At 50.5% G+C, this 72089-nt stretch overlaps 1 protein-coding gene and 1 long non-coding RNA gene across 2 annotated transcripts in view; both read right to left on the minus strand.

The window, feature by feature from the left end:
- Positions 1–20946: 20946 nt before the first annotated feature.
- On the minus strand, positions 20947–51886 carry LOC140455324 (protein yippee-like 5). The gene is made up of 3 exons (XM_072550105.1): positions 51788–51886; positions 21798–21971; positions 20947–21697 (listed from the first exon to the last, which is right to left on the minus strand). The coding sequence occupies exons 2-3, from the start codon at positions 21936–21938 to the stop codon at positions 21473–21475; spliced, it is 366 nt and encodes a 121-aa protein (XP_072406206.1). The 5' UTR covers positions 21939–21971; positions 51788–51886; the 3' UTR covers positions 20947–21472.
- A 14107-nt stretch (positions 51887–65993) lies between these two features.
- Positions 65994–72089, minus strand: part of LOC140455334 (uncharacterized) — a 14625-nt gene continuing 8529 nt past the window's right edge. The window contains exon 2 of the long non-coding RNA XR_011952820.1: positions 65994–67121. This is a non-coding gene — a long non-coding RNA (uncharacterized lncRNA). The remainder of the gene's footprint in view (positions 67122–72089) is intronic.

A 72089-nucleotide genomic window follows, 5' to 3' on the forward strand; every position in this document is an offset into this window, starting at 1 on the left:
GGGAGTCCAGCTCTACCTACAGTAATCTCCTGGGCCCACAGTAACAGTGTGAGAGACCAGCTCAACCTACAGTAATCCCGTGGGTCCACAGTAACAGTGAGAGAGACCAGCTCACCTACAGTAATCCCCTTCCCCCCTCAGTGATAGTGAGAGAGACCAGCTCAACCTACAGTAATCCCCTGGCCCACAGTAACAGTGAGAGAGACCAGCTCACCTACAGTAATCCCTTTGGCCCACTGTAACAGTGAGAGAGAGACCAGCTCACCTACAGTAATCCCCTGGGCCCACAGTAACAGTGTGAGAGACCAGCTCACCTACAGTAATCCCCTGGGCCCACAGTAACAGCGAGAGAGACCAGCTCACCTACAGTCATCCCCTGGGCCCACAGTAACAGTGAGAGAGACCAGCTCACCTACAGTAATCCCCTGGGCCCACAGTAATAGTGAGAGAGACCAGCTCACCTACAGTAATCCCCTGGGCCCACGTAACAGTGAGAGAGAGAGAGAGAGAGAGAGACCAGCTCACTTACAGTAATCCCCTGGGCCCACAGTAACAGTGAGAGAGAGAGAGAGAGAGCAGCTCACCTACAGTAATCCCCTGGGCCCATAGTAACAGTGTGAGAGACCAGCTCACCTACAGTAATCCCCTGGACCCACAGTAACAGTGAGAGAGACCAGCTCACCTACAGTAATCCCCTGGACACAGAGTAACAGTGAGAGAGACCAGCTCACCTACAGTAATCCCCTGGACCCACAGTGACAGTGAGAGAAACCAGCTCACCTACAGTAGTCCCCTGGGCCCACAGTAACAGTGAGAGAGACCAGCTCACCTACAGTAATCCCCTGGGCCCACAGTAACAGTGAGAGATACCAGCTCACCTACAGTAATCCCCTGGGCCCACAGTAACAGTGAGAGAGAGAGAGAGAGACCAGCTCACCTACAGTAATCCCCTGGACCCACAGTAACAGTGAGAGAGACCAGCTCACCTACAGTAATCCCCTGGGCCCACAGTGACAGTGAGAGAGACCAGCTCACCTACAGTAGTCCCCTGGGCCCACAGTAACAGTGAGAGAGACCAGCTCCCCTACAGTAATCCCCTGGGCCCACAGTGACAGTGAGAGAGACCAGCTCCCCTACAGTAATCCCCTGGGCCCACAGTAACAGTGAGAGAGAGAGAGAGAGACCAGCTCACCTTCAGTAATCCCCTGGGCCCACAGTAACAGTGAGAAAGACCAGCTCACCTACAGTAATCCCCTGGGGCCACAGCAACAGTGAGAGAGAGAGACCAGCTCACCTACAGTTATCCCCTGGGCCCACAGTAACACTGAGGGAGTCCAGCTCTACCTACAGTAATCTCCTGGGCCCACAGTAACAGTGTGAGAGACCAGCTCAACCTACAGTAATCCCGTGGGTCCACAGTAACAGTGAGAGAGACCAGCTCACCTACAGTAATCCCCTTCCCCCCTCAGTGATAGTGAGAGAGACCAGCTCAACCTACAGTAATCCCCTGGCCCACAGTAACAGTGAGAGAGACCAGCTCACCTACAGTAATCCCTTTGGCCCACTGTAACAGTGAGAGAGAGACCAGCTCACCTACAGTAATCCCCTGGGCCCACAGTAACAGTGAGAGAGACCAGCTCACCTACAGTAATCCCCTGGGCCCACAGTAACAGCGAGAGAGACCAGCTCACCTACAGTCATCCCCTGGGCCCACAGTAACAGTGAGAGAGACCAGCTCACCTACAGTAATCCCCTGGGCCCACAGTAATAGTGAGAGAGACCAGCTCACCTACAGTAATCCCCTGGGCCCACGTAACAGTGAGAGAGAGAGAGAGAGAGAGAGACCAGCTCACTTACAGTAATCCCCTGGGCCCACAGTAACAGTGAGAGAGAGAGAGAGAGAGAGCAGCTCACCTACAGTAATCCCCTGGGCCCATAGTAACAGTGTGAGAGACCAGCTCACCTACAGTAATCCCCTGGACCCACAGTAACAGTGAGAGAGACCAGCTCACCTACAGTAATCCCCTGGACCCACAGTGACAGTGAGAGAAACCAGCTCACCTACAGTAGTCCCCTGGGCCCACAGTAACAGTGAGAGAGACCAGCTCACCTACAGTAATCCCGTGGGCCCACAGTAACAGTGAGAGATACCAGCTCACCTACAGTAATCCCCTGGGCCCACAGTGACAGTGAGAGAGACCAGCTCACCTACAGTAATCCCCTGGGCCCACAGTAACAGTGAGAGAGACCAGCTCACCTACAGTAATCCCCTGGGCCCACAGTAACAGTGAGAGAGAGAGAGAGAGACCAGCTCACCTACAGTAATCCCCTGGACCCACAGTAACAGTGAGAGAGACCAGCTCACCTACAGTAATCCTCTGGGCCCACAGTGACAGTGAGAGAGACCAGCTCACCTACAGTAGTCCCCTGGGCCCACAGTAACAGTGAGAGAGACCAGCTCCCCTACAGTAATCCCCTGGGCCCACAGTGACAGTGAGAGAGACCAGCTCCCCTACAGTAATCCCCTGGGCCCACAGTAACAGTGAGAGAGACCAGCTCACCTACAGTAATCCCCTGGGCCCACAGTAACAGTGAGAGAGACCAGCTCCCCTACAGTAATCCCCTGGGCCCACAGTGACAGTGAGAGAGACTAGCTCCCCTACAGTAATCCCCTGGGCCCACAGTAACAGTGAGAGAGACCAGCTCACCTACAGTAATCCCCTGGGCCCACAGTAACAGTGAGAGAGAGAGACCAGCTCACCTACAGTAATCCCCTGGACCCACAGTAACAGTGAGAGAGACCAGCTCCCCTACAGTAATCCCCTGGGCCCACAGTGACAGTGAGAGAGACTAGCTCCCCTACAGTAATCCCCTAGGCCCACAGTAACAGTGAGAGAGACCAGCTCACCTACAGTAATCCCCTGGGCCCACAGTAACAGTGAGAGAGAGAGACCAGCTCACCTACAGTAATCCCCTGGACCCACAGTAACAGTGAGAGAGACCAGCTCACCTACAGTAATCCCCTGGGCCCACAGTAACAGTGAGAGAGACCAGCTCACCTACAGTAATCCCCTGGGCCCACAGTGACAGTCAGAGAGACCAGCTCACCTCCAGTAATCCTCTGGGCCCACAGTAACAGTGTGAGAGACCAGCTCACCTACAGTAATCCCCTGGGCCCACAGTGACAGTGAGAGAGACTAGCTCCCCTACCGTAATCCCCTGGGCCCACAGTGACAGTGAGAGAGACCAGCTCACCTACAGTAATCCCCTAGGCCCACAGTAACAGTGAGAGAGTCCAGCTCACCTACAGTAATCCCGTGGACCCACATTAACAATGAGAGAGACGAGCTCACCTCCAGTAGTCCCCTGGGGCCACAGTAACAGTGAGATAGACCAGCTCACCTACAGTAATCCCCTGGGCCCACAGTAACAGTGAGAGAGACCAGCTCACCTACAGTAATCCCCTGGACCCACCGTAACAGTGAGAGAGACCAGCTCACCTACAGTAATCCCGTGGACCCACATTAACAATGAGAGAGACGAGCTCCCTACAGTAATCCCCTGGGCCCACAGTAACAGTGAGAGAGACCAGCTCACCTACAGTAATCACCTGGGCCCACAGTGACAGTCAGAGAGACCAGCTCACCTCCAGTAATCACCTGGGCCCACAGTAACAGTGTGAGAGACCAGCTCACCTACAGTAGTCCCCTGGGCCCACAGTAACAATGAGAGAGACCAGCTCACCTACAGTAATCCCCTGGGCCCACAGTAACAGTGAGAGAGACCAGCTCTCCTGCAGTAGTCCCCTGGGCCCACAGTAACAGTGAGAGAGACCAGCTCCCCTACAGTAATCCCCTGGGCCCACAGTGACAGTGAGAGAGACCAGCTCACCTACAGTAATCCCCTGGGCCCACAGTGACAGTGAGAGAGACCAGCTCACCTACAGTAATCCCCTGGACCCACAGTGACAGTGAGAGAGACCAGCTCACCTACAGTAATCCCCTGGGCTCACAGTAACAGTGAGAGAGAGAGAGAGAGAGAGAGAGACCAGCTCACCTACAGTAATCCCCTGGGCCCACAGTGACAGTGAGAGAGACCAGCTCACCTACAGTAATCCCCTGGGCCCACAGTAACAGTGAGAGAGAGAGAGAGAGACCAGCTCACCTACAGTAATCCCCTGGGCCCACAGTGACAGTGAGACAGACCAGCTCACCTACAGTAATCTCCTGGGCCCACAGTAACAGTGAGAGAGACCAGCTCACCTACAGTAATCCCCTGGGCCCACAGTAACAGTGGGAGAGACCAGCTCACCTACAGTAATCTCCTGGGCCCACAGTGACAGTGTGAGAGACCAGCTCACCTACAGTAATCCCCTGGGCACACAGTAACAGTGAGAGAGACCAGCTCACCTACAGTAATCTCCTGGACCCACAGTAACAGTGAGAGAGAGACCAACTCACCTACAGTAATCCCCTGGGCCCACAGTAACAGTGAGAGAGACCAGCTCACCTACAGTAATCCCCTGGACCCACAGTAACAGTGAGAGAGACCAGCTCACCTACAGTAATCCCCTCGACCCACAGTGACAGTGAGAGAGACCAGCTCACCTACAGTAGTCCCCTGGGCCCACAGTAGAAGTGAGAGAGACCAGCTCACCTACAGTAATCCCCTGGGCCCACAGTAACAGTGAGAGAGACCAGCTCACCTACAGTAGTCCCCTGGGCCCACAATAACAGTGAGAGAGACCAGCTCACCTACAGTAATCCCCTGGGCCCACAGTAACAGTGAGAGAGACCAGCTCACCTACAGTAATCCCCTGGGCCCACAGTAACAGTGAGAGAGAGAGAGAGAGAGAGAGACCAGCTCACCTACAGTAATCCCCTGGGCCCACAGTAACAGTGAGAGAGACCAGCTCACCTACAGTAATCCCCTGGGCCCACAGTAACAGTGAGAGAGACCAGCTCACCTACAGTAATCCCCTGGGCCCACAGTAACAGTGAGAGAGAGAGAGAGAGAGACCAGCTCACCTACAGTAATCTCCTGGGCCCACAGTAACAGTGTGAGAGACCAGCTCACCTACAGTAATCTCCTGGGCCCACAGAGACAGTGTGAGAGACCAGCTCACCTACAGTAATCCCCTGGGCACACAGTAACAGTGAGAAAGACCAGCTCACCTACAGTAATCCCCTGGGCCCACAGCAACAGTGAGAGAGAAAGACCAGCTCACCTACAGTTATCCCCTGGGCCCACAGTAACACTGAGGGAGTCCAGCTCCACCTACAGTAATCTCCTGGGCCCACAGTAACAGTGTGAGAGACCAGCTCAACCTACAGTAATCCCGTGGGTCCACAGTAACAGTGAGAGAGACCAGCTCACCTACAGTAATCCCCTTCCCCCCTCAGTGATAGTGAGAGAGACCAGCTCAACCTACAGTAATCCCCTGGGCCCACAGTAACAGTGAGAGAGACCAGCTCACCTACAGTAATCCCTTTGGCCCACTGTAACAGTGAGAGAGAGACCAGCTCACCTACAGTAATCCCCTGGGCCCACAGTGACAGTGAGAGAGACCAGCTCACCTACAGTAATCTCCTGGGCCCACAGTAACAGTGAGAGAGACCAGCTCACCTACAGTAATCCCCTGGGCCCACAGTAACAGTGAGAGAGAGAGAGAGAGACCAGCTCACCTACAGTAATCCCCTGGGCCCACAGTAACAGTGGGAGAGACCAGCTCACCTACAGTAATCTCCTGGGCCCACAGTGACAGTGTGAGAGACCAGCTCACCTACAGTAATCCCCTGGGCACACAGTAACAGTGAGAGAGACCAGCTCACCTACAGTAATCCCCTGGGCCCACAGTGACAGTGTGAGAGACCAGCTCACCTACAGTAATCCCCTGGGCGCACAGTAACAATGAGAGAGACCAGCTCACCTACAGTAATCCCCTGGGCCCACAGTAACAGTGAGAGAGACCAGCTCACCTACAGTAGTCCCCTGGGCCCACAGTAACAGTGAGAGAGACCAGCTCCCCTACAGTAATCCCCTGGGCCCACAGTGACAGTGAGAGAGACCAGCTCACCTACAGTAATCCCCTGGGCCCACAGTGACAGTGAGAGAGACCAGCTCACCTATAGTAATCCCCTGGACCCACAGTAACAGTGAGAGAGACCAGCTCACCTACAGTAATCCCCTTGACCGACAGTAACAGTGAGAGACACCAGCTCACCTACAGTAATCCCCTGGGCCCACAGTAACAGTGAGAGAGACCAGCTCACCTACAGTAATCGCCTTGGCCCACAGTAACAGTGAGAGAGACCAGCTCACATACAGTAATACTCTGGGCACACAGTAACAGTGAGAGAGACCAGCTCACCTACAGTAATCCCCTGGGCTCACAGTACCAGTGAGAGAGACCAGCTCACCTACAGTAATCCCCTGGACCCACAGTAACAGTGAGTGAGACCAGCTCACCTACAGTAATTCCCTGGACCCACAGTAACAGTGAGAGAGACCAGCTCACCTACAGTAATCCCCTCGACCCACAGTAACAGTGAGTGAGACCAGCTCACCTACAGTAATCCCCTGGACCCACAGTGACAGTGAGAGAGACCAGCTCACCTACAGTAATCCCCTGGGCTCACAGTAACAGTGAGAGAGAGAGAGAGAGAGAGAGAGACCAGCTCACCTTCAGTAATCCCCTGGGCCCACAGTGACAGTGAGAGAGACCAGCTCACCTACAGTAATCCCCTGGGCCCACAGTAACAGTGAGAGAGAGAGAGAGAGACCAGCTCACCTACAGTAATCCCCTGGGCCCACAGTGACAGTGAGAGAGACCAGCTCACCTACAGTAATCTCCTGGGCCCACAGTAACAGTGAGAGAGACCAGCTCACCTACAGTAATCCCCTGGGCCCACAGTAACAGTGAGAGAGAGAGAGAGAGACCAGCTCACCTACAGTAATCCCCTGGGCCCACAGTAACAGTGGGAGAGACCAGCTCACCTACAGTAATCTCCTGGGCCCACAGTGATAGTGTGAGAGACCAGCTCACCTACAGTAATCCCCTGGGCACACAGTAACAGTGAGAGAGACCAGCTCACCTACAGTAATCTCCTGGGCCCACAGTAACAGTGAGAGAGAGACCAACTCACCTACAGTAATCCCCTGGGCCCACAGTAACAGTGAGAGAGACCAGCTCACCTACAGTAATCCCCTGGACCCACAGTAACAGTGAGAGAGACCAGCTCACCTACAGTAATCCCCTCGACCCACAGTGACAGTGAGAGAGACCAGCTCACCTACAGTAGTCCCCTGGGCCCACAGTAGCAGTGAGAGAGACCAGCTCACCTACAGTAATCCCCTGGGCCCACAGTAACAGTGAGAGAGACCAGCTCACCTACAGTAGTCCCCTGGGCCCACAATAACAGTGAGAGAGACCAGCTCACCTACAGTAATCCCCTGGGCCCACAGTAACAGTGAGAGAGACCAGCTCACCTACAGTAATCCCCTGGGCCCACAGTAACAGTGAGAGAGACCAGCTCACCTACAGTAATCCCCTGGGCCCACAGTAACAGTGAGAGAGAGAGAGAGAGAGACCAGCTCACCTACAGTAATCTCCTGGGCCCACAGTAACAGTGTGAGAGACCAGCTCACCTACAGTAATCTCCTGGGCCCACAGAGACAGTGTGAGAGACCAGCTCACCTACAGTAATCCCGTGGGTCCACAGTAACAGTGAGAGAGACCAGCTCACCTACAGTAATCCCCTTCCCCCCTCAGTGATAGTGAGAGAGACCAGCTCAACCTACAGTAATCCCCTGGGCCCACAGTAACAGTGAGAGAGACCAGCTCACCTACAGTAATCCCTTTGGCCCACTGTAACAGTGAGAGAGAGACCAGCTCACCTACAGTAATCCCCTGGGCCCACAGTGACAGTGAGAGAGACCAGCTCACCTACAGTAATCTCCTGGGCCCACAGTAACAGTGAGAGAGACCAGCTCACCTACAGTAATCCCCTGGGCCCACAGTAACAGTGAGAGAGAGAGAGAGAGACCAGCTCACCTACAGTAATCCCCTGGGCCCACAGTAACAGTGGGAGAGAGCAGCTCACCTACAGTAATCTCCTGGGCCCACAGTGACAGTGTGAGAGACCAGCTCACCTACAGTAATCCCCTGGGCACACAGTAACAGTGAGAGAGACCAGCTCACCTACAGTAATCTCCTGGGCCCACAGTAACAGTGAGAGAGAGACCAACTCACCTACAGTAATCCCCTGGGCCCACAGTAACAGTGAGAGAGACCAGCTCACCTACAGTAATCCCCTGGACCCACAGTAACAGTGAGAGAGACCAGCTCACCTACAGTAATCCCCTCGACCCACAGTGACAGTGAGAGAGACCAGCTCACCTACAGTAGTCCCCTGGGCCCACAGTAGCAGTGAGAGAGACCAGCTCACCTACAGTAATCCCCTGGGCCCACAGTAACAGTGAGAGAGACCAGCTCACCTACAGTAGTCCCCTGGGCCCACAATAACAGTGAGAGAGACCAGCTCACCTACAGTAATCCCCTGGGCCCACAGTAACAGTGAGAGAGACCAGCTCACCTACAGTAATCCCCTGGGCCCACAGTAACAGTGAGAGAGAGAGAGAGAGAGAGAGAGACCAGCTCACCTACAGTAATCCCCTGGGCCCACAGTAACAGTGAGAGAGACCAGCTCACCTACAGTAATCCCCTGGGCCCACAGTAACAGTGAGAGAGACCAGCTCACCTCCAGTATTCATCTGGGCCCACAGTAACAGTGAGAGAGAGAGAGAGAGAGACCAGCTCACCTACAGTAATCTCCTGGGCCCACAGTAACAGTGTGAGAGACCAGCTCACCTACAGTAATCTCCTGGGCCCACAGAGACAGTGTGAGAGACCAGCTCACCTACAGTAATCCCCTGGGCACACAGTAACAGTGAGAGAGACCAGCTCACCTATAGTAATCCCCTGGGCCCACAGTAACAGTGAGAAAGACCAGCTCACCTACAGTAATCCCCTGGGCCCACAGCAACAGTGAGAGAGAGAGACCAGCTCACCTACAGTTATCCCCTGGGCCCACAGTAACACTGAGGGAGTCCAGCTCTACCTACAGTAATCTCCTGGGCCCACAGTAACAGTGTGAGAGACCAGCTCAACCTACAGTAATCCCGTGGGTCCACAGTAACAGTGAGAGAGACCAGCTCACCTACAGTAATCCCCTTCCCCCCTCAGTGATAGTGAGAGAGACCAGCTCAACCTACAGTAATCCCCTGGCCCACAGTAACAGTGAGAGAGACCAGCTCACCTACAGTAATCCCTTTGGCCCACTGTAACAGTGAGAGAGAGACCAGCTCACCTACAGTAATCCCCTGGGCCCACAGTAACAGTGAGAGAGACCAGCTCACCTACAGTAATCCCCTGGGCCCACAGTAACAGCGAGAGAGACCAGCTCACCTACAGTCATCCCCTGGGCCCACAGTAACAGTGAGAGAGACCAGCTCACCTACAGTAATCCCCTGGGCCCACAGTAATAGTGAGAGAGACCAGCTCACCTACAGTAATCCCCTGGGCCCACGTAACAGTGAGAGAGAGAGAGAGAGAGAGAGACCAGCTCACTTACAGTAATCCCCTGGGCCCACAGTAACAGTGAGAGAGAGAGAGAGAGAGCAGCTCACCTACAGTAATCCCCTGGGCCCATAGTAACAGTGTGAGAGACCAGCTCACCTACAGTAATCCCCTGGACCCACAGTAACAGTGAGAGAGACCAGCTCACCTACAGTAATCCCCTGGACCCAGAGTAACAGTGAGAGAGAGCAGCTCACCTACAGTAATCCCCTGGGCCCATAGTAACAGTGTGAGAGACCAGCTCACCTACAGTAATCCCCTGGGCCCACAGTGACAGTGAGAGAGACCAGCTCACCTACAGTAATCTCCTGGGCCCACAGTAACAGTGAGAGAGACCAGCTCACCTACAGTAATCCCCTGGGCCCACAGTAACAGTGAGAGAGAGAGAGAGAGACCAGCTCACCTACAGTAATCCCCTGGGCCCACAGTAACAGTGGGAGAGACCAGCTCACCTACAGTAATCTCCTGGGCCCACAGTGATAGTGTGAGAGACCAGCTCACCTACAGTAATCCCCTGGGCACACAGTAACAGTGAGAGAGACCAGCTCACCTACAGTAATCTCCTGGGCCCACAGTAACAGTGAGAGAGAGACCAACTCACCTACAGTAATCCCCTGGGCCCACAGTAACAGTGAGAGAGACCAGCTCACCTACAGTAATCCCCTGGACCCACAGTAACAGTGAGAGAGACCAGCTCACCTACAGTAATCCCCTCGACCCACAGTGACAGTGAGAGAGACCAGCTCACCTACAGTAGTCCCCTGGGCCCACAGTAGCAGTGAGAGAGACCAGCTCACCTACAGTAATCCCCTGGGCCCACAGTAACAGTGAGAGAGACCAGCTCACCTACAGTAGTCCCCTGGGCCCACAATAACAGTGAGAGAGACCAGCTCACCTACAGTAATCCCCTGGGCCCACAGTAACAGTGAGAGAGACCAGCTCACCTACAGTAATCCCCTGGGCCCACAGTAACAGTGAGAGAGACCAGCTCACCTACAGTAATCCCCTGGGCCCACAGTAACAGTGAGAGAGAGAGAGAGAGAGACCAGCTCACCTACAGTAATCTCCTGGGCCCACAGTAACAGTGTGAGAGACCAGCTCACCTACAGTAATCTCCTGGGCCCACAGAGACAGTGTGAGAGACCAGCTCACCTACAGTAATCCCCTGGGCACACAGTAACAGTGAGAGAGACCAGCTCACCTATAGTAATCCCCTGGGCCCACAGCAACAGTGAGAGAGAAAGACCAGCTCACCTACAGTTATCCCCTGGGCCCACAGTAACACTGAGGGAGTCCAGCTCCACCTACAGTAATCTCCTGGGCCCACAGTAACAGTGTGAGAGACCAGCTCAACCTACAGTAATCCCGTGGGTCCACAGTAACAGTGAGAGAGACCAGCTCACCTACAGTAATCCCCTTCCCCCCTCAGTGATAGTGAGAGAGACCAGCTCAACCTACAGTAATCCCCTGGGCCCACAGTAACAGTGAGAGAGACCAGCTCACCTACAGTAATCCCTTTGGCCCACTGTAACAGTGAGAGAGAGACCAGCTCACCTACAGTAATCCCCTGGGCCCACAGTGACAGTGAGAGAGACCAGCTCACCTACAGTAATCTCCTGGGCCCACAGTAACAGTGAGAGAGACCAGCTCACCTACAGTAATCCCCTGGGCCCACAGTAACAGTGAGAGAGAGAGAGAGAGACCAGCTCACCTACAGTAATCCCCTGGGCCCACAGTAACAGTGGGAGAGAGCAGCTCACCTACAGTAATCTCCTGGGCCCACAGTGACAGTGTGAGAGACCAGCTCACCTACAGTAATCCCCTGGGCACACAGTAACAGTGAGAGAGACCAGCTCACCTACAGTAATCTCCTGGGCCCACAGTAACAGTGAGAGAGAGACCAACTCACCTACAGTAATCCCCTGGGCCCACAGTAACAGTGAGAGAGACCAGCTCACCTACAGTAATCCCCTGGACCCACAGTAACAGTGAGAGAGACCAGCTCACCTACAGTAATCCCCTCGACCCACAGTGACAGTGAGAGAGACCAGCTCACCTACAGTAGTCCCCTGGGCCCACAGTAGCAGTGAGAGAGACCAGCTCACCTACAGTAATCCCCTGGGCCCACAGTAACAGTGAGAGAGACCAGCTCACCTACAGTAGTCCCCTGGGCCCACAATAACAGTGAGAGAGACCAGCTCACCTACAGTAATCCCCTGGGCCCACAGTAACAGTGAGAGAGACCAGCTCACCTACAGTAATCCCCTGGGCCCACAGTAACAGTGAGAGAGAGAGAGAGAGAGAGAGAGACCAGCTCACCTACAGTAATCCCCTGGGCCCACAGTAACAGTGAGAGAGACCAGCTCACCTACAGTAATCCCCTGGGCCCACAGTAACAGTGAGAGAGACCAGCTCACCTCCAGTAATCCCCTGGGCCCACAGTAACAGTGAGAGAGAGAGAGAGAGAGACCAGCTCACCTACAGTAATCTCCTGGGCCCACAGTAACAGTGTGAGAGACCAGCTCACCTACAGTAATCTCCTGGGCCCACAGAGACAGTGTGAGAGACCAGCTCACCTACAGTAATCCCCTGGGCACACAGTAACAGTGAGAGAGACCAGCTCACCTATAGTAATCCCCTGGGCCCACAGTAACAGTGAGAAAGACCAGCTCACCTACAGTAATCCCCTGGGCCCACAGCAACAGTGAGAGAGAGAGACCAGCTCACCTACAGTTATCCCCTGGGCCCACAGTAACACTGAGGGAGTCCAGCTCTACCTACAGTAATCTCCTGGGCCCACAGTAACAGTGTGAGAGACCAGCTCAACCTACAGTAATCCCGTGGGTCCACAGTAACAGTGAGAGAGACCAGCTCACCTACAGTAATCCCCTTCCCCCCTCAGTGATAGTGAGAGAGACCAGCTCAACCTACAGTAATCCCCTGGCCCACAGTAACAGTGAGAGAGACCAGCTCACCTACAGTAATCCCTTTGGCCCACTGTAACAGTGAGAGAGAGACCAGCTCACCTACAGTAATCCCCTGGGCCCACAGTAACAGTGAGAGAGACCAGCTCACCTACAGTAATCCCCTGGGCCCACAGTAACAGTGAGAGAGACCAGCTCACCTACAGTAATCCCCTGGGCCCACAGTAATAGTGAGAGAGACCAGCTCACCTACAGTAATCCCCTGGGCCCACGTAACAGTGAGAGAGAGAGAGAGAGAGAGAGAGACCAGCTCACTTACAGTAATCCCCTGGGCCCACAGTAACAGTGAGAGAGAGAGAGAGAGAGAGAGCAGGTCACCTACAGTAATCCCCTGGGCCCATAGTAACAGTGTGAGAGACCAGCTCACCTACAGTAATCCCCTGGACCCACAGTAACAGTGAGAGAGACCAGCTCACCTACAGTAATCCCCTCGACCCACAGTAACAGTGAGAGAGACCAGCTCACCTACAGTAATCCCCTGGACCCACAGTGACAGTGAGAGAAACCAGCTCACCTACAGTAGTCCCCTGGGCCCACAGTAACAGTGAGAGATACCAGCTCACCTACAGTAATCCCCTGGGCCCACAGTAACAGTGAGAGATACCAGCTCACCTACAGTAATCCCCTGGGCCCACAGTGACAGTGAGAGAGACCAGCTCACCTACAGTAATCCCCTGGGCCCACAGTAACAGTGAGAGAGACCAGCTCACCTACAGTAATCCCCTGGGCCCACAGTAACAGTGAGAGAGAGAGAGAGAGACCAGCTCACCTACAGTAATCCCCTGGGCCCACAGTAACAGTGAGAGAGACCAGCTCACCTACAGTAATCCCCTGGACCCACAGTAACAGTGAGAGAGACCAGCTCACCTACAGTAATCCCATGGGCCCACAGTAACAGTGAGAGAGACCAGCTCACCTACAGTAATCCCCTGGACCCACAGTAACAGTGAGAGAGACCAGCTCACCTACAGTAATCCCCTGGACCCACAGTAACAGTGAGAGAGACCAGCTCACCTACAGTAATCCCCTGGGCTCGCAGTTACAGTGAGAGAGACCAGTTCACCTACTGTAATCCCCTGGGCCCACAGTAACAGTATGAGAGAGACCAGCTCACCTACAGTAATCCCCTGGGCTCGCAGTTACAGTGAGAGAGACCAGCTCCCCTACAGTAATCCCCTGGGCCCACAGTAACAGTATTAGAGAGACCAGCTCACCTACAGTAATCCCCTGGGCCCACAGTAATGGTGAGAGAGACCAGCTCACCTCCAGTAATCCCCTGGGCCCACAGTAACAGTGTGAGAGAGACCAGCTCACCTACAGTAATCCCCTGGGCCCACAGTAACAGTGAGAGAGACCAGCTCACCTACAGTAGTCCCCTGGGCCCACAGTAACAGTGAGAGAGACCAGCTCCCCTACAGTAATCCCCTGGGCCCACAGTAACAGTGAGAGAGACCAGCTCACCTACAGTAATCCCATGGGCCCACAGTAACAGTGAGAGAGACCAGCTCACCTACAGTAATCCCATGGGCCCACAGTAACAGTGAGAGAGACCAGCTCACCTACTGTAATCCCCTGGGCACACAGTAACAGTGAGAAAGACCAGCTCACCTACAGTAATCCCCTGGACCCACAGTAACAGTGAGGGAGACCAGCTCACCTACAGTAATCCCCTGGGCCCACAGTAACAGTGAGAGAGACCAGCTCACCTACAGTAATCTCCTGGGGCCACAGTTACAGTGAGAGAGACCTGGGAAATACCCCAAACACAGCCCTGAGATAGGGAAATACCCCAAACACAGCCCTGAGATGGGGAAATACCGCAAACACAGCCCTGAGATAGGGAAATACCCCAAACACAGCCCTGAGATGGGGAAATACCCCAAACACAGCCCTGAGATGGGGAAATACCGCAAACACAGCCCCGAACCTGGGAAATACCCCCAAACACAGCCCTGAGATGGGGAAATACCCCCAAACACAGCCCTGAGATGGGGAAATACCCCAAACACAGCACCGAACCTGGGAAATACCCCCAAACACAGCCCTGAGATGGGGAAATACCCCAAACACAGCCCTGAGATGGGGAAATACTGCAAACACAGCCCCAAACCTGGGAAATACCCCCAAACACAGCCCTGAGATGGGGAAATACCCCCAAACACAGCCCCGAACCTGGGAAATACCCCCAAACACAGCCCTGAGATGGGGAAATACCCCAAACACAGCCCTGAGATGGGGAAATACTGCAAACACAGCCCCAAACCTGGGAAATACCCCCAAACACAGCCCTGAGATGGGGAAATACCCCCAAACACAGCCCCGAACCTGGGAAATACCCCCAAACACAGCCCTGAGATGGGGAAATACCCCAAACACAGCCCTGAGCCATAAACACAAATAGGATTTATAATCATCTCGCAAGCAACAATTTGATTGGAAATAGTCAACATGGTTTCGTCAAGGGCAGGTCATGTCTCACAAATCTTTTGAGTTTTTTGAGTAGGTGACCAAGCATGTAGATGTGGGTAGGGCAGTTGACGTGGTGTACATGGACTTCAGTAAAGCCTTTGATAAGGTTCCACGTGGCAGGCTGTTGGAGAAAATGCAGAGACATGGGATTGAGGGCGATTGAGCAGTTTGGATTAGAAACTGGCTTTCTGAAAGAAGGCAGTGAGTGGTGGTTGATGGAAAATATTCAGCCTGGAGTCTGGTTACTAGTGGTGTGCACAAGGATCTGTTTTGGGACCACTGCTGTTTGTCATTTTTATAAATGACTTGGACGCAGGCATAGGTGGATGGATTGGTAAATTTGTAGATGACACTAAAGTCGGTGGAGTAGTGGACAATGTGGTAATGAATAACTTGGGAGCTATTGATCGGTGAGCCTGACATCAGTGTTGGAGGGAATCCTGAGGGACAGGATGTACATGTATTTGGAAAGGCAAGGACTGATTAGGGAGAGTCAACATGGCTTTGTGTGTGGGAAATCATGTCTCACAAACTTGATTGAGTTCTTTGAAGAAGTAACAAAGAGGATTGATGAGGACAGAGTGGTAGATGTGATCTATATGGACTTCAGTAAGGTGTTTGACAAGGTTCCCCATGGGAGACTGTTTAGCAAGGTTAGATCTCACGGAATACAGGGAGAACTAGCCACTTGGATATAGAACTGGCTCAAAGGTAGAAGACAGAGGGTGGTGGTGGAGGGTTGTTTTTCAGACTGGAGGCCTGTGACCAGTGGAGTGCCACAAGGACCGGTGCTGGGTTCTCTATTTTTTGTCATTTACATAAATGATTTGGATGCGAGCATAAGAGGTACAGTTAGTAAGTTTGCAGATGACACCAAAATTGGCGGAGTAGTGGACAGCGAAGAGGGTTACCTCAGATTACAACACGATCTTGACCAGATGGGCCAATGGCTGAGAAGTGGCAGATGGAATTTAATTCAGATAAATGCGAGGTGCTGCATTTTGGGAAAGCAAATCTTAGCAGGACTTATATACTTAATGGTAAGGTCCGAGGGAGTGTTGCTGAACAAAGAGACCTTGGAGTGCAGGTTCATAGCTCCTTGAAAGTGGAGTCGCAGGTAGATAGGATAGTGAAGGCAGCATTTGGTATGCTTTCCTTTATTGGTCAGAGTATTGAGTACAGGAGTTGGGAGGTCATGTTGCAGCTGTACAGGACATTGGTTAGGCCGCTGTTGGAAGATTGTGTGCAATATCGCTTCACTTGGAGGTCACCACTGATGATGTTACCCAGCCAGGTAAGGAAATGTCTGGATATCAAACCTACAGCTCAGTGAGCAAACCTACACACTAAACCTCAACCTGAGCTACAAACCTTCACAAACCTTGCAAAAACGTGGAGTCACAGGTAGACAGGATACTGAAGGAGGTGTTTGGAGTACTTTGTGCGTTTTGAGAATTGTAGCTCAACTGAGGTTCAGGATGTAGGTTTGCTCACTGAGCTGGAAGGTTCATTTTTCAGACATTTGTCACCTGACTACGTTAACTTATCCTTGCTATCTGCCCTTGTGGGAAGGGACGTCAATTGAAGACAAACCACTGTTTTTAAACACACCCCATCTGTTTCCATTACATTTTTGACAATATTTGATTCCAATTTACTTCAAACAGATTCTTTTCCATTGCAATCTCAGAATGCTGACCATGTTGGAGCTGGGTGTGAGAGATCAGGGAGAGGGCTGTGAATGTAGACCGTGTTGGAGCTGGGTGTGAGAGAGAAGGGAGAGGGCTGTGAATGTAGACCGGGTTGGAGCTGGGTGTGAGAGATCAGGGAGAGGGCTGTGAATGTAGACCGGGTTGGAGCTGGGTTTGAGAGAGAAGGGAGAGGGCAGTGAATGTAGACCGTGTTGGAGCTGGGTGTGAGAGAGAAGGGAGAGAGCTGTGAATGTAGACCGGGTTGGAGCTGGGTGTGAGAGAGAAGGGAGAGGGCTGTGAATGTAGACCGGGTTGGAGCTGGGTTTGAGAGAGAAGGGAGAGGGCAGTGAATGTAGACCGTGTTGGAGCTGGGTGTGAGAGAGAAGGGAGAGGGCTGTGAATGTAGACCGTGTTGGAGCTGGGTGTGAGAGAGAAGGGAGAGGGCTGTGAATGTAGACCGTGTTGGAGCTGGGTGTGAGAGAGAAGGGAGAGGGCTGTGAATGTAGACCGTGTTGGAGCTGGGTGTGAGAGAGAAGGGAGAGGGCTGTGAATGTAGACCGTGTTGGAGCTGGGTGTGAGAGAGAAGGGAGAGGGCTGTGAATGTAGACCGTGTTGGAGCTGGGTGTGAGAGAGAAGGGAGAGGGCTGTGAATGTAGACCGTGTTGGAGCTGGGTGTGAGAGAGAAGGGAGAGGGCTGTGAATGTAGACCGTGTTGGAGCTGGGTCTGAGAGAGAAGGGAGAGGGCTGTGAATGTAGACCGTGTTGGAGCTGGGTGTGGGAGAGAAGGGAGAGGGCTGTGAATGTAGACCGTGTTGGAGCTGGTTGAGTAACATACAACTGAAATGAAAAGCACAGACAGTGAGCAGGGACTGTCATTTTTCTTTTATTAAATTATTTATAAGTTACACACATGGAGGCAGCTCCGAAGAGGAGACAATCAGCTCTCATCTCCAACCCCCCCAACCCCCCACCTCACTTCAGCAGACTCCGAGCACTGAGAATGGTCCATAACCTGGAGGCAGATGTCGGATTGAGATGGGGGTGACGAGCAGATTATGGGGCATGGGGGGGGGGGGGGTCCCGCAGGGAACAGGGGTGAGCGGGCAGGGCATGGGGGATGGGGGATGGGGATGGGGTTGTGGTTGGGGTGCAGCAGGGAACAGGGGTAACCGGGCAGGTTATGGGGCATGGGGGGGGGGGGGAACAGGGGTGAGCGGGCAGGTTATAGGGCATGGGGGGGGGGGGGGAACAGGGGTGAGTGGGCAGGTTATAGGGCATGGGGGGGGGGGAACAGGGGTGAGCGGGCAGGGCATGGGGGGGGGGGGGAACAGGGGTGAGCGGGCAGGTTATAGGGCATGGGGGGGGGGGGGAACAGGGGTGAGCGGGCAGGGCATGGGGGGGGGGGAACAGGGGTGAGTGGGCAGGTTATAGGGCATGGGGGGGGGGGAACAGGGGTGAGCGGGCAGGTTATAGGGCATGGGGGGGGGGGAACAGGGGTGAGCGGGCAGGTTATAGGGCATGGGGGGGGGGGGGGAACAGGGGTGAGCGGACAGGGCATGGGGGGGGGGGAACAGGGGTGAGCGGGCAGGTTATAGGGCATGGGGGGGGGGGGAACAGGGGTGAGCGGGCAGGGCATGGGGGGGGGGAACAGGGGTGAGCGGGCAGGGCATGGGGGGGGGGGGAACAGGGGTGAGCGGGCAGGTTATAGGGCATGGGGGGGGGGGAACAGGGGTGAGCGGGCAGGGCATGGGGGGGGGGGGAACAGGGGTGAGCGGGCAGGGCATGGGGGGGGGGGGGAACAGGGGTGAGCGGGCAGGGCATGGGGGGGGGGGAACAGGGGTGAGCGGGCAGGTTATAGGGCATGGGGGGGGGGGGGAACAGGGGTGAGCGGACAGGTTATAGGGCATGGGGGGGGGGGGGAACAGGGGTGAGCGGGCAGGTTATAGGGCATGGGGGGGGGGGAACAGGGGTGAGCGGGCAGGGCATGGGGGGGGGGAACAGGGGTGAGCGGGCAGGTTATAGGGCATGGGGGGGGGGGAACAGGGGTGAGCGGGCAGGGCATGGGGGGGGGAGAACAGGGGTGAGCGGGCAGGTTATAGGGCATGGGAGGGGGGGAACAGGGGTGAGCGGGCAGGGCATGGGGGGGGGGGGAACAGGGGTGAGCGGGCAGGTTATAGGGCATGGGGGGGGGGAACAGGGGTGAGCGGGCAGGGCATGGGGGGGGGGGGAACAGGGGTGAGTGGGCAGGTTATAGGGCATGGGGGGGGGGGGGAACAGGGGTGAGTGGGCAGGTTATAGGGCATGGGGGGGGGGAACAGGGGTGAGCGGGCAGGTTATAGGGCATGGGGGGGGGGGAACAGGGGTGAGCGGGCAGGGCATGGGGGGGGGGGAACAGGGGTGAGCGGGCAGGTTATAGGGCATGGGGGGGGGGGGGGGGAACAGGGGTGAGCGGGCAGGGCATGGGGGGGGGGGAACAGGGGTGAGCGGGCAGGTTATAGGGCATGGGGGGGGGGGAACAGGGGTGAGCGGGCAGGTTATAGGGCATGGGGGGGGGGAACAGGGGTGAGCGGGCAGGTTATAGGGCATGGGGGGGGGGGAACAGGGGTGAGCGGACAGGTTATAGGGCATGGGGGGGGGGGGAGAACAGGGGTGAGCGGGCAGGGCATGGGGGGGGGGAACAGGGGTGAGCGGGCAGGTTATAGGGCATGGGGGGGGGGGAACAGGGGTGAGCGGGCAGGTTATAGGGCATGGGGGGGGGGGAACAGGGGTGAGCGGGCAGGTTATAGGGCATGGGGGGGGGGGGGAACAGGGGTGAGCGGGCAGGGCATGGGGGGGGGGGAAACAGGGGTGAGCGGACAGGTTATAGGGCATGGGGGGGGGGGAACAGGGGTGAGCGGACAGGTTATAGGGCATGGGGGGGGGGGGGGAACAGGGGTGAGCGGGCAGGTTATAGGGCATGGGGGGGGGGGGAACAGGGGTGAGCGGGCAGGTTATAGGGCATGGGGGGGGGGGGGAACAGGGGTGAGCGGGCAGGTTATAGGGCATGGGGCGGGGGGAACAGGGGTGAGCGGGCAGGTTATAGGGCATGGGGGGGGGGAACAGGGGTGAGCGGACAGGTTATAGGGCATGGGGGGGGGGGAGAACAGGGGTGAGCGGGCAGGTTATAGGGCATGGGGGGGGGGGGGGAACAGGGGTGAGCGGGCAGGTTATAGGGCATGGGGGGGGGGGGGAACAGGGGTGAGCGGGCAGGTTATAGGGCATGGGGGGGGGGGGGAACAGGGGTGAGCGGGCAGGGCATGGGGGGGGGGGAACAGGGGTGAGCGGACAGGTTATAGGGCATGGGGGGGGGGGGGAACAGGGGTGAGCGGACAGGTTATAGGGCATGGGGGGGGGGGGGAACAGGGGTGAGCGGGCAGGTTATAGGGCATGGGGGGGGGGAACAGGGGTGAGCGGGCAGGTTATAGGGCATGGGGGGGGGGGAACAGGGGTGAGCGGGCAGGTTATAGGGCATGGGGCGGGGGGAACAGGCAGGTTATAGGGCATGGGGGGGGGGGAACAGGGGTGAGCGGGCAGGTTATAGGGCATGGGGGGTCCAGCAGGAAATGGTGGGGTTGGGGTGAATGTGCAGGGAATGGGTTCGGTGGGGCAGACAACGGGATCCGGGTCGGGGAGGGGGTGACACTCAAGGGTTCCAGATGGGAGCATGGACCCCCATGGGATGCAGATAGGGGTGACCGAGAGGAATCCAGTTGCTGGGAGGGGTAGACAGTGGGACACCAGCAGGATTCAGGTGTTGGGTGTGATCTAGTGAGTTCCGGATGGGGATGTGACCATCGGGATCCGGATGAGTGGAGAGCCCAGCAGGATCTATTTGAGGGTTTTAATGCAGTGGGACCCTGATGTGGGTGTGGAATCCAGGAGGATGTGGATGAGGGGAGAAACTCAGTGGGATCCGTCTGTGGAGGGGAGACATATAGGATCTGGATAGAGATTGGGGGGGCGGCGGTGTGCCTTATGGGATCCTGATTTGAGGTGGTTGGGGGGAACCCAGCAGGATCCTGATTGGGGTGGGGGAGGTGGGGGGCCCAGCAGGATCCTGTTTGGGGTGGTGGTGGGTGGGGGACCTAGCAGGATTCTGATTGGGGTGGGGGTGGGTGGGGGACCCAGCAGGATCCTGTTTGGGGTGGGGGGGGAGCCCAGTAGAATCCTGATTGGGGTTGATGGGGGAAGGTGGGGAGCAGTGGATCCCAAGAAGCAGCCTCCAATGTGAGAAGCTGGCCCCTGCCAGCAGCAGCAGCACAGTCTCAGTGCAGTAGGAACCCACTCCTTTCACAATCTTCGCTGTTAAACCACTCCCTTCGAGATACACACAGCAAGACCGACAGGCAGAGGGGAGCTGATCCTCTGCATCAACAAACAGCAAAGAAAAATACTTTTAAAAAAAAAAATTAAATAAAAGCTAAGCATCGCTGAAGGTTTTCCGCTACAGGGAACTAGATACTGGGAGTTAAAAGCACTGTCTGGAAATAGAGATATTTTACGTCTCTCAATTTACAACACAACGCTTGACTCAATGCTAAAGTGACACTGTACACGACAGAGTGAGAGAGAGAAAAATTACTTCCTTTTAAAATAAAAAGTATTCTTTCTTTCAGAAACAGAATAGTAAGTATGAATGAAGAAGGTCATTCTCAGGAGGTGTCAGAGGGGACATGTTCTTCAAAGCCCTCACTTTCACGGACTAAAGCTCGTTCCAGAATCACTCGGCCCTCTTTGTACCGCTGACTGTCTTCGGTCGCAAACTCGTAGATCCAGCCCAGCTTACTGTTGCAATTCTTGCAGCTCACGTCCCTGACCATGTGTCGCCCAGTTAGCATCACTCGGTCCTGTACTTCACTGTATTGTAGATTCACCACCTGAGCAAGAGACACAGTGTTTAGTCTCACCTACAGCCCACAGATCCTTCACATAGACACGAGACTGAGATCAGCATGACTGGCTGCTCCAACAGCTCACCTTGTTAAAGAGGAAAGCTCTTCCTGTCGCCCCTGTGAAGCGTGTGGAGATTAGTTCTGAGCGGTTTGTCAGGATGGTGTCACAGTTTGCACAGGAGAACAGTCGGGTGCCTCCGATATGATCAAGGAAAATTCGGCCCATGATTCCTAGTTGTGGAATGGCCTCAGACTGGATCTAGGGAAAAGAGGTTAGCAAATACATAATACAACAGGCAGAGTCAGTGTGGCTTCATGAAGGGGCACTTATACCTGACACATTTACAGGAGTTCTTTCAGCAAGCAACATATGCAATAGGGAAAAGGGGAAATGTGGATGTAATAAACAGCAAACTTTGTATTAACCTGCATCTACTGAACCAGCAAAAAGGATATACCTCAAAAACTGCAAACTTTACTTATTATTCTGTTTAACTATTATAGTTTTTAAATTTATTTACCTCAATGTAAATATATGTATTGTTTAATCAAATAACCACACAAAATATCAACAGTTGATTCAAGTTGAAATCAATTTCCCCCCAGATACCGTCATGTCCAGGTAGTCAGTTGTGGGTGTAAGTTTTATTTCAGGCAAAGTTGCATTATTATTCAAGCGATTTATGCTGTAAATCCAGTAAAAGAGTGATAGATATACCCCTGCATTACATTTCTATGACTCAGTGTGTCTGTCTCTTGCTCAGGTCCAGTGAAGTACAGGACCGGGCGACACATGGTTCGAGGCATGAGCTGCAAGAACTGCAACAGTAGTCATAGAGATGTACCATGATCATCTGGAAACAGGGGCCAGACACGAGAAAGTTTGCTGCTTTGAGACTTTCATAAGGCATGCAATAAGGTAATACTCAGAGGGGTAGTTAATAAGGTGATGGAGATCGTACATTAGGATGGACAGAGGATGGGATTCTGGATCAGTGGGGCTGGAAAAGCACAGCAAGTCAGGCAGCATCCGAGGAGCAGGAAAATCGACGTTTCAGGCAAAAACCCTTCATCAGGAATAAAGGCAGAGAGCCTGAAGGGTGGAGAGATAAGCTAGAGGAGTGTGGGGGTGGGGAGAAAGTAGCATAGAGTACAATGGGTGAGTGGGGGAGGGGATGAAGGTGATAGGTCAAGGAGGAGGGTGGGGGAAGGTAGCAAAGTGTACAATAGGTGAGTGGGGGAGGGGATGAAGGGGAGGAGAGGTGGTGTGGATAGGTGGAAAAGAAGATAGGCAAGTAGGACAAGTCCGGACAAGTCATGGGGACAGTAACTGAGCTGGAAGTTTGAAACTAGGGTGGGGTAAAGTGGGGGGTGGGGTAAAGTGGGGGAAGGGGAAATGAGGAAGCTGTTGAAGTCCACATTGATGCCCTGGGGTTGAAGTGTTCCGAGGCGGAAGATGAGGCGTTCTTCCTCCAGGCGTCTGGTAGTGAGGGAGCGGCGGTGAAGGAGGCCCAGGACCTCCATGTCCTCGGCAGAGTGGGAGGGGGAGTTGAAATGTTGGGCCACGGGGCGGTTTGGTTGATTGGTGCGGGTGTCCCAGAGATGTTCCCTAAAGCGCTCTGCGAGGAGGCGCCCAGTCTCCCCAATGTAGAGGAGACCTCATCGGGAGCAATGGATACAATAAATGATATTAGTGGATGTGCAGGTAAAACTTTGATGGATGTGGAAGGCTCCTTTAGGGCCTTGGATAGAGGTGAGGGAGGAGGTGTGGGCACAGGTTTTACAGTTCCTGCGGTGGCAGGGGAAAGTGCCAGGATGGGAGGGTGGGTTGTAGGGGGGGCGTGGACCTGACCAGGTAGACACGGAGGGAACGGTCTTTGCGGAAGGTGGGGAGGGAAATATCTCCCTGGTGATGGGGTCTGTTTGGAGGTGGCGGAAATGTCGGTGGATGATTTGGTTTATGCGAAGGTTGGTAGGGTGGAAGGTGAGCTTGGACTAACTAACAGAGGGTTGGGATAAGGGAGGCCCGCTCAGGAATGGCAGTCGGTAACTAAAGGAATCAGGTCCTGGGACCACAATTATTGACAACACACTCTGTTCTGCTATTACACTATTTCTTCAACTCAAATGGGCTTTTATGTAATTGAAGAATTTAGACAGTCATTTGCAGGATGTGAATGTTTCTAAGCTGTATTGGCTATAACACAATTCCGGCCCCATTAGATTAAAGGGCATGGCTGTTGCATGATTTTATAATAATGAGATTGCACGAGAACTAGACTATCGCGATATAGAGTCGTAGAGTCACAGACGTACAGCACAGAAACAGACCCTTCGGTCCAACCCAATCTAGTCCCACCTGCCAGCACCCGGCCCATATCCCTCCAAACCCTTCCTGTCCATATACCCATCCAGATGCCTTTTAAATGTTGCAGTTGTACCAGCCACCACCACATCCTCTGGCAGCTCATTCCATACATGTACCACCCTCTGTGTGAAAAAGTTGCCCCTTAGGTCTCTTTTATATCTTTCCCCTCTCACCCTAAACCTATGCCCTCTCGTTCTGGACTCCCCCACCCCAGAGAAAAGACTTTGTCTATTTACCCTATCCATGCCCCTCATAATTTTGTAAACCTCTATAAGGTCACCCCTCAGCCTCTGATGCTCCAGGGAAAACAGCCCCAGCCTGTTCAGCCTCTCCCTGTAGCTCAGATCCTCCAACCCTGGCAACATCCTTGTAAATCTTTTCTGAACCCTTTCAAGTTTCACAATATCTTTCCGATAGGAAGGCGACCAGAACTGCACGCAATATTCCAATAGTGGCCTAACCAATATCCTGTACAGCCACAACATGACCTCCCAACTCCTGTACTCAATACTCTGACCAATAAAGGAAAGCAGACCAAACGCCTTCTTCACTATCCTATCTACCTGCGACTCCACTTTCAAGGAGCTATGAACCTGCACTCCAAGGTCTCTTTGTTCAGCAACACTCCCCAGGACCTTACCATTAAGTGTATAATTCCTGCTAAGATTTGCTTTCCCAAAATGCAGCACCTCGCATTTATCTGAATTAAACTCCATCTGCCACTTCTCAGCCCATTGGCCCATCTGGTCCAGATCATGTTGTAATCTGAGGTAACCCAATTCGCTTTGTTGTGGGAGGGAAGGCGGGGGGGGGGGGGGGGGGGGGGGGGGGGGGGAGGTGTGGGAGAAGGGGAAGATGGAGCTCCAATCTAGCAAAAACCTCAGCCGTCCCGTAAGCTCAACTCTGACTAAGTAAAAAGAGAAACAAAAGACTTCTCTGACCACATCAGTTCCCATCACACCAAGTAAATAACACTGTCAGTGTGTCAGTGCAGAGTGTAACCAACACAGACCCAACACTGGGAGGGTCATTCAGGAAATACTGAGTTACTTGCTGCTAGCCACAGCCATACACACTAATACACACTCGAGAAAACAGCTGCTGGCATGTGGCCAGCCTGGGCCTGCTCCGCTCAGAGACGCTGGAGAGGGAAGATTAACAAGGAGCCTCTCAGACTGGAGGCCAGACAGCCTGAAAACAAGCTAATCCAATCCTCAGCAAACAGTAACCAACCCATCCACACCCAATGGCGATAAAGAGAAATTACTCAAAACCAAAATAATGTATAGAAGGAGACAGGAGACAGAGGAGATGGAATGAGAGAGAGAGAGAGAGAGAGAGAGAGAGTGTGGTGGCTGGGTGGAGAGACAGGAGCCAAGTGAGACAGAGAGAGAGAGAGAGAGAGAGAGAGACAGACAGACTGAGAGCGAGAGAGCGAGAGGTTTGAATATAGATAAATCACCCAGACTGGATATATATCTATATATAGGCAAAAGATACACATACACCCCAGAGTTCTGAAGGAGATAGCCAAGGAAATTGAAGAGGCACTGGTGATCTTTCAGAAACCCCAGAGAACTAGAAAATGATTAATAGAACACCCCTGTTTAAGACAGGAGGGAGGCAGAAGATAGGAAACTGTAGGCCAGTTGGGCCTGACTTTGGTGGTTGGTAAGATTTTAGTGCTCATTATTAAGCATGTGATTGCAGAGAACTTGGAAATGCAGGGTAAAATAGGGCTGATTCAGGATGGCTTCGTCAAGGGAAGATGATGCCTGACAAATCTGTTAGAAATCTTTGAGAAAATAATCAGCAAGTTAGCTGAAGGAGAACCAGTGGGTGTGATTGGATTTCCAGAAGGCTTTTAACAAGGTGCCACACATAAGACTATGAAATAAGATAAGAGCCCATGGTGTTACAGGGAAGGTACTGGTACGAAGAGAAGATTGGCCAACTGGCTGAAGGCAGAGGAGGGTACAGGCATCTTTTTCAGGATGGCAGCCAGTGATGAGTGGAGTTCTGCAGGGGTCAGAGCTGGGAGTATACCTATTCACATTGTACAATCTCAATCTAGAACGGAGGGCACTGTCGCTATATTTGCAGATGTCACAACGATAGGACAACGATGGTAAGCTAAGGGACTCTTGGAGAATGGAGGTGGTTATGAATTTAGTCAAAAGGAAAAAGCTAAAATTGGACAGGACACGTGAGGAATCTAAGGAAAGCAGGAAAGATCTCAAGCAGGGAATTAGGAGGGCAAGGAGAGGCAATGAAATGACCTTGGTAAGTCGGGTTAGAGAGAAACCCAAGGTATTCTACAGAGACATTAAAAACAAGAGGATAACAAGGGAGAAGGTAAGACCACTCCAGGATAAAGGAGGGTACTAGTGCTTGGAGGCAGAGGATGTGGGTGCGATCCTAAATGAGTACTTTGTGTCAGTATTCACCCAGGGGAAGGATATGGAGGGTGGTGAGATTTGTGTGGAGCATGTTAATATAGGAGGGCATTCTGAGATGATGAAAGAGGTGGTGCTGGGTGCTTGAAGAGCGTTAAGATGGATAAATCCCCAAGGCCCAATGGTATCTACTCCAGGTTACAGAGAGAGGCAAGAGGGGAGATTGCTGGGGCCTCGACTAAGATCTGTGTATCCTCGCTATGCAATGGAGGGATACCGGAGGACTAGTGAGTAACTAATGTTGTTCCTCTGTTCAAGAAGGGAAATAGGGATAATCCAGGAAACTATAGACCCGGGAGTCTCACATCGGTGGTTGGGAAGCTATTGGAGAGAATTCTTAGGGATAGGATTTACGTGTATTTGGACAAGCATGACCTAGTTCGGGCCAGTCAGCATGGCTCTGTGTGGGTTAGGTCACGGATTACTAACGTGATTGAATCTTTTGAGGAGGTGATGAAGGTGATCGATGAAGATAGAGCAGTGGATGTTGCCCACGTGGATTTTCGTGGGTGGCACAGTGGTTAGCACTGCTGCCTCACAGCGCCAGAGACCTGGGTTCAATTCCCGCCTCAGGTGACTCTCTGTGTGGAGTTTGCACATTCTCCCTGTGTCTGCGTGGGTTTCCTCCGGGTGCTCCGGTTTCCTCCCACAATCCAAAAAGGTGCAGGTTAGGTGAATTGACCACGCTAAATTGCCCGTAGTGTTAGGTGAAGGGGTAGGTGTAGGAGAATGGGTCTGGGTGGGTTACGCTTCGGCGGGTCGGTGTGGACTTGTTGGGCTGAAGGGCCTGTTTCCACACTGTAAGTAATCTAATCTAAGGCTTTCGACAAGGTCCCTCATGGTCGGCTCATCCAGAAGATTAAGATTCACAGGATCGACAGTGACTTGACTGTTTGGATTCAGAATTGGCTTGCCCTGGGAAGGCAGAGGGTAGTGGGGGAAGGGTGTTTTTCAGGCTGGGGGGGTCCTGCAGGGATCAGTACTGGACCCTCTGCTGTTTGTGAGTTGTATAAATGACCTGGATGGAAATGTAGACGGGTGGGTTAGTAAGTTTGTAGGTGATACAAAGATCAGGAGGAGTTGGAGATAGTGTCAAAGGATACAGTGGGATAGAGATCAGTTGCAGATATGGGCAGAGAAATGGCAGATGGAGTTTAATCTGGGGATGTGTGAGGTGGCGCACTTTGGGAGATCAAATGTTTAGGAAATGTATTCAGTTAATGGCAGGACCCTGAACAGCTTTGATGTACAGAGGGATCTTGGGGTTCCAGTCCCTAGCTCCCTGAAAGTGGCCACGCAGGTAGACAGGGTGATAAAGAAGGCATATAACACGCTTGCCTTTGTTGGTTGGGGAATTGAGGACAAGACTCAGGGTGTCATCTTGCAGCTTTATAAAACTTTGGGTAGGCCACACAGAGTATTGTATTCAATGCTGGTCGCCACATTACAGGGGGGACATGGAGACTTTGAAGAGGTTTACCAGAATGCCCCCTCGATTAAAGTGTATGAGCCATAAGGAGAGGCTAGAAAAACTCAAGGCTGTTTTCTCTGGAATAGTGGAGGCTGAGGGGAGATTTGATAGAAGCCTACAAAATTATGAGATGCAGACATAACGTTGATGGTCAGAATCTTTTTCCCCAGAGTTGAAATCTCTAAAACTAGGGGGCATGCATTTAAGGTGAGAGGGGCAAGTTCAAAGGGGATGGGAGGGACAAGTTTTTGACACAGTGTGGTTGGAGACTGGAATTTGCTGCCAGGGGTGGTGGTGGAGGCAGATAAGATTGGGACATTTAAGGGGCTTTTAGATAAACACATGAATATGCAAGGAATGAAGGGATATGGACCAAGGGCAGGCAGAAGGGATTAATTAAATTTGATGTCATCTTTGGCACAACATGGTGGGCCAGAGATCCCTTCCTGTACTGTACAGTTCTACAATGGGTGTTGAGGCAATGGGAAGGCTACAAAAGGATAGGCAAGTGGGCAAAGAAGTGGCAGATGGGATACACTGTGGGAAAATGTGAGGTTATACACTTTGACAGGAAGAACAGAGGTGTAGACTGTTGTCTACATTTTTAAAAGCTTCAGAAATCTGAAGCTAAAAAGGACTTAGGAGTCTTAGTTCATGATTTTCTTTATGTTAACACAGAAGGTAAATGCAAAATCAGCATTCATTTTAAGAGAGCGAGAATCCAGCACAGGAACAGGCCATTCGGCCCTCCAAGCCTGCACTGACACATCTTGCCCTTCCGTACTAGATCGGTTTTCATTTACAGGATCTGTATTCTGTTCTTCCCTTCCTATTCATGGTTTTGTCCAGGTGTTCCTTGAGTGCTGCTGTTGTGTCTGTTTCCATCCATCCACCACCCCCAACCCCCCACCCCCCCCCCCCCCCCCCACCCCCCCAGCGGCAGCACGTCCAGGCACTCACCACCCTCTGTGTGAAAAACCTGCCTCGCACATCTCTTTTAGACATCCCACCACACACCTTGTATCTATGTCCCCTAGGAATTGACCCTTCCACCCTCATATTTTCCACTCTATCCATGCCATTCACAATCTTATAAATTCCTATCAAGTCACCCCTCAACCTCCTGCGTTCCAGTGAAAACAAACCCACTTTATCCAGCCTTTCTTCCCAGCTAAAATCCCCCATACTAGACAACATCCTGGTAAATCCTGTTCTGTATCCTCTCCAAAGCATCCCCATCCTTCTGGTAAGATGGTGACCCGAACTGTGTGCAATATTTGAAGTGTGGCCTAACTGAAGATCTATAAAGCTGCAGCACAACTTGTCTATCCTTAGACTCACTGCCCCTTTCCAATGAAGGTAAGCGTGCCATAAGCCTCTGTGGACCTGCACACCCAGATCCCTCTGCATATCAATATGTTTAAGGGTTCTGTACAATTGAATTGACCTTCCAAAATGCATCACCTCACATTTTTCTGGATTAAACTCCATTTGCCATTTTTTTGCCCATGCCTCCAACTGATCTATATCCTGCTGTATCCTCTGACAATCCTCCTCACCATCCACAACTCCACCAATCTTTGAATTATCTGCAACCTCACGAGTTAGATCAGCCACGTTTTCCTCCAAATAACTTATGTCAACCACAAACAGTAGAGGTCCCAGCACTGATCCTTGTGGAACATCACTAGTCACAGCCCTCAATTCTAAAAAACACCCCTTCCACCGCTACCCCCTGTTCTGCTGAGGCTGTATCAGGCTCTGATCAGCCTATATTTGGAATATTGAGAGCAGTTTGGATGCCATATAGAACATTACAGCGCAGTACAGGCCCTTCAGCCCTTGATGTTGCGCTGACCTGTGGAATCCATCTGAAGCCTACGTATGCTACACTATTCATTTTTCATTTATATGCCTATCCAATGACCATTCAAATGCCCTTAAAGTTGGCGAGTCTACTACTGTTGCAGGCAATGTGTTCCATACCCCTACCACTCTCTGAGTAAAGAAACTCCCTCTGACATCAGTCCTATATCTATCACCCCTCAATTTAAAACTATGGCCCCTCGGGCTAGCCATCACCATCCGAGGGAAAAGGCCCTCACTGTGCACCCTATCTAACTCTCTGACATATCTCAATTAAGTCACCTCTCAACCTTCTTCTCTCTAATGAAGACAGCCTCAAGTCCCTCAGCCTTTCCTCCAAATCTATGAAGGGCTTATGCCCAAAACAGCAATTCTCCTGCTTCTCGGATGCTGCCTGACCTGCTGTGCTTTTCCAGCACCATACTCTGTTGTTCCCTCCATACCAGGCAAGATCCTAGTAAATCTCCTCTGAATCCATTCCAAAGCTTCCACATCCTTCCTATAATGCGGTGACCAGAACTGCATGCAATACTCCAAGTGCGACCGCACCAGAGTTTTGTGCAGCTGCAGAATGACCTCATGGCTCCGAAACCCAAACTAATAAAAACTAATGTACCGTACACCTTCTTAACAGCCCTATCAACCTAGGTGGCAACTTTCAGGGATCTTTGTACACAGACACCAAGATCCCTCTGCTCACCTACACTACCAAAAATCTTACATTTAACCCAGTACTCTGCATTCCTGTTACACCTTCCAAAGTGAATCACCTCACATTTTTCTGCATTAAACTCCATTTGCCACTTCTCAGCCCAGCTTTGCAGCTTATCTATGTCTCTCTGTAACCTACAACATCCTTCCGCACTGTCCACAACCGTACCAACCTTAGTATCATCTGCAAATTTACTAACCCATACTTTTAGACAATAGGTGCAGGAGTAGGCCATTCTGCACCACCATTCAATATGATCATGGCTGATCATTCCCAATCAGTATCCTGTTCCTGCCTTATCTCCATAACCCTTGATTCCCCTATCCTTGAGAGCTCTATCCAACTCTTTCTTAAATGAATCCAGAGACTGGGCCTCCACTGCCCTCTAGGGCAGAGCATTCCACACAGCCACCACTCTCTGGGTGAAGAAGTTTCTCCTCATCTCTGTCCTAAATGGTCTACCCCGTAGTTTTAAGCTGTGTCCTCTGGTTCGGGACACACCCATCAGCGGAAACATGTTTCCTGCCTCCAGAGTGCCCACTCCTTTAATAGTCTTATACATCTCAATCAGTTCCCCTCTCAGGCTTCTAAACTCAAGGGTATACAAGCCCAGTTGCTCCAATCTTTCAACATAAGATAGTCCCACCATTCCAGGAACTGACGAAGTGAACCTACGCTGCATTCCCTATAGCCAGAATGTCTTTCCTCAAATTTGGAGACCAGAACTGCACACAATATTCCAGGTGTGGTCTCACCAGGGCCCTGTACAGCTGCAGAAGAACCTCTTTGCTTCTATACTCAATCCCTCTTGTTATGAAGGCCAGCGTGCTATTAGCCTTCTTCACTACCTGCTATACCTGCATGCTTACCTTCATTGACTGGTGTACAAGAACACCCAGATCTCTCTGTACTGCCCCTTTACCTAAATTGATTCTATTTAGGTAGTTAATCTGCCTTCCTGTTCTTGCCACCAAAGTGGATAACTATACATTTATCCACATTAAACTGCATCTGCCATGCATCTGACCACTCACCTAACTTGTCCAGGTCACCCTGTAATCTCCTAACATCCTCATCACATTTCACCTTGCCACCCAGCTTAGTATCATCAGCAAATTTGCTAATGTTATTACTAATACCATCTTCTATATCATGAATATATATTGTAAAAAGGTGCGGTCCCAGCACTGATCCCTGTGGTACCCCACTGGTCACTGCCTGCCATTCTGAAATGGAGTCGTTTATCACTACTCTTTGTCTCCTGTCAGCCAACCAACTTTCAATCCAAGTTAGTACTTTGCGCCCAATACCATGCGCCCTAATTTTGCTCACTAACCTCAGATGTGGGACTTTATCAAAAGCTTTCTGAAAGTCCAGGTACACCACATCCACTGGATCTCACTCGTCCATCTTCAGAGTTACATCCTCAAAAAATTCCAGAAGATTAGTTAAGCATGATTTCCCCTTCATAAATCCATGCTGACTCTGACCTATCCTGGTACTATTATCCAGATGTGTCGTAATTTCATCCTTTATAATAGACTCCAGCATCTTTCCCATCACTGAGGTCAGACTAACTGGTCTATAATTTCCTGCTTTCTCTCTCCCACCTTTCTTAAAAAGTGGTACAACATTAGCCACCCTCCAATCCTCAGGAACTATCCCGAATCTATCGAACTCCGGAAAATAATCACCAATGCATCCACGATTTCTCGAGCCACCTCCTTCAGTACCCTGGGATGTAGACCATCAGGCCCTGGGGACTTATCAACCTTCAGACCTAACAGTCTCTCCAACGCCAATTCCTGGCAAATATAAATTCCCTTCAGTTCAGGTCCTTCAGCCAATGTTATCTCAGGGAGATTGCTTGTGTCTTCCCCAGTGAACACAGATCTGAAGTACCAATTCAATTCTTCTGCCATTTCTTTGTTTCCCGTAATCTCTTCCCCTGTTTCTGTCTTCAAGGGCCCAATTTTACACTCTCATCCAGGACATTAATGGGTTGGTGATGTCATTTCCTGTTCTTTTTCTCAGGGGGTGGTTGATCAGGTCTAACTCAATGTGTTTGTTGATAGAGTTCCGGTTAGAATGCCATGATTCTAGGAGTTCTCGGGCACGTCTCTGTTTGGCTTGTCCTAGGGTGGATGTGTTGTCCCAGTCGAAGTAGTGCCCTTCCTCATCTGTATGTAAGGATTAGTGAGACATGACCCTCTCTCACTAATATTCTTACAGACACACAAAAGAATTCCTAGAATCATGGCAACACCATAAGACATAGGAGTGGAACTAAGTCCATTCGGCCCATTGAGTCCACTCCGCCATTCAATCATGGCTGATGGGCATTTCAACTCCACTTAGCCGTATTCTCCCCGCAGCCCTTAATTCCTTGTGACATCAAGAATTTATCAATTGAGTTAGACCCCATCTACCACCCCCTGAGAAAAAGCACAGGAAATGATATCAGCACAGGAAATGACTTAACCAACCCAAAGAAACCCAAACATATAAATAGAAAGCAGGAATCATCAGCAGCGCTTCGTCCAGAGGCTCACTGAAGATGTTACTTAGTATGGTGACAAAACGTTTGAAAATGACCCTTCCAGCTCAGCGAGCAAACCTACATCCAGAACTTACCGAATACTGAGACACTTGTTTAGAGTGGATATGGAGAAGATGTTTCCACTAGTGAGGGGGGCTAGGACCTGAAGGCACAGCCTCAGAATGAAGGAATGACCCTTTAGGATGGAGATGAGGGGAAATTTCTTCAGCTAGAGCGGGGGGAATCCGTGGGACTCATTGCTGCAGAGGGCTGTGGAGGCCAAGTCACTGAGTTTATTTAAGACATTTAGATATATTCTTGATTAGTAAAGGGTTCAAGGGTTACAGGGGAAAAGCTAGAGAATGTGGTTGAGAAACATAGTCCAATGGCAGAGCAGACTAGATAGTGCAAATGGTCTAATTCTGCTCCTATATCTTATAGTTATGATCTTAATTAAATTCACGTAGTATTCTGAACAAATAAATTAATAAACCCTTAAATAGATGTTAAATGGATCTGATCTTATAGACATTACAGAAGATCCCCACAGAAACATTAGCCAAAGCACAACAGAATTTAGCATCCTGTTGGAGAGAGAGGATCTTGGATTCAAAACAATTCCACTCAGCTTAAATAAAGGTAATCACTAAGGAATGAGGGCAGAGCTTGTGGAACAATAGCAGACACTTAAGTAAATAAGTTGTGATTCACAGCAAAGGTACAGATCATTTGGTATAACGGTGGATCTTGTCAATGCCAATTGGCTATAATGCGACTGACAAATTGTGGACGCTATCTGGGTATCGCAAATTTTCGACTGAACGGGTATAGTGATCGTCTACAGCGTGATTTTCTAAAGCACGAGGTTACAGAGGAACGCAACTGTTGTATTAGAGCAGAACAAGCTGTACATTCCAGTGAGGAAGGAGGATCATAGGAAGGAGATAAGCCAACCATGGTTACCAGGGAAGTTAAGGATCGCATCAGGTTGGGAAAAAAACATACAAAGTAGCTTAGATTGGTGGCAAGTCAGAGTAATGGGAAAGTTTTAAAAGCCAACAAAAGATGGCCAAAAAAATGAAGCGAGAAAATAAACATTGAAGGTAAACTAACAAGAAATATAAACACAGTCAGATCATCTTCCAATACATCGAAAGGAAGAGAGAAACCAAAGTGACCATAGACCCCTTCGAGAATGAGGCTGGGGAAATAATCAAGAGGAACCAGGAAATGGCAGAGGAGTTAAATAAATACTTTTGCATCAGTCTGCATTGTAGAAGACTCAAATAGCATTCCAAACTTACTAAATATCCACAGGGCAAAAAGTGTTTGGGGAAGGGAGAAGAGAGAAAACAATAGAATCGTTAACTCGAGAGTTAAAGTACAAGGGAAATCAATTAAGCTAAATGCTGATGAGAACTGGAACATTGGCAGTATAATATCCTTATTTACAAGGGAGGGGAGGGGAGAGGAGAGGAGGAGGAGTCAAAATACCAGTAGCTTGGGTCTGTTATTTGGAAAATGTTGGAGTCTACTTTAAGGGATGTAACAGCACAGCATTGTGAAATACAATCTATACAGCTCGCTCTTTTTGAATCCTAAAATGTAGACCACTGGGTCCTTCATTAGATTTTGGCCCTTGGGATATGCAGCATTTTTTAAATCCCTCTGTGTTAAGCACCCTACTTTTCTCAATCTCTTTAGACAACTCTGTCTCTCTGGGTTGTAAATTTGTCTTCTACTGTCTCCTGGGACATTTCTTCATTCTCCAGAATTTCTCATGTCTCTGCCTTGAAGGGACCAACATTTACTTTACCTGCGTTTTAGATACTTGCAAAGCTCGGATTGTTTTTTTATAATCCTAGCTGGTTAACTCATTTTTTATTCCCTTTATCAACCTTTGCTAGCCCTTTGCTGTTTCCACACAGTTTCGACCCTCAGGCTTGCCAATCTCCTTTGCAATATCATATTATAAAATGGTCTTTGTCTAATCTAGTAAAAACAGATCCTTCTCAGTGAGCTTTTTGATTATTTTTGCAATGTATTTTTGTTGAACATTTTTCATGTTTCTGTATTTACTGTCACACCTTTTAGAATATTTACACAGTCAGTGATTCCTATGAACAGCTCATGTTCAAAATGTTAACTCTCCCGCTCCTCAGATGCCTCCTGACCTGCTGGGCTTTTCCAGCACCACACTCTGACAATTCAGCACAGCCAGGTCCTCCTGCATACTTAAGGAAATGGCTTTGTTTCAATTGAAAACACTCTTGAGTGGAGTACATACTTTCAAACATATATAAAAGCATAGACACAAGGAGCAGCAGAAGGCCATTTGGCCCTTCGAGCCTGCTCCTTCAATAGGATCATGGCTGATCATCCAACACTACCTTGTTCCAGCTTTTTTTGCAGAGCCTCTAGCCCTAAGAACTTTATCTTACACCTTCTCAAAATTATTCAATATTTTGGCCACATTGCTTTTTGTTTCAGAGAATTCCACAGGCTCATCACTCTCCAGGTGAAGATATCTCTCCTCACCTCAGTCCTAAAAGGCCTAGCCTATATCCTTAACTATCCCCCTGCCCTGTCATCGAGAGCATTGTTCCTGTGTTTACCCTGCCTCGTCCTAACTGATCCAGTCTCTCTCCATCCATCAGCCCTGCCCTCCCAGGAATCAGTCTGGTAACCCTTCGCTGCCCTCCCTCCATCACCTGAACATCCTTCCTCAGGTAAGGAGACCAAACCTGTCCACAATACTCCAGGTGTGGTCTCCCCAAGGCCCTGTATAATTGCAGCAAGACCTCCCTGCTCCTGGACTCGAATCCTCTCCCTATAAAGGCCCACATCCCCTTTCCCTTCCTCACTGCCTGCTGTACCTGCACGCTTACTTTCAGAGACTGGGGTACAAGGACACCCAGGTGCCATTGCCCCTGCCCCTTTCCCAATCTGTCCCCATTCAGATCATCATCTGCCTTCCTGACCCTCCCCCCCAACCCCTCACATTTATCCACATTATCCTGTATCTCCCATGTATTTCCCCACTCCCTCAGCCTGTCCAAATCCCACTGAGACATCTCTGCATGTTCCTCACAGCTCACTCTCCCACCCAGCTTTGTGCTGTCTGTAAACCTGCAGAGATTATGGAAATCAATTGTCAATAAATGCTATTTCTGAGTGGATCTTTTACAACATTAATAATTAATCATGCCTTGTTGCAAAATGCTAGATCTAAAAGTTTTTAATAGCAACCTAGTTGGTGCAACAACATATGGCTCCACAGAAATATGCTGTAAACTCGCCTTCCACACCATCTTTCCTATTCTGACTCAGTTGGTCAAAATAGCCCATTGAGAAGGTGGGGGTGAGCTGCCTTCTTGAACTGCTGCTGAGGGTTGATCCACATTGCCCTTAGAGAGGGAACTCCAGAATGTTGACACCAACAGTGAAAGAACGGCAGTATATTTCTAAGTGAGGATGGGGAGGGGCTTGGAGGGGAACTTGCAGTGGGTGGGGTTCCCATGTATCTGCTGCCCTTGTCCTTCTAGGTGGAAGTGGTCGTGTGTTTGAAGGTGCTGTCTGAGGATCTTTAGGAATTTCTGCAGTGCATCTTGTAGATGGTAAATTGTGCTGTGACTGAGCATTGGAGATGAAGGGAGTGGATGGTTATGGATGTGGTGCCAATCAAGCAGCTGCTTTGTCCTGGATGGTGTTGAGCTTCTTGAGTGTTGTTGGAGCTGCCCCCATCCAGGGCAAGTGGGGAGTATTCCCTCCAACTCCTGACTTGTACCTTGTAGATGGTGGACAGGCTTTGGGGAGTCAGGAGGGGAGTTACTCACCGCAGTATTCCCAGCCTCTGACCTGCTCTTGTAGCCACTGTGTTTATGGGGTGAGTCAGGTTGGCTTTCTGGTCAATGTTAGGAGAAAGTGAGGACAGCAGATGCTGGAGATCAGAGCAGAAAATGTGTTGCTGGAAAAGTGCAGCAGGTCAGGCAGCATCGACGTTTCGGCATGAGCCCTTCTTCAGGAATGAGGAAAGTGTGTCCAGCAGGCTAAGATAAAAGGTAGGGAGGAGGGACTTGGGGGAGGGGCGTTGGGAATGCGACAGGTGGAGGGAGGTCAAGGTGAGGGTGATAGGCCGGAGTGGGGTGGGGGCAGAGAGGTCAGGAAGAAGATTGCAGGTTAGGAAGGTGGTGCTGAGTTCGAGGGTTGGGACTGAGACAAGGTGGGGGGAGGGGAAATGAGGAAACTGGAGAAATCTGAGTTCATCCCTTGTGGTTGGAGGGTTCCTAGGCGGAAGATGAGGTGCTCTTCCTCCAACCGTCATGTTGCTATGGTCTGGCGATGGAGGAGTCCAAGGACCTGCATGTCCTTGGTGGAGTGGGAGGGGGAGTTGAAGTGTTGAGCCACGGGGTGGTTGGTCCGGGTGTCCCAGAGGTGTTCTCTGAAACGTTCCGTAAGTAGGCGGCCTGTCTCCCCAATATAGAGGAGGCCACATCGGGTGCAGCAGATGCAGGAAATGATGTGTGTGGAGGTGCAGGTGAATTTGTGGCAGATCCCTTGGGGCCTTGGAGGGAAGTAAGGGGGGAGGTGTGGGTGCAAGTTTTGCATTTCTTATGGTTGCAGGGGAAGGTGCCGGGAGTGGAGGTTGGGTTGGTGGGGGGTGTGGACCTGACGAGGGAGTCACGGAGGGAGTGGTCTTTTCGGAACGCTGATAGGGGAGGGGAGGGAAATATATCCCTAGTGGTGGGGTCCGTTTGGAAGTGGCGGAAATGACGACGGATGATATGATGTATGTGGAGATTGGTGGGGTGGTAGGTGAGGTCATTTCTGGTCAATACTAACAGTCAGAATGTTGATTCTGGGGGAATTCAGTGATGGTAATGTAAATGAATACCAAGTGGGCAATGGCTGCATTCTCTCTGGTTGGAGATGGTCATAACCTGGCACTTTGTAGCTTGTCCAACTTCCTATCAGAATTGGTACTTGGAACTTCAGACATTTCTTCTGAAAAAGATATGGATGGAGCTCTCCAGAAGCCAACATTTTGATTTAGACTTACTACATAGCCATCGACAGTAAATAGACAATAGGTGCAGGAGTAGGCCATTCTGCCCTTTGAGCCTGCACCACCATTCAATATGATCATGACTGATCATTCCCAATCAGTATCCTATTCCTGCCTTATCCCCATAACCCTTGACTCCACTATCTTTAAGAGCTCTATCCAATTCTTTGTTAAATGAATCCAGAGACTGGGCCTCCACTGCCCTCTGGGGCAGAGCATTCCACACAGCCACCACTCTCTGGGTGAAGAAGTTTCTCCTCATCTCTGTCCTAAATGGTCTACCCTGTATTTTTAAGCTGTGTCCTCTGGTTCGGCACTCACCCATCAGCGGAAACATGTTTCCTGCCGCCAGTGTGTCCAATCCTTTAATAATCTTATATGTCTCAATCAGATCCCCTCTCAGTCTTCTAAACTCAAGGGTATACAAGCCCAGTCGCTCCAGTCTTTCAGTGTAAGGTAGTCCTGCCATTCCAGGAACTGACCTTGTGAACCTACGCTGCACTCCCTCAATAGCCAGAATGTCTTTCCTCAAATTTGGAGACCAGAACTGCATACAATACCCCAGGTGTGGTCTCACCAGGGCCCTGTACAGCTGCAGAAGAACCTCTTTGCTACTATACTCAATCCCTCTTGTTATGAAGGCCAGCATGCTATTAGCCTTCTTCACTACCTGCTATACCTGCATGCTTACCTTCATTGACTGGTGTACAAGAACACCCAGATCTCTCTGTACTGCCCCTTTACCTAAATTGATTCTATTTAGGTAGTTAATCTGCCTTCCTGTTCTTGCCACAAAAGTGGATAACCATACATTTATCCACATTAAACTGCATCTGCCATGCATCTGACCACTCACCTAACTTGTCCAGGTCACCCTGTAATCTCCTAACATCCTCATCACATTTCACCCTGCCACCCAGCTTAGTATCATCAGCAAATTTGCTAATGTTATTGCTAACACCATCTTCTATATCATGAATATATATTGTAAAAAGGTGCGGTCCTAGTACTGATCCCTGCGGTACCCCACTGGTCACTGCCTGCCATTCTGAAATGGAGTCGTTTATCACTACTCTTTGTCTCCTGTCAGCCAACCAACTTTCAATCCAAGTTAGTACTTTGCCCCCAATACCATGCGCCCTAATTTTGCTCACTAACCTCCGATGTGGGACTTTATCAAAAGCTTTCTGAAAGCCCAGGTACACTACATCCACTGGATCTCCCTCGTCCATCTTCAGAGTTACATCCTCAAAAGATTCCAGAAGATTAGTCAAACATGACTTCCCCTTCATAAATCCATGCTGACTCTGACCTATCCTGTTACTACTATCCAGATGTGTCATAATTTCATCCTTTATAATAACCTCCAGCATCTTTCCCACCACTGAGGTCAGACTAACTGGTCTATAATTTCCTGCTTTCTCTCTCCCACCTTTCTTAAAAAGTGGTACAACATTGGTCACCCTCCAATCCGCAGGAACTGATCCCGAATCTATCGAACTCTGGAAAATAATCACCAATGCATCCACGATTTCTCGAGCCACCTCCTTCAGTACCCTGGGATGTAGACCATCAGGCCCTGGGGACTTATCAACCTTCAGACCTAACAGTCTCTCCAACGCCAATTCCTGGCAAATATAAATTCCCTTCAGTTCAGGTCCTTCAGCCAATGTTACCTCAGGGAGATTGCTTGTGTCTTCCCCAGTGAACACAGATCTGAAGTACCAATTCAATTCTTCTGCTATTTCTTTGTTCCCCATAGTATATTCCCCTGTTTCTGTCTTCAAGGGCCCAATTTTCATCTTAACCATTTTTTTGCCTTTCACATACCTAAAAAAGCTTTTACTATCCTCCTTTATATTCTTGGCCAGTTTACCTTCGTACCTCATTTTTTCTCTGCGTATTTCCTTCTTAGTAATCCTCTGTTGTTCTTTAAAAGCTTCCCAGTCCACCATTTTCCCACTTACCTTTGCTATGTTATACTTTTTCTCTTTTAACTTTAAATGTTTCTTAACTTTCCTCGTCAGCCACGGCCAGCCATGCCTCCTCCCAGGATCTTTCTTCCTTTTTGGAATGAACTGATCCTGCAACTGCTGCATTATACCAGAAATATCCGCCATTGTTCCTCAACTGTCATCCCTGCTAAGGTATTGGACCATTGAACTTTGGCCAGCTCCTAGCTCCATAGTTCCCTTTATTCAACTGAAATATTGTCACTTCCGATTGAAGGGTACTGCTGTCAGGTGCCTGGATTGGCTGAGCTGGTCAAACCACCCTGAGTTTGGCAAGATTCACCTGATGCTGAAGGCAATCTACACAAAGTCAGCATTTTTCACAGAACAAGCTGAAGGACAAGGAGACATTTTCAGCCTTCTCCAACTATGGTCACACAACATCGAAGAACACAGGGCAATCTCCAGCCGAGAAAGCAGAGGGACAACCAACAAAGAACGATCGATTGTTGACCCAACATGGAAGGTGAACAGTCAAAGAAAGCTGGTGAAGAGCAAGAGGGACCTGGAAAAGAACACTGAGCAAATATAAGGTGATAATGAGAAGTGCTGCACGAGAAAGTCATGAGAATGTACAGACTTAAACAACAGGGAAGCAGCTGGAAACGTACACTCCTCCAGGATGCTGTACAAGATTGTACAGGAACTGATCCAAACAATGAGTATCCAAGCTGATCCCAAACTGCAGCTCGGATAACAGCATGCTTTGACTAAGCAAGGTGAGTGGGAGATTGTCAAGCTACCCAACCCTGATTTCAAAAGGGAGAGAATAACAGCTGTCAGACTAGAACAAAGTGCCAGAGCTAGGTCTGAAGAAACAGCAAGAACCTGATAAACAAGACATTCCATTGAGCAGTTCAAACATGACAAGAAATCTGTGACAGAACTGCTCAACAAGCTCTGGACAGCAGAGGACACCCTGGATGTGACTGCAGAGATGTTAATTGTTAATCTGCTGAAGAAAGGCACCAGCACGGACAGCAATAACAGGAAGGAGAAAAAGATCTGGGGGTGTTAGTCAGCAAGGTGCTGTCCAACAAGGGGGAAGCAGACCAAAACTTTGGCATACTTCCTGAGGGCACAGCACAGCACACTTTATGTTCAGTGTCAGATTGCTTCCCACCACTTCAAATCACTGGGACATCTCCACATCCCACAGTCACTCTCGTACACTCCTGTACCCCACAGTCACGCTGGGACATCTCCACATCCTACAGTCACTCTCGTACACTCCTGTACCCCACAGTCATGCTGGGACATCTCCACATCCCACAGTCACACTGGGACATCTCCACATCCCACAGTCACACTGGGACATCTCCACATCCCACAGTCACTCTCGTACACTCCTGTACCCCACAGTCACGCTGGGACATCTCCACATCCCACAGTCACTCTCGTACACTCCTGTACCCCACAGTCATGCTGGGACATCTCCACATCCCACAGTCACACTGGGACATCTCCACATCCCACAGTCACACTGGGACATCTCCACATCCCACAGTCACTCTCGTACACTCCTGTACCCCACAGTCACGCTGGGACATCTCCACATCCCACAGTCACTCTCGTACACTCCTGTGCCCCACAGTCACGCTGGGACATCTCCACATCCCACAGTCACTCTCGTACACTCCCGTACCCCACAGTCACGCTGGGACGTCTCCACATCCCACAGTCACACTGGGACATCTCCACATCCCACAGTCACACTGGGACATCTCCACTTCCTACAGTCACTCTCGCACCCCACAGTCATGCTGGGACATCTCCACATCCCATAGTCACTCTCGTACACTCCTGTACACCACAGTCACGCTGGGACATCTCCACATCCTACAGTCACTCTCGCACCCCACAGTCACGCTGGGATATCTCCACATCCTACAGTCACTCTCGCACCCCACAGTCACGCTGGGACATCTCCACATCCTACAGTCACTCTCGAACACTCCCGTACCCCACAGTCACACTGGGACATCTCCACATCCTACAGTCACTCTCGCACCCCACAGTCACACTGGGACATCTCCACATCCTACAGTCACTCTCGCACCCCACAGTCACACTGGGACATCTCCACATCCTACAGTCACTCTCGTACACTCCCGTACCCCACAGTCACACTGGGACATCTCCACATCCTACGGTCACTCCTGTACCCCAGAGTCACACTGGGACATCTCCACATCCTACAGTCACTCTCGTACCCCACAGTCACGCGGGGACATCTCCACATCCTACAGTCACTCTCGTACACTCCCGTACCCCACAGTCACACTGGGACATCTCCACATCCTACGGTCACTCCTGTACCCCAGAGTCACACTGGGACATCTCCACATCCTACAGTCACTCTCGTACCCCACAGTCACGCGGGGACATCTCCACATCCTACAGTCACTCTCGTACACTCCCGTACCCCACAGTCACGCTGGGACATCTCCACATCCTACAGTCACTTTCGTCCCCCACAGTCACACTGGGACATCTCCACATCCCACAGTCACTCACGTACACTCCTGTGCCCCACAGTCACACTGGGACATCTCCACATCCCACAGTCACTCTCGTACACTCCTGTGCCCCACAGTCACACTGGGACATCTCCACATCCCACAGTCACTCTCGTACACTCCTGTACCCCACAGTCACACTGGGACATCTCCACATCCCACAGTCACACTGGGACATCTCCACTTCCTACAGTCACACTGGGACATCTCCACTTCCTACAGTCACTCTCGTACACTCCTGTGCCCCACAGTCACACTGGGACATCTCCACATCCCACAGTCACTCTCGTACACTCCTGTACCCCACAGTCACACTGGGACATCTCCACATCCCACAGTCACACTGGGACATCTCCACTTCCTACAGTCACTCTCGCACCCCACAGTCACGCTGGGACATCTCCACATCCCACAGTCACTCTCGTACATTCCTGTACCCCACAGTCACGCTGGGACATCTCCACATCCCACAGTCACTCTCGTACACTCCTGTGCCCCACAGTCGCACTGGGACATCTCCACATCCTACAGTCACTCTCGCACCCCACAGTCACGCTGGGACATCTCCACATCCCACAGTCACTCGCGTACACTCCTGTGCCCCACAGTCGCACTGGGACATCTCCACATCCCACAGTCACTCTCGTACACTCCTGTGCCCCACAGTCGCACTGGGACATCTCCACATCCTACAGTCACTCTCGTACCCCACAGTCACGCTGGGACACCTCCACATCTTACAGTCACTCTCGCACCCCACAGTCACGCTGGGACATCTCCACATCCCACAGTCACTCGCGTACACTCCTGTGCCCCACAGTCGCACTGGGACATCTCCACATCCTACAGTCACTCTCGCACCCCACAGTCACGCTGGGACATCTCCACATCCCACAGTCACTCTCGTACACTCCTGTACCCCACAGTCACGCTGGGACATCTCCACATCCCACAGTCACTCTCGTACACTCCTGTGCCCCACAGTCGCACTGGGACATCTCCACATCCTACAGTCACTCTCGCACCCCACAGTCACGCTGGGACATCTCCACATCCCACAGTCACTCTCGTACACTCCTGTACCCCACAGTCACGCTGGGACATCTCCACATCCCACAGTCACTCTCGTACACTCCTGTGCCCCACAGTCGCACTGGGACATCTCCACATCCTACAGTCACTCTCGTACCCCACAGTCACACTGGGACATCTCCACATCCTACAGTCACTCTCGTACCCCACAGTCACACTGGGACACCTCCACATCTTACAGTCACTCTCGCACCCCACAGTCACGCTGGGACATCTACACATCCCACTGTCACTCTCGTACCACACAGTCATGCTGGGACATCTCCACATCCTACAGTCACGCTGGGATATCTCCACATCCCACAGTCACTCTCGTACACTCCTGTACCCCACAGTCACACTGGGACATCTCAACATCCTACAGTCACTCTCGTACACTCCTGTACCCTACAGTCACGCTGGGATATCTCCACATCCTACAGTCACTCTCGTACACTCCTGTACCCCACAGTCACGCTGGGAAATCTCCACATCCCACAGTCACTCTCGTATACTCCTGTACCCCACAGTCACACTGGGACATCTCAACATCCTACAGTCACTCTCGTACCCCACAGTCACACTGGGATATCTCCACATCCTACGGTCACTCCTGTACCCCACAGTCACACTGGGACATCTCCACATCCTACAGTCACTCTCGTACACTCCTGTACCCCACAGTCACGCTGGGACATCTCCACATCCTACAGTCACTCTCGTATACTCCTGTACCCCACAGTCACACTGGGACTTCTCCACATCCTACAGTCACTCTCGTACCCCACAGTCACACTGGGACATCTCCACATCCTACGGTCACTCCTGTACCCCACAGTCACACTGGGACATCTCCACAACCTACGGTCAATCCCGTACCCCACAGTCACACTGGGACATCTCCACATCCTACAGTCACTCTCGTACACTCCTGTACCCCACAGTCACGCTGGGACATCTCCACATCCCACAGTCACTCTCGCACCCCACAGTCACGCTGGGATATCTCCACATCCCACAGTCAGTCTTGCACCGCACACTCACTCTGGAACGCTCCCAGAATAATGGTGTAAGCAGAGTTGTTGAATATTTTTAAGGTAGAGGTAGCAAGACTGGGGACAAGCTTGGCATGAAAGGTTACCAATGTAGGTGGGCATGTGGATTACTGGTAAGATTCACGTGTACCTTTGGATGCTGGGTCTGGCTTGAGAGCCTTTTCATGTTTTCCTGAATTCTTTCCAATGGGATTTAGGTGTTCTGGCATTGCCGGCCTTTGGTATCCATTCCTAACTGTCCTTGAAGTGAATTTCAGAGGGTCAATAAAAGATAACCATAGGTCTGTTGATCTAGAGACAGATGGAGGCCAGTTCAGGTAAGGTTAGTTGTGAAAATGTCAGTGAACTAGAGGGCTTTCTTGTCAGAGTTAAGAGTTTCAGGTTTAGGATTAATGAGATGGGTTTGTTGAGATGGATTGATTGACTGCAGGTAAACAACTCCAGGGCCGGGTGGGAATGAAAGGATGGTTCCTGTGGGGTTGGTACCTTGTTCCCAGCCTGGGCTGTGTTTGATGCTTCACTCACTGTCAGTGACAGTGCAGGAATGTGAGGAAAAGCTTACCACTTACTCTCACAACAACACACAGTAACACACACACAGCCCCTAGCTCACTGTGTATCAAGGCTCCCACCCTCAGCACACATCTCAATGTCTTGCTTGTCCAATCTTCCCTCATGAACCCTGATGTTCACACCAACTCCCCCACCACCGAGTGGTGATGTATTTGAGTTTACCTCCCCTCCTCTCCACTCCACATGCTTTGGAGAGGGTACAGAAAAGGTTTACCAGGACGTTGCCTGGTATGGGGGATTTTAGCGATGAAGAACAGTTGACTAGACTGGGTTTGTTTTCACTGGAACACAGGAGGTTTTGTGGGGACCGAATAGAAGTTATAAGATTGTGAATGGAATGGATAAAGGCTTTTTCCCAGGTAGGAGAGGTCATTTAGTAGGAGACATAGATTCAAGGTGAGAGGGGAGAAGTTTAAAAGAGATGTGCGAGGCAGGTTTTTCACAAATGGTGGAGAGTACCTGGAACGCGCTGCCAGAGGAGGGGATAGAAACAAACACAATAGCAACATTCAAGAAGCACCTGGAGGAATACATAAATAGGAAGGGAATAGGGGGATACGGATCCTGTAAGTGAAGACAGTTGAGTATGAAAGGGCAAAACGTGTCAGTGCAGGCTTGGAGGGCCGAATGGCCTGTTCCTGTGCTGTACTGTTCTTTGCTCACTGACCAGTAAAGGCAAGCATACCAAATGCCTTCCTCATTACCATCTACCTGCGACTGGACTTTCAAGGAACCTTGAACCTGTACTCAAAGGTCTCTTTGCTCAACAACACTCCCAAGAACATTAAAATGTGTATGTCCTGCCCTGAGGTGCCTTTCCAAAATGTAGGTCCTCATATTTATCTAAATTAAACTCCATCTGCCACTCCTCAGCCCATCTGCCAATCTGAACAAGGCCCTAGCTGTACTCTGAGGTAACCTGCTTCACTGTCCAGTACACCTCCAATTTTGGTGTCAATATCAGACTTACTAACAGAGCCTCCTATATTCACATCCAAATCATGCATATAAATGACAAAAACACAGTGGACCCAGCACCGACCATTGTGGATAAAGGCCACCAGTCCAAACACCAACCCTACAACACCACTCTGTCTCCTACCTTCAAGCCAATTTTATATCCAAATGGCTAGTTCTCCCTGTATTCCACGTGATCTAACCTTGCTAACCAGTCTCCCATGCCCAGGGGAGGTAACAAACACCTACTGAAGTCCATATAGATCACATTTACGCTCTGCCCTCATCAATCCTCTTTGTTACTTCTTCAAAAAACTCAATCAAGTTTGTGAGACATGATTTACCATGCACAAAGCCATGTTGACTCTCCCTAATCAGTCCTTTCCAAATACATGTACATCCTGTCCCTCAGGATTCCCTCCAACAACTTGCCCATATTCCTGATGTCATGCTCACCGGTCTATAGTTATCTGGATTTTACTGGTTATTTACCCCCCAGCCCCTTTACCAGATGATAATTCCTGTTGACTCTTCGTCCACTACTGGGTGATATTTATTGGGGTATAAATCCCTCCATCCCCCAGTTACTGGGTAATGTTTATTGGGTTATAACCCCCCCGGTACACGGTGATGTTTATTGGGGTATAACCCCCCCCCGGTACACGGTGATGTATATTGGGGTATAACCCCCTCCCCCGGTACACGGTGATGTTTATTGGGGTATAACCCCCCCCCGGTACACGGTGATGTTTATTGGGGTATAACCCCCCCCGGTACAGGGTGATGTTTATTGGGGTATAACCCCCCCCCCCCCCGGTACACGGTGATGTATATTGGGGTATAACCCCCCCCCGGTACACGGTGATGTTTATTGGGGTATAACCCCCCCCCCCCCCCCCCCCGGTACAGGGTGATGTTTATTGGGGTATAACCCCCCCCCCCCCGGTACACGGTGATGTTTATTGGGGTATAACCCCCCCCCGGTACACGGTGATGTTTATTGGGGTATAACCCCTCCCCCCCGGTACACGGTGATGTTTATTGGGGTATAACCCCCCCCCCCCGGTACAGGGTGATGTTTATTGGGGTATAACCCCCCCCCCCCCCGGTACACGGTGATGTTTATTGGGGTATAACCCCCTCCCCCGGTACACGGTGATGTATATTGGGGTATAACCCCCCCCCCCCGGTACACGGTGATGTTTATTGGGGTATAACCCCCCCCCCCCCCCGGTACACGGTGATGTTTATTGGGGTATAACACCCCCCCACCCCGCCCCGGTACACGGTGATGTATATTGGGGTATAACCCCCCCCCCCCCCCCCCGGTACACGGTGATGTATATTGGGGTATAACCCCCTCCCCTGGTACACGGTGATGTTTATTGGGGTATAACCCCCCCCCGGTACACGGTGATGTTTATTGGGGTATAACCCCCCCCCGGTACACGGTGATGTTTATTGGGGTATAACCCCCCCCCCCGGTACAGGGTGATGTTTATTGGGGTATAACCCCCCCCCCGGTACACGGTGATGTATATTGGGGTATAACCCCCCCCCGGTACACGGTGATGTTTATTGGGGTATAACCCCCCCCCGGTACACGGTGATGTATATTGGGGTATAACCCCCCCCCGGTACACGGTGATGTTTATTGGGGTATAACCCCCCCCCCCGGTACAGGGTGATGTTTATTGGGGTATAACCCCCCCCCCCCCGGTACACGGTGATGTTTATTGGGGTATAACCCCCCCCCCGGTACACGGTGATGTTTATTGGGGTATAACCCCCCCCCCCCGGTACACGGTGATGTTTATTGGGGTATAACCCCCCCCCCCCCCCCCGGTACACGGTGATGTTTATTGGGGTATAACCCCCCCCCGGTACACGGTGATGTATATTGGGGTATAACCCCCCCCCGGTACACGGTGATGTTTATTGGGGTATAACCCCCCCCCGGTACACGGTGATGTTTATTGGGGTATAACCCCCCCCCCGGTACAGGGTGATGTTTATTGGGGTATAACCCCCCCCCCGGTACACGGTGATGTATATTGGGGTATAACCCCCCCCCCGGTACACGGTGATGTTTATTGGGGTATAACCCCCCCCCGGTACACGGTGATGTTTATTGGGGTATAACCCCCCCCCCGGTACACGGTGATGTTTATTGGGGTATAACCCCCCCCCCGGTACACGGTGATGTATATTGGGGTATAACCCCCCCCCCCGGTACACGGTGATGTTTATTGGGGTATAACCCCCCCCCGGTACACGGTGATGTATATTGGGGTATAACCCCCCCCCCCCCCGGTACACGGTGATGTTTATTGGGGTATAACCCCCCCCCCCCGGTACAGGGTGATGTTTATTGGGGTATAACCCCCCCCCCCGGTACACGGTGATGTTTATTGGGGTATAACCCCCCCCCGGTACACGGTGATGTATATTGGGGTATAACCCCCCCCCCCCCCCGGTACACGGTGATGTTTATTGGGGTATAACCCCCCCCCCCCGGTACAGGGTGATGTTTATTGGGGTATAACCCCCCCCCCGGTACACGGTGATGTTTATTGGGGTATAACCCCCCCCCGGTACACGGTGATGTTTATTGGGGTATAACCCCCCTCCCCGGTACACGGTGATGTTTATTGGGGTATAACCCCCCCCCTCCCCGGTACAGGGTGATGTTTATTGGGGTATAACCCCCCCCCCCCCGGTACACGGTGATGTTTATTGGGGTATAACCCCCCCCCCGGTACACGGTGATGTTTATTGGGGTATAACCCCCCCCCCCCCCCGGTACACGGTGATGTTTATTGGGGTATAACCCCCCCCCCCGGTACACGGTGACGTTTATTGGGGTATAACCCCCCCCCCCGGTACACGGTGATGTATATTGGGGTATAACCCCCCCCCCCGGTACACGGTGATGTTTATTGGGGTATAACCCCCCCCCCCCCCGGTACACGGTGATGTATATTGGGGTATAACCCCCCCCCGGTACACAGTGATGTTTATTGGGGTATAACCCCCCCCCGGTACACGGTGATGTTTATTGGGGTATAACCCCCCCCCGGTACACGGTGATGTTTATTGGGGTATAACCCCTCCCCCCCGGTACACGGTGATGTTTATTGGGGTATAACCCCCCCCCGGTACACGGTGATGTTTATTGGGGTATGACCCCCCCCCGGTACACGGTGATGTTTATTGGGGTATAACCCCCCCCCGGTACACGGTGATGTTTATTGGGGTATAACCCCCCCCCGGTACACGGTGATGTTTATTGGGGTATAACCCCCCCCCCGGTACACGGTGATGTATATTGGGGTATAACCCCCCCCCCGGTACACGGTGATGTTTATTGGGGTATAACCCCCCCCCGGTACACGGTGATGTTTATTGGGGTATAACCCCCCCCCCGGTACACGGTGATGTTTATTGGGGTATAACCCCCCCCCCCCGGTACACGGTGATGTTTATTGGGGTATAACCCCCCCCCGGTACACGGTGATGTTTATTGGGGTATAACCCCCCCCCGGTACACGGTGATGTATATTGGGGTATAACCCCCCCCCGGTACAGGGTGATGTTTATTGGGGTATAACCCCCCCCCCCCCCCGGTACACGGTGATGTATATTGGGGTATAACCCCCCCCCGGTACACGGTGATGTATATTGGGGTATAACCCCCCCCCCGGTACACGGTGATGTATATTGGGGTATAACCCCCCCCAGTACACGGTGATGTTTATTGGGGTATAACCCCCCCCCCGGTACACGGTGATGTTTATTGGGGTATAACCCCCCCCCCGGTACACGGTGATGTTTATTGGGGTATAACCCCCCCCCGGTACACGGTGATGTTTATTGGGGTATAACCCCCCCCCGGTACACGGTGATGTATATTGGGGTATAACCCCCTCCAGTACACGGTGATGTTTATTGGGGTATAACCCCCCCCCCGGTACACGGTGATGTTTATTGGGGTATAACCCCCCCCCCGGTACACGGTGATGTATATTGGGGTATAACCCCCCCCCGGTACAGGGTGATGTTTATTGGGGTATAACCCCCCCCCGGTACAGGGTGATGTATATTGGGGTATAACCCCCCCCCCCCCGGTACACGGTGATGTATATTGGGGTATAACCCCCCCCCGGTACACGGTGATGTATATTGGGGTATAACCCCCCCCCCCCGGTACACGGTGATGTATATTGGGGTATAACCCCCCCCCCGGTACACGGTGATGTATATTGGGGTATAACCCCCCCCCCCCCGGTACACGGTGATGTTTATTGGGGTATAACCCCCCCCCCGGTACACGGTGATGTATATTGGGGTATAACCCCCCCCCCGGTACACGGTGATGTATATTGGGGTATAACCCCCCCCCCCGGTACACGGTGATGTATATTGGGGTATAACCCCCCCCCCCCCCCCGGTACACGGTGATGTATATTGGGGTATAACCCCCCCCCCCCCGGTACACGGTGATGTATATTGGGGTATAACCCCCCCCCGGTACACGGTGATGTTTATTGGGGTATAACCCCCCCCCCCGGTACACGGTGATGTATATTGGGGTATAACCCCCCCCCGGTACACGGTGATGTATATTGGGGTATAACCCCCCCCCCCCCCCGGTACACGGTGATGTTTATTGGGGTATAACCCCCCCCCCCCGGTACACGGTGATGTATATTGGGGTATAACCCCCCCCCCCCGGTACACGGTGATGTTTATTGGGGTATAACCCCCCCCCCCGGTACACGGTGATGTATATTGGGGTATAACCCCCCCCCGGTACACGGTGATGTATATTGGGGTATAACCCCCCCCCCCGGTACACGGTGATGTATATTGGGGTATAACCCCCCCCCGGTACACGGTGATGTATATTGGGGTATAACCCCCCCCCCCGGTACACGGTGATGTATATTGGGGTATAACCCCCCCCCGGTACACGGTGATGTATATTGGGGTATAACCCCCCCCCGGTACACGGTGATGTATATTGGGGTATAACCCCCCCCCGGTACACGGTGATGTATATTGGGGTATAACCCCCCCCCGGTACACGGTGATGTATATTGGGGTATAACCCCCCCCCGGTACACGGTGATGTATATTGGGGTATAACCCCCCCCCCCGGTACACGGTGATGTTTATTGGGGTATAACCCCCCCCCGGTACACGGTGATGTATATTGGGGTATAACCCCCCCCCGGTACAGGGTGATGTTTATTGGGGTATAACCCCCCCGGTACACGGTGATGTTTATTGGGGTATAACCCCCCCCCCCCGGTACACGGTGATGTTTATTGGGGTATAACCCCCCCCCCCCGGTACACGGTGATGTTTATTGGGGTATAACCCCCCCCCCCCCCCGGGGCCGCACTTACCGCGCGCTGACGGTGACGGTTTTTTTTCCCGGTTGTTGTTGTTTTTGGTCCTCGACGAGCTTCTCCCTCCCGCGTCCGCAGCGGAAGAGCAGCCGACTGACGTCACCACTAGCGGTGCACAACGTCACACAGGGGCGGGGTCTCGGGCCGGTGGGCGGGGTTTGGGAATCCTCTTGCTTGCTCCCTTAAAGGGGATCATTCAAAACTCCCATTCATGGAGGGATGGAGAAGTACTGCACGGAAACACACCCTTTGGTCCAACTTGTCCAAGCCGACCACAATTATATCTATTATAGAGACATGTAGCTAACTTTAACCAGAATATTTACATTAAAATAGCACGTTAAATTGAAACCATGCTTATGTAGCCTGCATTGACAATGGCCATTCTGTCAAGGAGATGACCATTCCTAGAATTCTGTCTCCTCATCATAGAAATCATTTCTTGTGCAGTCTCCCAATCATCCGGGGATGTACCTGTTATTCCAAGGTATGCCCTTCTCTGATTGGCTATTGTTGCCCAGTGACGCTGCTGTTGACTCCTCCATGGATGGATTAGTGGTGCTGGAAGAGCACAGCAGTTCAGGCAGCATCCAACGAGCAGCGAAATCGACGTTTCGGGCAAAAGCCCTTCATCAGGAATAAAGGCAGTGAGTCTGAAGCGTGGAGAGATAAGCGAGAGGTGGGTGGGGGTGGAGAGAGAGTAGCATAGAATACAATGGGTGAGTGGGGGAGGGGATGAAGGTGATAGGTCAAGGAGGAGATGGTGGAGTGGATAGGTGGAAAAGGAGATAGGCAGGTAGGACAAATCCGGACAAGTCATGGGGACAGTGCTGAGCTGGAAGTTTAGAACTAGGGTGAGGTGGGGGAAGGGGAAATGAGGAAGCTGTTGAAGTCCACATTGATGCCCTGGGGTTGAAGTGTTCCGAGGCGGAAGATGAGGCGTTCTTCCTCCAGGCGTCTGGTGGTGAGGGAGCGGCGGTGAAGGAGGCCCAGGACCTCCATGTCCTCGGCAGAGTGGGAGGGGGAGTTGAAATGTTGGGCCACGGGGCGGTGTGGTTGATTGGTGCAGGTGTCCCGGAGATGTTCCCTAAAGCGCTCTGCGAGGAGGCGCCCAGTCTCCCCAATGTAGAGGAGACCGCATCGGGAGCAACGGATACAATAAATGAGATTAGTGGATGTGCAGGTAAAACTTTGATGGATGTGGAAGGCTCCTTTAGGGCCTTGGTGGATCCAACCCTGGCTTGAAGACACAACGCTTGGTTGACAGCCCTGGTTCCAACTAGACTGGCTAGGTGTTCTGAAGGAGCTCCCTCCATGACCAACTGGTCCATGTGTCTCCTCCAGACAGTTCACCCCTAGTCTGCACTGTGGATGACAATGACCCTGTTTGAGCTACCACCACTGCTGGGATCCATTTCTCCGTAGCTGTATAATTTCATGCCATCACAGTCTTTCCTCTTTGGAATACCCCAGACTATGACGTTCCTGTCTTTCTGACCATTTGTCAACCATTTCCCCAACATTGACTGGGATTCACTTAGTGTTAGAGGTCTGGATGGAGCAGAATTTGTAAGGAGCATCCAGGATGGTTTTCTAGAGCAGTGTGTAAATAGTCCAACTCAGGAAGGGGCCACAGTGGACCTGGTGTTGGGGGATGAGCCCAGCCAGGTGGTTAAAGTTTCAGTAGGGGATTACTTTGGGAATAGTGATCATAATTCCATTAAAATACTCATGGACAAAGATGCGTATGGTCCTTAAGGAAGAGCTAAATTGGGAGAAGGCAACTATAACAAAATTCGACAGGAGCTGGGGAATGTAGATTGGGAGCAGGTAATGGAAGGGAAATCCACATTTGATATGTGGGAGGCTTTTAAAGAGAGGTTGATTAGAATTCAGGAGAGACATCTCCCTGTGAACATGAGGGATAGAAATGGCAAGATTAGGGAACCATGGATGACAGGTGAAATTGTGAGACTAACGAAGAGGAAAAAGGAAGCGTACATAAGGTCTAGGTGACTGAAAATAGACGAAGCTTTGGAAGAATATTGGGAATGTAGGACCAATCTGAAACGAGGAATTCAGAAACTAAAAGGGGATATCATTAGCGAGCAGGGTTAAGGAAAACCACAAAGCCTTTTATTCATATATAAGGAGCAAGAGGGTAACTAGAGAAAGGGTTGGCCCACTCAAGGACAAAGGAGGAAAGATATACGTGGAGTAGAGAAAATGGGCAAGATTCTTAATGAGTACTTTGCATCAATATTCACTAAGGAGAGGATCATGACGGATGTTGAGGTTAGGGATAGATGTTTGATTACTCTAGGGCAAGTTGGCATAAGGAGGGAGGAAGTGTTGGGTATTCTAAAAGGTGTTAAGGTGGACAAGTCCCCAAGTTTGGAAGTGGTCTATCCCATGTTACTGAAGGAAGTGAGAAAGGAAATAGCTGGGGCTTTAACAGATACAACATCCTTTGCAACATCCTTGAACATGGGGAAGGTTCCAGAGGTCTGGAGAATTGCTAATGTTGCCCCCTTGTTTAAGAAGGGTAGCTGGGATAATCCAGGACATTACAGACCAGTGAGGCTGATGTCAGTGGGAGGGAAGCTGCTGGAGAAGATACTGAGGGATACGATCTATTCCCATTTGGAAGAAAATGGGCTTATCAGTGATAGGCAGCATGGTTTTGTGCAGGGAAGTTAATGTCTCATCAACTTAATAGAATTCTTTTAAGAAGTAACAAAGTTCATTGATGAGGGAAGGGCTGTAGATGTCATTTACATGGACTTCAGTAAGACATTTGGTAAGGTTCCCCATGGTAGGCTGATGGAGAAAGTGAAGTCACATGGGGTCCAGATGGATAGAAAACTGGCCGGGCAACAGGAGACAGAGAGTAGTAATGGAAGGGAGCTTCTCAAAATGGAGACCTGTGACCAGAGGGTGTCCCACAGGGATCCATACTGGAACCACTGCTGTCGGTGATATATATATATATAAATGATTTGGAGGAAAGTGTAGGTGGTCTGATTAGCAAGGTTGCAGATGACACTAAGTAACAGAATATAGATAGAGTTGGGCAGAGAAATGGCAGATGGAGTTCAATCGGGACAAATGTGAGGTGATGGATTTTGGAAGATCTAATTCAAGAGCAAACTATACAGTAAATGGAAAAGCCCTGGGGAATATTGATGTACAGAGAGATCTGGGGGTTCAGGTCCATTGTTCCCTGAAGGTGGCAACACAGGTCAGTAGTCAAGAAGGCATATGGCATGCTTTCCTTCATCAGACGGGGTATTGAATACAAGGGTTGGCAGGTCATCTTACAGTTGTATGGGACTTTGGTTCAGTCACATTTGGAATACTGTGTACAGTTCTGGTTGCCACATTCCCAAAAGGATGTGGATGCTTTGGAGAGGGTGCAGAGAAGGTTCACCAGGATGTTGCCTGGTATGGAGACCATTAGTTATAAAGAGAGGTTGAATAGATTAAGATAATTTTCATTAGAAAGACAGAGATTGAGGGGAGACCTGATTGAGGTCTACAAAATCATGAGAGGTGTAGGCAGCGTGGATAGCAAGAGGACTCAATTAGTTCAAATGAGTTCAAAGTGAGAGGGGAAATATGCGTGGAAAGTTCTTTATGCAGATGATGGTGAGTGCCTGGAATGCGTATCCAGTGTAGGTACATGACATCTAGACAGATACATGAATGGGCAGGGAGCAGAGGGATACAGATCCTTAGAAAATAGACAATAGGTTTACACAGAGGATCTGGATCGGCACAGGCTTGGAGGGCCGAAGGGCCTGTTCCTGTGCTGTAATTTTATATGTTCTTTGTCCTTCTTGATTTCATTCCATCACCTCTCTGGTCCCTTCTGGCCAAGTCAAACATGGTTCTCAGTTGGTGGTTGTACATTAAAGACGCCAGCAAGAATTGGTGCTGGGTTGACTGCTGTTCATCATTTATATAAACATTTTGGATGCGAATACAGGAGGCTTGGTTAGTAAGTTTGTGGATGATACCAAAATTTGTGGTGTAGTGAACAGTGAAGAAGGTTATCTAAGGATACAACAGGATCTTGATCAAATGGGCTGGTGGGTGGAGGAACGGCAGATGGAGTTTAATTCAGATAAGCGTGAAAGTGTTACATTTTGGTAAAACAAACCAGGCAGGATTTACACAGTTAATGGTATGGCCCTGTGGAGTGTTGTTGAACAGAGAGAACTAGGGGTGCAGGTACACAGTTCCTTGAAAGTGGTGTCACCAGGTGGACAGGGTGGGGAAGTAGGCATTTGGTCCACTTGCCTTCATTGGGCAGAGTGCTGAGTACAGGAGTCAGGACTTCGTGGTTACAAGACATTGGCGAGGCCACATTTGGAATACTGCGTACAATTCTGGTCACCCTGATACAGGAAGTACGTCATTAAACTGGAAAGGGTGTTACTGGATGTTACTGAGGCTGGAGAGTTTGAGTTGTAAGGAGGCTGGGAAAGGCTGGGCTGTTTTTTACTGAAGCATAGGAGTCTGAGGCTTGACCTTATAGAGGTGTACAAAATCTTGAGGAGCATAGAAAAGGTGAATAGCCAAGGTCTGTTTCCCCAGGGTAGGGGAGTCCAAGAAGGCATCGGTTTAAGGTGAAAGGGGAGAGATTGAAAAGGGTTAACATTTTTTTCACAGAGGGTGGTGTGTGTATGGAACGAGCTGCTAGAGGAAGTGGTGAAGGTAGTTACAATTACAACATTTAAAAGACATAAGTACAGATGGATGGATAGGAAAGGTTTCGAAGGATATGGGCCAATTGCAGGCAAATGGGATTAGTTCAATTTAGGAAGCCTGGTCAGCAGGGATGAGTTGGGCTGAAGGGCCTGTTTCTATGCTGAATGACTCTGACTCCCATGAATGATCTCAGTTCAGACACATTCTCTGCTCTTGGCACCTTCATGGTTGCCTCTGTCTTTTCTGGGTGCTTTTGTGACGTTCCTTGCATTAACTACATGACCCAAGTACTCTATGGAGTCTTCCAAAAGCTCCTGTGAACTTGTTAAGGTTTATTTGGGATTTTCAAATGCTCCTCTTCAGAGAATCCAGTCATCAAACTCTTGTCCAGATAACAGTGGACCCCTGGAAATCCATTTAATATTTGTTCCATGATCCTCTGGAATAGAGCTGGTGCTGACGTGATGCCAAAAGGCAGGTGCTTATCGTGGGACAGTCCCCTGTGTGTTACTATCATCACCAGCAGCTGGAACTCCTTTCTGACCCCCATCTGCTGGTGGGCCTCTGACACACCCATTATTAAGAATTTCTTACCCCCAGCCAGACCATTGAACAGTTCTCGATGCATGGAAGTGGGTATTGACCCACACACAGACCTGATAGTCACTACAAATCCCCACTGCGTCGTGTGTTTTTAAAACTAGAACAATTGGAGTGGCCTATTCACTGGTAGTTACTGGTTCATCAGGTGTTCCAGCTCGGCCTCCACTTTCGGCCAAATGGTGGACAGTATCAGATGCTCTTTCAGACTGCAAGGACACACATTGTGCTTCAGCTGTCATTTAATTTCAATCCCTTTCATTTCCCCCAGGGTTCCTTTGAACACATTATTGTACTTGTCCAGGAATCTCTGGCAGCAAGACGCCATTCAACCTTAAGACCATCTCACCATATCCCAGCGTTTCCCATGGCTAACCCACCAAACCTGCACATCCCTAATTTAGCATGACCAATGCACATAAGGTGCACGTCTTTGGACTGAGGGAGGAAACCGGAGCACCCGGAGGAAACCCACGCAGACATGGAGAGATGGTGCAAATTCAATACAGACAGTTGCCTGAGGGTGGAATCGAACCCAGGTGCCTGGTGCTGTGAGGCAGCAGTGCTAACCACTGAGTCACCGTACTGCTCATGTGCTTGAGTCTTGCGGCCTAAAACCACTCCACCCTTAATTTTTGTAATAAGGAGTATTTGAATAATGCAGGTATTTATCCTCTATTATGTAAAGTAGAGGATTCTGCACATTGGTCTGTCTCTCTCCCTCAGACCCAGCTGGCTCTGGGCCACCCGTCTCTCTCTCTCTCTCTCTCAGACATGGCTGACTCTGGGCTGTCTGTCTGTCTCCCTCAGACCTAGCTGGCTCTGGGCCATCTGTCTCTCTCTCTCTCTCTCAGTCGTGGCTGGCTCTGGGCTGTCTGTCTCTCTCCCTCAGACCCGTCTGTCTCTCTCCCTCAGACCCGTCTGTCTCTCTCTCTCAGACCCGGCTGGCTGTGGGCCGTCTGTCCCTCTCCCTCAGACCTGTGCCATCATCAGCCGCTTGTGTGCAAAGTAATTTCTAAACAATTTGCAAAGCTCTTGACATGATTTCTGTACAGGATTCTCTCGTTGCACCCAGACTCCTTGGAATCACACTGATCTTGTTCCTGCTGGTCTGGAGCAACCGGTTCCATGATGTCCTCAGCCACTGTGTTTGTGTTTAAAACCCAATTCTCTGACTCTGTCAAACAGTTCCATTGCCCCAGTTGGCCCGCTATTTTGTTTTCTGGCCACTTGAGTCTATTGGCTGTTCACAGCCCGTCTACCCTTGGTGGTAGCCACTCCCTCACCGGCTGTGCTTGCATACTGTACCTCCCCGGCATTGCCTACAACCTGAATGCCATCGTGACCGCTCTCCATGGTGACTCCGGTAGCTCCTGTTTATTCAGCTGTCAGCCTGAGTCCCTTCAGTACCACTGCTGTCAGCTCACTCTCAGGTGAGTACCTGTTTTCCTGGCGTTGACTGCATTGTGGGTTCACTCGTGACCACCTCCCTCCTTAATCCTGCACCATTTCCAAAATCTGGGCAACATCTCCTCTGAAAGAAAACCGGTGTTTACACACAGTTTGAGGGCTGGATCCCTCTTGTGTCGCCAGTTGTTTTGTTGGTACTTTCTTTGGAAGCAGGAATTTAAAAATATCCCAGGTAGGCAAATTGGAAACCTGAGCGGGAATACTCCATTGACAATGCTCACACCTCCACAGCTGGTTCTAGACTGGACACAAACTCCATCCCTCCAGGTCACCTGACCAGCTCTCTTCAAGTGGCAGCATTCCCAAAGACATACGTTAACAGTCCCCTGGTCAGGAGCTGGTCACAATATTGTTGTTAACTGCTTGTCTCTTAAAACCATCTGCTCCGTGGTGCTCCCGTTACTTTAGGGGAAAGCGACATTGTACACAACGCACCATGCTCCAGAAAGACAACTTTCACACAGCAGCCAGTACCTTACACAGCCAGCTTTCTTTGTTTAGTTCAGAAACAACACTCATGAAAATGTTCTAACCATCTTTACATGCCTTCAACTTTCGGAAAGGTGAAAGTGCATTCAGAAATGTGTTTTATCACAAGGAACGTGACATCAAGACAAAACAACGAATCTTACATTAATTCATCTTCACTGTTCCCTTCTATTAGTCTAACAGAATTGTTTATTAGCTCCTAAATCTTTAATTTATTTCATCATTTTACAATCAGAACAAGGCATCTGTGATTATATTATCTTGACCAGCAAAGTGGAGCCGCAGAAAATGGGGGAGATATTAAATGAGTATTTTGCATCAGTGTTTACTGTGGAAAAGGATATGGAAGATATAGAAAGTAGGGAAATAGATGGTGACATCTTGCAAAATGTCCAGATTACAGAGGAGGAAGTGCTGGATATCTTGAAACGCAGACAAGTGGATAAATCCCCAGGACCTGATCAGGTGTATCCTAGAACTCTGTGGGAAGCTAGAGAAGTGATTGCTGGGCCTCTTGCTGAGATATTTGTATCATCGATAGTGACAGGTGAGGTGCTGGAAGACTGGAGGTTGGCAAACGTGGTGCCACTGTTTAAGAAGGGTGGTAAGGACAAGCCAGGGAACTATAGACCGGTGAGCCTGACCTCGGTGGTGGGCAAGTTGTTGGAGGGAATCCTGAGGGACAGGATGTACATGTATTTGGAAAGGCAAGGACTGATTAGGGATAGTCAACATGGTTTTGCACGTGGAAATCATGTCTCACAAACTTGATTGAGTTTTTTGAAGACGTAACAAAGAGGATTGATGAGGGCAGAGCGATTGATGTGATCTATATGGGCTTCAGTAAGGCGTTCGACAAGGTTCCCCATGGGAGACTGATTAGCAAGGTTAGATCTCATGGAATACAACAACTAGCCATTTGGATACAGAACTGGCTCAAAGGTAGAAGACAGAGGGTGGTGGTGGAGGGTTGTTTTTCAGACTGGAGGCCTGTGACCAGTGGAGTGCCACAAGGATCGGTGCTGGGCCCTCTGCTTTTTGTCATTTACATAAATGATTTGGATGTGAGCATAAGAGGTACAGTTAGTAAGTTTGCAAATGACACCAAAATTGGAGGTGTAGTAGACAGCGAAGAGGGTTACCTCAGATTACAACAGGATCTTGACCAGATGGGCCAATGGGTTGAGAAGTGGCAGATGGAGCTTAATTCAGATAAATGTGAGGTGCTGCATTTTGGGAAAGCAAATCATAGTAGGACTTATACACTTAATGGTAAGGTCCTAGGGAGTGTTGCTGAACAAAGAGACCTTGGAGTGCAGGTTCATAGCTCCTTGAAAGTCATGTTGCAAGTAGGTAGGATAGTGAAGAAGGTGTTTGGTATGCTTGTCATTATTGATCAGTGCATTGAGTATAGAAGTTGGGAGGTCATGTTGTGGCTCTACAGGACAGTGGTTAGGCCACTGTTGGAATATTGCATGCAATTCTGGTCTCCCTGCTATAGGAAAGATGTTGTGAAACTTGAAAGGGTTCAGAAAAGATTTATGAGGATGTTCGCAGAGTTGGATGGTATGAGCTATAAGGAGAGGCTGAACAGACTGGGGCTGTTTTCCCTGGAGCATTGGAGGCTGAGGGGTGACCTTATAGAGGTTTATACAATCATGAGGGGCATGGTTAGGATAAATAGACAAAGTCTTTTCCTCAGGATAAAGGGAGTCCACAACTAGAAGGCATAGGTTTAGGATGAGAGGGGAAAGATTTAAAAGGGACTTTAGGGGCAAATTTTCACACAGAGAGTGGTACGGTGTATGGAATGTGCTGCCGGAGGAAGTGGTGGAGGCTGGTACAATTACAACATTTAAAAGGCATCTGGATGGTATATGAACAGGAAGGGTTTAGAGGGATATGGGTCAAATGCTGGCATATAGGACTAGACTAGATTAGGATATCTGGTTGGCATGGACAAGTTGGGCATCCAGTATGGAGGAGGGAGGGCAGGTCCGAAGACCTCCTCATTGGTCTGCTCCTGGGCCTGGCCAAACTGGCCATAAACAGGTCCAGGCAGCGGGCCTTGGAGGGGGTTGTTAGGGTCGACTGCCTGCCCCTCTTTCGCAGTTACATTAGAGCCCGGGTGTCCCTTGAGAAAGAGCATGCAGTGTCCACCAACACCTGGGAGTTGTTCAGGGAGAGGTGGGTGCCGCAGGGAGTGGAGTGCATTATTTCCCTCTCCAATTCTATTTTGATTTAGTCCCTACCCTCCCCTTCAGTGTTTTGATCACACAGCATTGCCCTTTGATGTGAAGGGCAGTGCTTGTCACTGGCCACTCGGGTGTTTCCAATCTTCCTGGTGGTGGAAACTGAATAAAGATTCGTACACCTTGTGTCTCTCACTGTGTCTCACACCTGCACACACACACACCATGGGTGCTGGGGAATAAATAAGCACTGCACTGCAGTTAGGCGGTAGTGTGGGGCTAAAAAGAAACAAGAGAAAAAAAGGAAAGAAAAACAGGAGTGTCAGACATCTTGTTCAGTCTGAGAAAAAAAATCCTCAAGCATTTCTGCTTCAACAAAGTCATCATCAAGATATGAACATTTTCCCACACATCTGCTTTCTGGTCCATTGTCCTACTTTCAACCCAGGTTGCTTTGTTGGTTTAGTTACTTTAGTTAAATCAATTTCTTCAAATGGAAGAGAACCTTGATTGCTGATCAGTGTTTCATTGGTGCATCGTACAATCTAACTGTATATCCAATGTCTGAAGCAACAGCATCGAAACATTCTGACCCTCACACTTCATCCAAATCTATCAAATCTTCCTGCTCATCAAAGTGAATGTCAGAGCAACATTCCAATGTGAATCTCACTTGCCTCAGTGCAAAGTTTAATGATGTTGATTCCCCAGGGCTCAGGGACAGGCCCTGGCTGTTTGTGATTGATATGATTTAGACTTGAATGTAGGAGGACTGATCAGGAACTCCTCAGACAACAGGAAAATTGATGGTTGGTAAACAGTGATGTGGTTAGACTGAGAAGGGCCTGTTTCTATGCTGTAGACCTTTATGACTCTATGACGATGACCTTATGAAGATTATTTTTCTGCACCTCAAATTCAATACACTTCTGATTTTATCTTCTCTCTTCCATCAGAGCCACTAGAAAACTTCCCAACTTCAAAAACGACATCAAAGACTCAGAAATATCGATACTTCCTGATAATAGTTGGACCAATTTACATTAGATTCTGAACAGGGAACATAATAACCATTTTATATTTGCTGAATTGTATAAATGCTGTCTGCTTATCCCGAAACTACCCTTCACTGGACAATGCTAACCTTTCCAGAGCACAGTCTGACAGATCCAAACAAGCTGCTTCTGTTGAGATAGTAAAAGGATGATCCATAATGTCATGTTCCATTTCATTGCAGATACTCCTTGATCTCCTGCTCACTGGACAAAATGACTCCTCAGTATTGCCATTGAGATTTCAAACTGATGATAGTGATGAGTCTGTGACAGGACGTTGAACTGACTTAGATTAGATTCCTCACAGTCTGGAAACAGGCCCTTCGGTCCAACAAGTCCACACCAAACCTCCAAAGAGTAACCCACCCAGACCCATTTGCCATATTTATACCTGAATAATGCACTTAACACTGGTTAATTCACCCTGACCTGCACATCTTTGGACTGTGGGAGCGAGATAGAGCACCCAGAGGAAACCCACACAGACATGGGAGAATGTGCAAACTGCACAGACAGTCGCCTGAGGGTAGAATCGAACCTGGGAGCTGATTCTGTCGTTTCACTTCTGTAATTGACATATTCCTCCATTTGAGCTTCAGATTCAACACTTTCAGCCCCCTGCCTCAACAGAAAGATTGATTTCTTAATCACATTTAGAATGTCCACTGAATTAACTAATACCTCATCTGCATCAACCAAAATTTCTTTCAAAGATCTGACTGAATTTTTTATTACAATCCTGCTTGGACAATTTATTTAATGGTCCTGAAAGGAGGTTCCTCTGGGAGTCAGGTTGGCACCTCCATCAGTGTGAGCACATCCTGGCGTCACGCTTTTGTTTTCAGTAACAGTCTGACACAGTCCACTACCACTTGGCAAAGTGGGTCTTCACAAACTGCTACAGGGAGCAAAGCTGCCGCTCTCCTACCTGACACGTCCCACACTGAACAGTACGACTTCTTCCTGGGGCTGGGTCCATGTAAACTCCCTGTTTCTCCATGTCTGTGTTTCCTGTTTTCCTACACGACCTGTCAGAGGAACTTCATGTCCCCCTCCCAGTCTCCCCCGATGAGATCTGGGCAGCATCACTAGCTGATGAACAACTGTCCATTCCTTATCTGCAGGTCCGTGATGGGGCCTCCACTCCCTCATCAGAGTTCTGTTTCTGATACAGTAAAACTGTGGAACAGCTCCAGTTTCAGTGTGAGCTGTCTATGCTGACTGACTTCACTCTGGATCTGTTTCCTGAGCCTCCAATACCGGAAGACAATGATCCTGATTGTTAACTGGGGGCTTCAGCTCTGCAAACATCTGCATGTGGGCTCTGGGCGTGGTCTTTCTTTAGTCTCTACACACAATGGAACAATACTCAGATCCTGTTCTTGTAACTGATCTGTCCATGGAGCACCAACTGGCCTTACTGTGCTTCATAGGGGAGCTGTAACTTGCACTGCCAGTAAATCATTCCCCAGGAGTTATCTTCCTGTCAGATTAAAAACCCTTCATATCTCTCATTCACCCTCTGTACACCAACTCCACTCACAGCAGTCTCCACCTCTGGTCCCTTGGCTGTAGTTAAAGCTCCAATCAAATCATGGGGCCATTTCGTAATGACTCATTCTCATAGATCCCATGTGTTTCCCTCTCAGTACTGACCCTCTGACAGTGTAGCATTCCCTCAGCATTGACCTTCCAATGGTGTGGCACTCCCTTAGTACTGACCCTCTGACAGTGCAGCACTCCCTCAGCAATGACCCTCCGACAGTGCGGCACTCCCTCAGCACTGACCCTCCGACAGTGCGGCACTCCCTCAGCACTGACCCTCCTACAGTGCCCACTCCCTCAGCACTGACCCTCCGACAGTGCCCACTCCCTCAGCACTGACCCTCCGACAGTGCGGCACTCCCTCAGCACTGACCCTCTGACAGTGCGGCACTCCCTCAGCACTGACCCTCTGACAGTGCGGCACTCCCTCAGCACTGACCCTCTGACAGTGCGGCACTCCCTCAGCACTGACCCTCTGACAGTGCGGCACTCCCTCAGTACTGACCCTCTGACAGTGCGGCACTCCCTCAGCACTGACCCTCCGACAGTGCGGCACTCCCTCAGTACTGACCCACTGACAGTGCGGCACTCCCTCAGCATTGACCCACTCACAGTGCCTCACTCCCTCAGCACTGACCCACTGACAGTGCGGTACTCCCTCAGCATTGACCCTCCGACAGTACCCACTCCCTCAGTACTGACCTTCTGACAGTGCGGCACTCCCTCAGTACTGACCCACTGACAGTGCGGCACTCCCTCAGCACTGACCCTCCGTCAGTGCGGCACTCCCTCAGCACTGACCCTCCGACAGTGCGGCACTCCCTCAGCACTGACCCTCCGACAGTCCGGCACTCCCTCAGCACTGACCCTCCGACAGTGTGTCCCTCCCTCAGCACTGACCCTCCGACAGTGTGTCCCTCCCTCAGCACTGACCCTCTGACAGTGCCCACTCCCTCAGCACTGACCCTCCGACAGTGTGGCACTCCCTCAGCACTGACCCTCCGACAGTGCGGCACTCCCTCAGTACTGACCCACTGACAGTGCGGCACTCCCTCAGCACTGACCCACTCACAGTGCGGCACTCCCTCAGCACTGACCCACTGACAGTGCGGTACTCCCTCAGCACTGACCCACTGACAGTGCCCACTCCCTCAGTACTGACCCTCTGACAGTGCCCATTCCCTCAGTACTGACCCACTGACAGTGCGGTACTCCCTCAGCACTGACCCTCCGACAGTGCCCACTCCCTCAGTACTGACCCTCCGACAGTGCCCACTCCCTCAGTATTGACCCTCTGACAGTGCCCATTCCCTCTGTACTGACTCTCTGACAGTGCCCATTCCCTCAGTACTGACCCTCTGACAGTGCGGCACTCCCTCAGCACTGACCCTCCGACAGTGCGGCACTCCCTCAGCACTGACCCTCCGACAGTGCGGTACTCCCTCAGCACTGACCCTCCGACAGTGCGGCGCTCCCTCAGCACTGACCCTCCGACAGTGTGGCGCTCCCTCAGTACTGACCCTCCAACAGTGCGGCACTCCCTCAGCACTGACCCTCCGACAGGGCCCACTCCCTCAGCACTGACCCTCCGACAGTGCCCACTCCCTCAGCACTGACCCGACAGCGTGGCGCTCCTTCATTAATTAAGTATGTCGTATTGTGGTTTTTTAAAAAGCTGCACCGTAAACGAAAGGTTAAAGTGTAATTCTTCACCATGCACAAGATCGAAAAGAAACATGACTTTAGTCAAACGACTTTCCTGTGGCCTTCTCTGATTTCTCTTTGATGACTCCTTGCTGGCATTCAGAGACCAGGAGTAAGCATTGCTCCCTCACACGGGGTCGGGAGTCTGCTGTACATCTGAATACAACTCCAAATTGCTGAGCTGAAAACCTGCATTTGGAATGCTTCCTGGATTATTTTATTTGACCCTTGAATTTGAACCTCTGATCTCCTGCACAGTTCTCTGTCTCTCAACATTTCAGTTTACTCAGTTTCGGTCTCAAGTTGCTGTCTTTCAAGTCTTCCATGTTGAACTTTGTCCTTCGCAATTGTGATTATTTCATGAACCAAGAACCCTTTGATTTTCTCCAGATTATGAATTACTCAAGGAGAACAAAAGAGACTAAGAGAGACATCTCCTTGACCAGAATTTTATCATTTATAAGCTTTCCAGGTAAAAGCAAACTTCAGCTTCCTGAAAATAATATTTTCAAAAGTTAAACACTGATTTCCTTCTTGAACCGCTGTAGTCCGTGTGCTGTAGGGTAGACCCACAATGCCCTCAGGGAGAGAATTGTAGCCATTTGATCCAGTGAGTGTGATGGAACGGTGAAGTATTTCCCAGTCAGGATGGGGAGGGGCTTGGAGAGGGATTTGCAGGGGGTGGTATTCCCATGTATCTGTTGCCCTTGTCCTTCTAGATGGAAGTGGTTGTGGGTTTGGAAGGTGCTGTCTGAGGATCTTTGGTGAATTTCTGCAGTGTATCTTGTAGATAGTACACACTGCTGTTACTGAGCGTCGGTGGTGAAATCCAAGTTCTATATTTGCAGATGTGGAACTGACTAACTGCAAAACTGCTCCTGTACCTATCAAGATATTAATGCTTCTGGACACAGCCCCAGCCAGGTCTTTCCCTCAAGTCTTGCAAATTCCATCCACATTTTCGCCAAATTGCACTCCTTTATTATTGACTTTATTCATGTTCAGATGTGCTCTCTCATCCTGAGGTGTCTTTCAATACTAAAACTTACATATTCCTACACTGAGTTCCTCAAACACTGTGCCTTGTCCCAAGCTGGTGCCTTGATCTAGCCCCGGTGCTGTACAAAGTGGTGTTCCTCCTGTTCCCAGGCACAGAGCTACAATCTTGTTACTATGCAGATTATCATCATTTACAGCCAGGGCCTGTTCCCAAGTGGAATATCCACCCTCTGTAGACCTGCTCCCACCCAAAATCCTGCTCCTCCAATGTTCCTTGTTATCAGTCTCTTCCAGACATTGCTTGCACATCCAAATGCTGGCTAAACTATACACCCATGTGCATTCAGACCGAGGCTTCCCAAACTCCCATCCAGATGCTTCCCCAGTTGGCTGTTCCTGTTCCCATCCGGCTGTAGCTGGGAATCTGTCATGTGGCTGTCAGTTTCTGTTGGATCTGTTTGTAGTTGGAAAGCTCGTGCTGGGAGACTGAAGGCTGCAGTGTGGCCAAGGCTTTCTTAAAGTCATCAGGCAGCAGGACAAGCTCCGAGGTCTCAGTGTCCACTCCTGGCAGGGTATGGGGAAGAAATCATTGCAGCCATGTATATATATACACACACACACACACACACACACAGAGCCCACTCACCCCCAATATCTACCTCCGAGAGTACAGTCAGTGTGGCACTTTGGGAAATCGACACACTGCTGGAATGCAGGAAAACATGCGCCCAATATATGCACAGCAGGATCCCACAAACAGTAAGGTTAGGCCACTGTTAGGCCATTGTTGCGTGCAATTCTGGTCTCCTTCCTATCGGAAAGATGTTGCCAAAATTGAGAATGTTCAGAAAAGATTTACAAGAATGTTGCCAGGGTAGGAGGACTTGAGCTATAGGGAGAGGCTGAACAGGCTGGGGCTGTTTTCCCTGGAGTGTCGGAGGCTGAGGGGTGACCTTATAAAGGTTTACAAAATCATGAGGGGCATGGATAGGATAAATAGACAAAGTCTTTTCTCTGGGGTCAGGGAGTCCAGAACTAGAGGTGAAAATGTGTTGCTGCCTTCCTGAAGAATGGCTGATGCCCGAAACATCGATTCTCCTGCTCCTTGGATGCTGCCTGACCTGCTGCGCTCTTCCAGCAACACATTTTCAGCTCTGATCTCCAGCATCTGCAGTCCTCACTTTCTCCTCCAGAACTAGAGGGCATAGGTTTAGGGTGAGAGGGGAAAGATATAAAAGAGACCTAAGGGGCAACTTTTTCACACAGAGGGTGGTGCGTGTATGGAATGAGCTGCCAGAGGATGTGGTGGAGGCTGGTACAACTGCAACATTTAAGAGGCATTTGGATGGGTATATGAATAGGAAGGGTTTGGAGGGATATGGGCCGGGTGCTGGCAGGTGGGACTAGATTGGGTTGGGATATCTGGTTGGGTCGAAGGGTGTGTTTCCATGCTGTACATCTCGATGACTCTAACGGAAATGACGGATATTTCTTTTTGAAAAGGTTTCACTGGTTGATACCAGAAGCCTTTACCTCTAGAGCGCAGGGCAGCACCCCCTCACTATACCACTGGGAGTCTCAGTCTGCTGTTTGGAAGGAGATTATCCCCCTCCCCCTTCTGCCCCTGAACACAATGTGTTCTTCACTCCACTTCAGCCATTGCACACTTGCTCCTGGAACACCGGATCACCTCCCCATATTCCTGGGTCACAGCCAGGTTATATTACTCCTGGCTCAGTGAAACTGCCTCAATGGCCTGTCCTGGCCTTGAGCAGCAGATCCAACAGACTGCATGGCCTCCTCCTGGACCTGAGAAGCAGCTCAATGGGGGGTACTGACCTACTCCTATGTCTCTAAAATGATATCGGTGAGTGTATCCTGTATCCTCTTTGACAATAGGTCAGGTCCCAGAGGACGGGAGAATAGCCAGTGCTGTCCCATTGTTTAAGAAGGGTAGCATTGATCATCCAGGGAATTACAGGGTAGCAGGGATCATCCAGGGAATTATAGGGTAGCAGGGATCATCCAGGGAATTACAGGGTAGCAGGGATCATCCAGGGAATTATAGGGTAGCAGGGATCATCCAGGGAATTACAGGGTAGCAGGGATCATCCAGGGAATTAAAGGCCTATGAGCCTTGCAGTCTCCCTACCTCAGTGGTAGGGAAATCACTGAAAAAGATTCTCAGGGACAAGATCTACATGTGTTTCGAAGCACATGGTTGTATTAGCAATAGACAGCATGGTGTTTTGCGGGGGAGGTTGAACCTCACTAACTTAATTGAGGTTTTTGAGGAGGTGACAAAGATGGTTGATGAGGGAAAAGCAGCTGATGTTGTCCACATGGATTTCAGTCAAGCTTTTGACAAGGTCCCTCATGGCAGACTGGTACAAAAGGTGAAGTCACATGGTATCAGGGGTGAGCTGGAGACAGAACTGGCTTAGTCACAGGAGATAGAGGGTAGGGGTGGAAGGGCTGTGACTCACAGGGATCACTGCTGGGACCTCTGCTGGAAATGATTTAGAGGAAAACGTGGTGGTCTAATTAGTGAGGTTGTGGAGTTGCAGATAGTGAGGAGAATTGTTAGGGGATACAGCAGGATATAGATCAGTTGGAGGCATGGGCAAAAAAATGGCAGGTGGTGTTTAATCCGGACAAATGTGGGGTGATGCATTTTGGAAGGTCAAGTACAGGTGGAAATTATACAGTGAACGGCAGAACCCTTAGGTCTGTTGGTATGTAGAGGGATCTGGGTGTGCAGGTCCACAGGCCACTGAAGGTGGTAATGCAGCTAGATAAGGGAGTAACAAAAGGCTTATGGCATGCTTACCTTCATTGGAAAGGGGCAGTGAGTCTAAGGGTAGACAAGTTATGCTGCAGCTTTATAGATCTTCAGTTAGGCTGTTTTCACTGGAGTGCAGGAGGTTGTGGGAGGACCTGATAGGAGTTTATATGATTGTGAATGGCATAGATACAGTGGAAAGTATGAGGCTTTTTCCCAGGGTGGAAGGGTCAGTTACTAGGGGACACAGGTTCAAAGTGCGAGGGGGTGGGGAAGCTTAAAAGAGATGTGCGAGGCAGGTTTTCCACACAGAGGGTGGTGAGTGCCTGGACGTGCTGCCAGAGAAGGGGATGGAAACAGACACAACAGCAGCACTCAAGGAACACTTGGACAAATACATGAACAAGGAGGGAATAGGGAATATGGATCCTGTAAGCAAAGAGAGTTTTAGTATGGAAGACAAAAACGGTATCGGCATACTCTTAGAAGGTAGAAGGGCCTGTTCGTGTGCTGTATTGTTGCTCAACATGGGCCCACTTCAGGATAAAAGAGGGAACTTGAGGGAAGAGGATGTGGGTGCGATCCTAAAGGAGTACTTTAGGATCACACAGGGATGTGTGAGGTGGTGCACTTTGGGAGATCAAATGTTTAGGAAATGTATTTAGTTAATGGTAGGACCCTGAACAGCATTGATGTACAGAGGGATCTTGGGGTTGCAGTCCCTAGCTCCCTGAAAGTGGTCACGCAGGTAGACAGGGTGATAAAGGAAGTGTTCGGCATGCTTGCCTTTATTGGTCAGGGAACTGAGGACATGTTGCAGCTTGATAAGACTTTGGTTAGGCCACACTTAGAATACTGCATTCAATTCTAGTCACTACATTATAGGAAGGATGTGGAGGCTTTGGAGAGGGTACATAAGAGGTTTACAGAATGCTGCCTGAATTAGAGAGCTCAAAACACTCAAGGTTATTTTCTTAGAGCAGCGGAGACCGAGGGGAGACTTTACAGAAGCCAATAAAATTAATAGATGCATGGATAGGATTAAAGGTCAGAATCTTTTCCCCAGTCTAAAACTGGAGGGGCACGCATTTAAGGTGAGAGGGAAAGTTCAAAGGAGATGTGAGGGGGCAAGTTTTTTTAAAAGAGTGATAGGAGTGTGGAACACACTGCCAGGGGTGGTGGTGGAGGCAGGTACAATAGGGGCATTTAAGATAAACACATGAAAATGCAAGGAATGGAGAGATATGGATGGACCAAGGGCAGGCAGAAGGGATTAGTTTGATTTGGTGTCAGGTTCAGCACAACATCGTGGGCTACAGGGCCCACTGCCATTCTGTACTATGCTGTGTTCCCTTTAGAATGAAATGTAGGAGCATCAAGCCCAGAGAACCCTGGATGGTCAGGAATATTCAGGACTGGATAAACAGGAAAAAGACAGGCTTTTAACAAAGGAAGCAAAACTATGGAGGCTCCAGAGGAGTACAGAAGGTGCAGAGAGAAGGAGGAGAGCAAAGAGGGGGCATGAGAACACTGGTGAGCAAGGTTAGGGAGCATTCCAAAATATTCAATATCAACGAAGAGGATAACCAGGGAAGAGATAGGTCCTATTAGGGACCAAGAGGGTATTCGGTGCATGGAGCCAGAGGCCACCGGTACAATTTTAAACAAGTGTTTCACACCTGGCTTTACTCAGGAGGAGGAGGGGCAGAGCGTAGGTACAGAATCCGAGAAGGGGACAGAGGATCTTGAGCAGTCTAATACTGGGAGTGAAAAGGCTTTTGGGGTTTTGGCAGGTTAAAAATGGACAAATCCCCAGATCTGGAGCAGGTGTAACCCAGGCTGCTGTAGGTGGTGAGGGAGGAAATTATCCAAATGTTCAATTCCTCTCTGGGCACAGAGAAGCTGTCAGAGGACTGGAGGACAGCTAATGTGGTTCCCCTTTACAAGGAGAGTGGGAGAGAAACCAGGGGATTACAGGGCAATGGGTCTCACATCAGTGGGAGGGAAATTACTGGAGAGAATTCTGAAGGAGAGCATTAATCTCCACTTGGAGAGGCAAGGTTTGCTCAGGGATAGTCAGCACGGCTTTGTCAGAGGGAGGTCATGCTGAACAAATCTGGTGGAATGTTTCAAGGTGGTTACCAGGTGTGTAGATGTGGATAGCGCAGTTAATCTGGATTTTAGCACGGCCTTTAACAAGGCCCCACAGGGAAACTGATACAGAAGGTAAAAGCTGATGGGATTCAGCGTAACTTGGCAAATTCGAACCAGAATTAGCTCCAAGACAGGAGACAGAGGGGGGTGGTAGAAGGCTGTTTGTGTGATTAGAGCCCAGTGTGCAGTGGTGGCCCACAGGGATCTGTGCTGGGTTTATTTGTTATTCATTGATGGGATGCATAGGATAGGGAAGGAAACTGCAGGGACAGACACTCTTCAAATCTGGAGCTTATTCAAGGAACAGCTACTGCAGGTCCTTGATAAGTATACACCTATGAGGCAGGGAGGTCATTGTCAAGAGAGGGGGCCTTGGTTTCCTCAGGAAGATGAAGCTCTTGTCAAGAGGAAGGCTGATGTGAGGATGAGGCATGAAGGCTCAGTTAGGGGGATTGAGAGTTATAAGTTAGCCAGAAAAGACCTAAAGAGAGGGCTAAGAAGAGCCAGGAGGGGACATGAGACATTGTTGGTCAAGGAAAACCCTAAGGCCTTCTATAGGTATATCAGGAATAAAAGAATCACTAGAGTAAGATTAG

Source organism: Chiloscyllium punctatum, chromosome 3 (assembly GCF_047496795.1).
Source record: "Chiloscyllium punctatum isolate Juve2018m chromosome 3, sChiPun1.3, whole genome shotgun sequence".
NCBI lineage: Eukaryota > Metazoa > Chordata > Chondrichthyes > Orectolobiformes > Hemiscylliidae > Chiloscyllium > Chiloscyllium punctatum.

What these genes read in the sequence shown, in the direction of transcription:
- LOC140455324 (XM_072550105.1), bottom strand. Translation starts at nt 21,938, where the DNA reads ATGGGCCGAATTTTCCTTGATCATATCGGAGGCACCCGACTGTTCTCC. An exon ending in GAGCTTTCCTCTTTAACAAG is followed by an intron (nt 21,698 to 21,797) that starts GTGAGCTGTTGG and finishes TCTCTTGCTCAG; the next exon opens with GTGGTGAATCTACAATACAG.